General features: G+C 38.1%; 1 protein-coding gene across 1 annotated transcript; it reads left to right on the forward strand.

Annotated features, from left to right (window-relative positions):
* The first annotated feature begins 33,267 nt into the window (after positions 1-33,267).
* LOC114648315 (histone H3.3A) lies at positions 33,268-40,160 on the forward strand. The gene is made up of 4 exons (XM_028797291.2): positions 33,268-33,405; positions 35,078-35,228; positions 38,269-38,422; positions 39,492-40,160. Exons 2-4 carry the CDS (start codon positions 35,101-35,103, stop codon positions 39,618-39,620), a joined length of 411 nt encoding a protein of 136 aa, XP_028653124.1. The 5' UTR covers positions 33,268-33,405; positions 35,078-35,100; the 3' UTR covers positions 39,621-40,160.
* The last annotated feature ends 31,929 nt before the right edge of the window (positions 40,161-72,089 follow it).

Consider the following 72,089-nt stretch of genomic DNA (forward strand, 5'->3'; position numbering starts at 1 on the left):
GTAATCATATTTAATTTTGGAACATTTCAAACATCAGCATGTGTGCATGGATAACTAATTTTTAAGAACACAGGGTTAAAGCCATTGGAAACATTAAATGATAAAACAAGGATTTTTCACATCAGCCCTAAACTAAACTGGAAACCAATGAAAATAAATATGAATAGGAATTATATGGTTTAGGGGGCATCCTGCAATCATATGCAGAATACAACTGGTTTATAGACCTGTATAGCCACTGTCTATGGTGGGGAATAAAGACAGCTGGCACCCCAATTCTGAAGCAATACAAGAAAAAAAAATTTAATGTGAAAAAAAAGGAGTTCAAAGTCTCATACCTGATGCATTTGAGTCTATATGTTGCTACAAGCTACTATGGCTACCTTCACAGTGAGCAAAAAAATGTTTTAAATTTGTGGCTCATATACTTTTTTTGTTTGACTGTTCAAATTAATTTTGCAAGTGACAAAAATTGGATATGACTATGTACAGATATACTTCATGAATATCCAAAATTAATAAAAATAAATTAATCAGACATATGGGACTTCAAAGACAACCATGGAAACCACCTAAGTGCTGACTGATGATGTGCTTTTTCAAACTATTTTCATGACAGAGTGCCTGTGAACTTGTCAGCTCATGATGTCAAGAAGGAGAAAAAGAAAATGAAAAATTGTAACTGTTGCTTCGAATGGAATCATCACTGCCAGATCTGTCTGTAGAAACGTGTGAACTGGTGGAGCAAGATATGTAGGAGTTAATGCAAAACATGGGTTTGAAAAATTTAAGAATGGGGCTGCTACATATAAATGTCTTTCTGTAACACTGTCAGAAAAATCATTGAGGGTGCTATTTCAGGAAACTTTGTAGAATCTGGGCTCTGTTGTTAGCCAAGAGTCAAAAAGTATCACAAACAGTTTAACTGACAAGTTAGCAGGGTTATGGGTGAAAATAAAAATCACAATTTAGCTGCAGTATGAAGTACCTTTTTAAAAATACAACATAGTATTTACACTAGCTAGCCTAATATAATCACAAAATTCAGTTTGAAGTATAATGATAATCTTTAAACATTTACTCTTGAGCCCTGTGTAATAGAAGCACAGAAACATGTAACTATCAAAAACTCAACATAAATACAGTAGGAAAGGTATGGCTAGTGTCCACTGCTGTATTGATACAGATTATTTATACACATCCTTTAAGTGACATGTTTTGAGACAGTGACCAATGCACAGCCCGATATCGCAATCAGGACAGTAGAAGAGTGTTTCTTTGCACACATTTCTTTTAATTTATTTTCTGTTCCTTGTACTTGAGAGTGTAGAATGTCAGTGCCTGATTTGCATGACCAATGCACCACTTGTGTTATTGTAGGCTACCACAGCACAAGATTCAGTAACTTCTGCATTTCCCCAAAATGAAAATATTGTAGGTGCTGCATTGTGAACAGTGTTTAGAGGGCTAAAGCCTTCCTTGTTTTTCTACTAGATCACAATCATTCTGCCTTTTTCCCAAGCATCTATGTGCATCACTGTAAAACTTCAGGCAACCAAATTCACCAGGCATATCACTGAGGTTCTGTCATACAGTGCCATATGTATCAGTTTCATTAACTGTGTTAACATCTGAGGACCAATTTACATTCTCAGCATTATTACTTGATTCAACTAATGGTTCAATTTCAGTTTGCTCTCAAACTGCCTTTACAGCTTCTCTTTTACATGCCATTGAGTTTTGTTTGAAGGTACCACCTCAATCATAAATACTGATTAGTTACCGTAGAGTGGCAAAACTCGTATAAATATTCATGATTTTTTGCAGCAGAATGTTATTTTATCCAGCAGATGGCAGAAGAACACAGTACTGTCCCAAGAGTTATTTTGGCTTTAAATTGTAAAGTACAGTATTAAAGATATCCCCAAGTTTGACTTGGGCTTAACCATACATAGAATGCTTGGGTTTAATGCCAAGGAGGTCAATGTACCACCAGATGATAGGTATCAATACTGCCTAAGAGCGCTGCAACAAATTAATAGGTAACATACAAATTATATATTTTATAAAATGCATAATGTATGCTCCTAAAATACAGATTTGGTTAAGAAAATGGTTAAACAAAAGGATTTCAGACTGATTAATATAACTGAAAACTAACAATATACTGCGCATCCTTAGATATTGTCTCTGAGATATTGCTAGCAGACAACAGGAGAGTAAACAGCAATCCAGTAGGGAAAAAAAAACCTCTGGCTGGTCCATTGTTAGTTATAACGCAATGTCATATACAAAGTCAAAAACTACAGTTCTGATGGCGAAGGCTAGCTGGTGTCGTGAAGTGACTTGATTATTCATTTTTTACAAGGTATGTCATGCTTTACATAGATCCTTTGCACACTTTTTTTGCAGAAGGAGTCTGAATTTGGTGTTTGTTTCTACATTCAGTGAGAATTTAAACTGCTGAAAATGATTTTGCACAGTTATCGACACCAATTGTGTTTTCTCTAGGACACAGGCACTTCATGAGTCCTGTCATCAGGATGCAACTCCTTGTTGCCAGGGGCAGGGCTTTGAAAATCGTGGTATCTAACATCATTTATGCAAGGTCAGCTCTGGCATCCATTTCCTATCTGAGCTTTGCAAATAGAAATTACTTTTGTTAGTGTCTCTCAGGTTACCGATATGTGGGCTCTGAAATTTTAAATTCAAGTTTTAGTTACGACAAAGGTATTTTTATCTTCTTGGTCACGACTTTGCTTCGATTTTCAACTATTTTTTATCTCCTGGTCTAACACCTTTCTAAACTGCTAGCTCTCTTACTCTAGTAGAACAACTGGCTACTCACCCCCTCCTGAGATTTACAGAGCTTATATAATTCTGCTGGGCAGAAAACAAAATCCTTTCATTCCAAGTATTTCTGCTGCTATTTCCATGGGTAGGAGAAAAGCTTAGCAGTATAGCACTGGGACCAAGAGCCACCAGTACAATACTAAGAACAGAAAGAGAATAGAAAAGAATTAGTTAACAGTTTATATATTCTAATGCTTATATTTTGATATAACTGAATAACAAACAAGGGGCGGCAAGGTGGCACAGTAGGTAGCAATGCTGCTTCGTAGTTAGGAGACCCAGGTTCGCTTCCCGGGTCCTCCCTGTGTGGAGTTTGCATGTTCTCCCCGTGTCTGCGTGGGTTTCCTCCGGGTGCTCCGGTTTCCTCCCACAGTCCAAAGACATGCAGGTTAGGTGCACTGGCGATTCTAAATTGTCCCTAGTGTGTGTTTGGTGTGTGTGTGTGTGTCCTGTGGTGAGCTGGCACCCTGACCAGAGTTTGTTTCCTGCCTTGTGCCCTGTGTTGGCTGGGATTGGCTCCAGCAGACCTCCACGACCCTGTGGTTAGGATATAGCGGGTTGGATGATGGATGGATGGATGAATAACAAACAGTGTTACAACATAAACATCTAATCTGGGCAGATTAATGAAGTGTGTCTTCAGACTCGATTTATGCACTGAGACAATTGAAGCACCTCTTATGCAAACATTTCACAGCTTTGAGGCCCTCAGTTAAACAGCTTACTCTCCCAATGATGTCTTACTATTTTTTGGAAGGCTTAAAAGACCAGTATCTTGAGACCATAATACATGCTCCAGTTTGTAGGCAATGAAAATCAGATAGATAAGTAGTGCACAGGCCATTTACATCTTTATATGTTTGTGCAGGAATAAAGATTAAAAAGACTTAAGAACAGAAATTGTGTGATTGTGCTTTCTAGATCTAGTAATGATTTATGCTGCAATAATTTGAAATAAATAGTAACCGCATATACAGTAGTTTTAACAAAAAATCATTTCTGTAGATATTTCTCTACTAGAAATAATTGCATTAATTAATTTTTCACTATCCTTCATACATGTATATAGAAACTGTCTGAATTTTTCAAGCAGGGAAAGAACAGGTTTTAGATTGCATTATAATGTGCATTGGCAAATCTAGCAATTGTACGAGTATACAGCAAAGCATACAGAGAAGCTGAGCAAGATGTCCTTTCCAGTGCTTCTGTCTAGTCTAAATATATATACAGTACATAATTGAGATCCATTAGTAAAACTGGAAGTTAGGATTTAGCAGATTTTTTTTATTAAAGAAGTATTCCAGGTACACAGATTGTCGCCATATATGATTTACACAGATTGTCGCCATACGTGATTTATGATCAGGGTCTACAATTAGTCCTTCAGTTTTTAAAATACATTTCTTCAAACTTTATGAATTAAAATTAACAATAACTTGGGAGATCATCCTAAACACAATGGCCAAAAAGAGACTATAAATCAGAATTTAGAAAAATATTTGCATTGTAATATTATCGATTGACAAACAGACTGGTAAGACTTTTTTCCCTTGAGCACAATACTGTAAAAAGGTTCAGTAATCTTTTTCAGTGTTCATATTTTGAGTGTATACAGTGGTGTGAAAAACTATTTGCCCCCTTCCTGATTTCTTATTCTTTTGCATGTTTGTCACACAAAATGTTTCTGATCATCAAACACATTTAACCATTAGTCAAATATAACACAAGTAAACACAAAATGCAGTTTTTAAATGTTGGTTTTTATTATTTAGGGAGAAAAAAAATCCAAACCTACATGGCCCTGTGTGAAAAAGTAATTGCCCCCTTGTTAAAAAATAACCTAACTGTGGTGTATCACACCTGAGTTCAATTTCCGTAGCCACCCCCAGGCCTGATTACTGCCACACCTGTTTCAATCAAGAAATCACTTAAATAGGAGCTGCCTGACACAGAGAAGTAGACCAAAAGCACCTCAAAAGCTAGACATCATGCCAAGATCCAAAGAAATTCAGGAACAAATGAGAACAGAAGTAATTGAGATCTATCAGTCTGGTAAAGGTTATAAAGCCATTTCTAAAGCTTTGGGACTCCAGCGAACCACAGTGAGAGCCATTATCCACAAATGGCAAAAACATGGAACAGTGGTGAACCTTCCCAGGAGTGGCCGGCCGACCAAAATTACCCCAAGAGCGCAGAGACGACTCATCCGAGAGGTCACAAAAGACCCCAGGACAACGTCTAAAGAACTGCAGGCCTCACTTGCCTCAATTAAGGTCAGTGTTCGCGACTCCACCATAAGAAAGAGACTGGGCAAAAACGGCCTGCATGGCAGATTTCCAAGACGCAAACCACTGTTAAGCAAAAAGAACATTAGGGCTCGTCTCAATTTTGCTAAGAAACATCTCAATGATTGCCAAGACTTTTGGGAAAATACCTTGTGGACTGATGAGACAAAAGTTGAACTTTTTGGAAGGCAAATGTCCCGTTACATCTGGCGTAAAAGGAACACAGCATTTCAGAAAAAGAACATCATACCAACAGTAAAATATGGTGGTGGTAGTGTGATGGTCTGGGGTTGTTTTGCTGCTTCAGGACCTGGAAGGCTTGCTGTGATAGATGGAACCATGAATTCTACTGTCTACCAAAAAATCCTGAAGGAGAATGTCAGGCCATCTGTTCGTCAACTCAAGCTGAAGCGATCTTGGGTGCTGCAACAGGACAATGACCCAAAACACACCAGCAAATCCACCTCTAAATGGCTGAAGAAAAACAAAATGAAGACTTTGGAGTGGCCTAGCCAAAGTCCTGACCTGAATCCAATTGAGATGCTATGGCATGACCTTAAAAAGGCGGTTCATGCTAGAAAACCCTCAAATAAAGCTGAATTACAACAATTTTGCAAAGATGAGTGGGCCAAAATTCCTCCAGAGCGCTGTAAAAGACTCATTGCAAGTTATCGCAAACGCTTGATTGCAGTTATTGCTGCTAAGGGTGGCCCAACCAGTTATTAGGTTCAGGGGGCAATTACTTTTTCACACAGGGCCATGTAGGTTTGGATTTTTTTTTCTCCCTAAATAATAAAAACCACCATTTACAAACTGCATTTTGTGTTTACTTGTGTTATATTTGACTAATGGTTAAATGTGTTTGATGATCAGAAACATTTTGTGTGACAAACATGCAAAAGAATAAGAAATCAGGAAGGGGGCAAATAGTTTTTCACACCACTGTATTTGAATATAAGCATAGTTTAAAATCGCCAAGAAGCTGAAGAAGTTTTAAAGCAAATTTTTAAAAGTATGCTAATTGACATTGTTAATTGTAATTAATTGACCTTAATTACAGAATTAATCAAAGAGCTCAGCTGTCAACACAAGACCAACAGACATGAATTCTATGATGTAAAGTAACTTCATGGATTAATGGACTATATACTGTATTACAATGAAACAAGTGAGTTCTGTAAAGTTTAGCTTGAAATTGTTGGCCGACCGGAGGATCAATCCTTAATTTTCTGTGCCAAGTCTTAAAGTGGAATATTTAGGTTAAATAATCTACGATTCTTCCTTTTATACTGGTGTATGAGTCACCTGAATTATTAACTCATTCTGAGGACACACATTCAATATGTAGTTCACTTGAAACATTATAGGTCTGAAAATTGTCATTGGCTCCTTTTTAGATTCTTAAAAAATTCAGTCCTAAATAGTTGTCAAAACTTGTTTAATTTTAGTTTGTTGGGCCCATCTATTTTTTTTATCTTTCACTTTGATCACAATATGTATTTCTGCATTTGTGACAGCTGATGTTGCTTCATTTGACATTTCATGTTTTAAGGTCCATGTACTTGTGTCCAATGTCTCAATAACATCTTATTTAAACACAGTATTTGCAATTGACACTTGTCTAAAGTTTGTTTTAGAAGAAAACTGCCAATTTGTGAGAATAAAAGAAGAGTAAAATATTAAGAAAACAGTAAAAATATAATTTTTTGTTAAGCAACAATGATCTACATCTTGTTGCTTCTTATCTTCCTCTTTTTATGACCATTAATATCCTCATTTCAACTTGCTGCCTCACACATCTAGTGTCTATAAGTTTCCACTGTCTGACTGCCATACTGCACTGCTGGTATCTTTATGGTTGGTACCTACTCTATTAAGTCTGATAATATAATATATTGCTTGTTGAGGCCTGGTGCAAAATCCATTTTATCAATTAATTAATTAAAGAATGTTGCTTAGTGATAAATCCACAAAATGCCAATGTATACTATACTCCATGCCTATGTCTAGTCTGCTTAGGCAAAATGATTACTAGATATGCTTTTAGAAGAAAAATTACCCAGTGAAAACTCTTAAAACATCCATACAATAATTCTGATGTCTGTGCTCATTTTAAGGTCCTCTTTGACCACTGTGTCATGATAACTACTGTACAACTTAACATCTTAATTTCCATTTATATCTTAATTATTGTTTCAATCTTTTTGGAGAACCTGGAAAAAGGTGTTTTCATGTTTTGTTATTTTTTTAACACTGTAAACTATTTTTTGCACACTTGCACCCTCTGTTGATCAATTCGACTAGTACATAAATTTCTATGAACATGAAGAACACTTAACTATTTCAAATGCTTTATTTTGTTACAAAAACTTAATTACCTTCTGGAATATATTTTGTGACACTTGTCAGATAAACCTTCCACTTATGTGTTCAGGTAGACAACGCGACATTGAGCAAAATCCAACTATAAACAATACGTTTTGCCAGTCTATGATCAGGTTACTGCAACTGCCTGTGTTTACACTACAATTCTAATATAGTTCTACTCTAGTAGAGAGCTTTTGGATGATGCTCGCTATAGGAAGGCAGTTTATAACATAAAGTATGTTAATTCTGCAAGCTTCTTTAGCCTTAATATTCATGATGTCATACATGTGTGCATGGGAGGCAGCTAAAGGACTCGAAATAACATATTTCTCAATTGGACCGGGGTGGCAGAGAGCACTGACCATTTCTTTTTTTCCCCGTAGACCCAGGGCCGGATTTATATGAACAGAGGCCCTAGGCTATTCCACTTATGAGGCCCTTTCACCTTCCATTTTTAAGTTTGTAAATTACATGAGAGATAATAAAATTTTGCTAACAATTTGAATGTAGGCCCCTCTTGATCTTGAGGCCCTAGGCTAAAGCCTAGTTAGCCTATAGGAAAATCCGGCCCTGCGTAGACCAAAATGTGGGACATTCTGCCTAGGCCCTTGAACGTCACTTCTGTTTCCACTCCAGAGATTCTACTTTCGGTTCCACCCCTGAAGATGTCACTTCCTCCCTCCATCTTTAAAACCCACTGTGTCTGTACCAAACCTCAGTTCTGTTTTGGACTCTTGTATGTAAAGGCCATTTCCTTGCAACCTTTTTTTCGCTTTAGCAGCCATTTTTCAAGTATACGGGAGGCTGCCCCAAACCTCTTTTTGTGTTAAGGCCATATTATTTATCACAATGATTAAAGGAAATGTGCTATTGGCCACTAAGAAACAGTATTATAAGATTTATCAATTAGTATGATCCTACAAACAGACTGACTGACTGATTTATAGTTCAATCACTATTACTACCTCATAAGTATCTTAGTTAACCTGTCTGTGCTTTAAAAAAAACTGCATTAAAAAGAGAAAAGGTGTTAAGTAAAATAACATTTATTTTTAATTTGTTTAGGACATGCAGTGCTGCTTTTCTATCCACATGGGTTCTTCTTTTGTTGTCATTTAGAACTGTTTGGGGTTTATGGGTTCTTTACTCTATGTTAAACTTGTTTTCTTTGTTAATATGATCTTGGTTTTTTTGTGTCATTCAATAATGATTTCATCAAATAAATAAATAAATAAATAAATAAAAAATACAAATAGTCTTCCTCGGATGATCCTGGTAGCTGCAATGACTTGCAGACCTGAAAAAAACATAGACCTATGGAACATGGAGAGTACTGATTGTTGTCATTTTTAAGTCTGCTGCTTTGCAGCTTATTACCAATGAAAAACAAAAAATCTTCAATATTTAATCCGTTCAGGATGCTTTCAGCAAATGCTCCACCACACTACAACCACCTAGCTGTCTTTCCCTACCTTTACTGTTTTAGTTTGTTTGCAGATTTTATTCGTTTGATTTTACCACAGTGTGGTCAGCAGCTGAATCTCATGCTTGTTAGTGACTGCTGTGGTTTTTCAGTTTAACTGGGTTGCAAAGCCCATATTGGGCTGGTTCTCTGTTTTACATATTGGGGTGGTTGAGGTTTGTGGGCGTGCCTCAAGATATGTAGAGGACCAGCTTTATTATTTGCAGCTGGTACCTGAAGTACCCATTGTTACTCAGGTGTATACAGTCAAGGTGGTTCACAAGATAGCCATGCTTGCATTGCAAAATGAGATCTGCCTAAGCAAATTAATGTCATAAATTCACCTAACTGAACAGGTTCAAACTTATGAAATATTACTTTTTGATCTAATATTGTGCTCTATACTGTGACTACAATCGAAAAGTGCTTGGTTTTAAAAAAAAACATACAATATCATTAGTGGACCACTGGAAACTGACTGAATCTACTAGTTGAAAAAGTAATCATTACTTTGGGTTCTGTTCTTTGGAAGCCCATTTTGGACAAAATTAAATATATCTTTCAATTATAAAAGAAAATCCTGCGACGAGACATTCTCAGAGATTATCTCTTGCGGAACTTTAAATTATTTCAAGTCCCGCGAGTCAAGAAATTTTGAAAATTCCTGCCCTCCTCTCAAACATTTACAAACATGCACAAGGTACAATCATTTCTCATTCGTGTACATTGTCAGACACATATCATGTGCTCTCGGCTCCTATAAATTTTTACATTTTACACATTTAAATTTGTTTATGAAAAGTACTCAGTTTCATCCTTTAAAGAATCTTTTCTGGACAGTATTTTTAGACATATAATTTATTTGTTTCGTTCGATGTGGTCCTTTTATAGACAATAATTTCATACATTCAAGATGACATGTCAAAGACTAAGCGAAGAAGAAAGGGCAGCGTGTGGAAAGAAAAGAATTCAAAAAAAGAACAATAATAATCTAAGTGCAAATTCGGAAAATAAGGAAAGTAATAATCAGCCCGGAACAAGTGGAATTGAAAACCTAGCATGTCCAAGCGGGGTCGGAAATAAAAGACAAAGAGTAGAAGACAAAGTAGAACATCGTAAAGAGGCAGAGCAGGGTAGAGATTATGAAAGTATTAAAATTTGAAAGTCTCAAAAAAATTATAGTAAAGATCGCATGAGCGCTAACAAATGGAAATTATTAATCGGTGAAATAATGGAACAGCGAAAAGAGATTGAATATATGGACATATGTGATATGACAGAAGTATGTAGATATTGTAAGGCTTTAAAGTTTAAGTTGGAGACTTTTAGATCGTCTAATTCGTGTTGCCATTAGGGAAAAGTAGTGTTTGTTCCCAATGAAGAGGCGTATCCACGATAATTAAAAGATTTGTTGTTTGGTGAAAGTGAAATCCACAAACACTATAGGCAAAATATCTGAATCTACAATAATCTGTTTGCGTTTGCATCATTCAATACTCAGAATGTAGATTTACACACTTCTGGACCATATGCTATGAGAATCTGTGGTCCCACAACAATTCAAGCTACTATAAGTTTAATTTCGAAGAAACCACAATTTGGCCAGGTTTATATTTATGATCACGGAGAAGCGCTGCAACATAGAATTGAAAGAGTTAAAAGATCGTACGTATTAGAAATTCTACAGCCAATAATGGATACAAATCCATACGTCCAAAACTATCGCACTTTACACAAAATTTATCTGCAAGACACGGACAAAGAAGTTTTCTTAGATTTCGGATTTGTTGTTTGGTGAAATTGAAATCCACATACGTGAGCGGCAGAGACAAAGTGGCTGGCGCGTAGCACATTGTGAAATGACAATAAACAAATAAATAAAAACACAATGATATGGGACCATAATTAATTAAATGTGCCATGAAATGATTTATTTATTTTTTCATTTATTTATTTCAGTGACACTACACTCAAAATGAAATGTGCCATGATATGAAACCTGGCATTTTCATACATTAAAGTTGAGAGGGTGGGCTGTGATGAGTACTGTGTTTTGAAAGGTGAATTATTGTTAAATAAATGTTTGCTCATCAAGCACTATATTCATAGGCACACACCACAATCAGTGGCAGACTACTAGGAGTATGATGAATTCAGCACTTGTTAAATTAAAGTATCTGCCTTGTGCAGTAATTCTGGCCAGTTTTTTTTTACACTCATCCTGCCATGAACGCTCACAGTCACAACTCTGAATATGAGCTTTGATTGCCTTGGGAATCCTGTGCCTCACAGACACATGCAAAATTGTACCCATGAATCAATGATTCTTATGTCTTTCCTCAGTAAAACTAGAAGCTTGGCTTTTAGCTTGACTGGTACAAATTCTAACCTTCTGACTATACTCCTTTAGTGTATCATACTTTACTTGCTGTCCTCCTGCAGGAACTTCTTCATAGGTGTTCTCTTCTGACACTAAGTAATTTCTTCTCATAGCCATTTGTCACAGTTCCTTACTATAGTAGACGTCATGATCATTTAGTATTTATCCATATTGCTTTTACATTTTATTCAATAATATTGTGTTTATTTTGATTAATAATGATTTTTTTCTCATTATCACTTTTTAATCATATGAGCACCACCATTTGTGAATTGTGTGCACAGGTGTCATCATTGTGCTTATACACTGTGATGGATGGCCGGCAGCTCAACCCGGCTGGGATGCTCTGAGAATGAAAGGATGGGCGAAGGCAGCTACTTTTGGATACTGCCTCTCCCAAGACGGTAGATGGCAGCTCCCCTGGAGTATAGCAGTACCCCGGATTCCCGCAGGGCATCCTGGGACTTGAGAGCTTGGTTTCTCAGCTCTGTGGGGGCCGTTGGTGCCACCAGGGGGAGCTGTTGAAGGACCTGAGGAGTTATACTTTCCCTATAGCCCAGAAGTACTCATGGATCACGTGGACGGGAGCCCCAAAGTACTTCTGGGCTGACTAAAGAACTTGGATTCTCCAGATGACCCGGAAGTGCTGGCAAGTCACGTGGGAGGAAAAAACAGAAGCACTTCTGGGTCGGGCACTATTTAAAGGATGGCTGAAGACCCAGCAAGGGAGCCGGAGTCAGGAGGTGTAGGACAAAGCTTGCTGGGAGGTGTGGTGGAGAAAGAGAGAATTTATTATTGTACTTGGTGTTTCTCTTGCCTGTTTATTTGTGGCTATGGTGCTTGTGGGCACTGTCCTATGTCTGTCTATTTGGGTAAAAGGGGCAATAGCGACTCCTAGTGTCCACACATTTACAGGACATATATAAATGAAATCCCCATCATAAGTACAATGAACAACTGGTGAAAGACAGCTTATTTAAAATAACACATCTTCTATTCTTCGTCACATAAGGTCAGTTACAAAAGGAGATACCAATCCCACTGTAGCAGCTTGTGGTTGAAATTTAACATCTTATTAAAGAAAGAAACATCCTCTAAAAGGACAATTCAGTAATCAGGCAGGAGAAAAGCTGTTCATTGTATCTTTTAATTACTCCTCAGCAAAATGCCTTGGAGGGAGCATTCTTCAAAAGCAGTCTGTTAAAGCATGGTCAAAATGGTCAGAGAAAACAAAGAAAAGAGGTTAATTTTTTAAATTACTGAATTTATATACAGTGTCAATCAATGCATACATTTTACTCTGGTTGGTTCATTGGTTTACACCCAAATGATTTAAATAAAAGTGTGTTATATTTTATTCTGGTTCTTCTTATACCTTTGAGTTGCACCACCACCCTTGAAATTTCTGTGCATATAACAATTGTCCATTCTCGTTTATAAGACATCTGCTGATTTCTTAGTCATCTCTTAGTCATCCTTCAGGATATTTTGTATATCACATCAACCTTTCTTCTGGTACATTATTTACTCAATTTTCCTAAACCAATTCTTATATTTCAGTGTACATTTTGTCGTTCACTTGACCTTTATCTTGTTTCCTGGTGTGCCTGAACAGGTTTCTGACACGTATTAATCCTTTATGCTATTTTTTTAAGATGAATGCTAAGTTACCGTAAAATTATTCTTCCACAAGTTCAAGCTGAATCTATTTTGTTATTAGCGTTGTTCACTCTGCTGGAATTTAGATGCAAAAATCTTGGGGGTGGCAATCGCAATCATGTCAGAGTAGCTGAGAAAAACCTGACATTTGGGTGTGTCCCCCTGATGCAGGCTTCAGTAGACATCATGCCTGGGACACGCTGTGGTAAAAATTTTTAGTATTCCATATTCTTACTATCTAGACAGACACTGCAGTGGAGGTGAAAAGATACCTCACCAATTCAAACGGGTCAACATTAAGATCCACTAAAGTAATTGCAGCAAAGAGCAGAAGGATATTCACATACGTATTTACTTTCAATATGACCTTACAAGCAAAATATGAGATCAGAACATACCATTTCAAAGTATGGAGTGGTGATTAGTAATTAAATTGTTTTAATCCCAGCACAGTAGAATAAATCATTTTCTTAAATAAAAATCACCATTCTTCTTTCCATATTTCCTAGTCCATCTTCCAGTTACAAAAGCACAATCCCAGTGAGAATAAAAGGGATCTGCAGTTCCAATGCTAATGCAATCATGGAGGTGTAGGATAACTGAATTATACAGATGTTGACAGGAAAGTCCATTCAACTACTGACAAAAAGAGCATCTAGATAACCTGGATATACCTACTTTCAAAATGACTTTTTTTTTTGAAAGCACAATCCCAGTAACAAACACATTTGCTGTTTCCCCTGTCCCTTACCACATGTTACCCAAAGCAACCATAAATTCCAATTGACAAATTTACTATAAGCTCAAATTCAAACTTCCAAGCCTGCAATCTAACTGTTGTTACAAGCAATAGCAACAACTGAAACAGCTGGTCAAATCTTATTGTCGTATGCATGAAATACACTTAATGATAACAATGATAATGATAGTGAAAATAATGATACAATAAGAGAATAAAAGACTAAGCATTTTAAAAAATCAGTAATCTTTTCAGAAATTACAATTTGTAAATGTAAGCTTGACAAGAGAATTTTGCAATATACAACAGATTTCATTTAATAAACTTGTAAAAGTCTTCTTTGTCAGTAAATGAAAAAGATTTTTTTTCTCAATTTGGCTAAAATAGATTTAGAGGATTTTGGGACAAAACTCTTAACATATTAAAAATGCTGATGGAGGACTGCATCACACTGCAAACAAGGACACCGATAACATGATACAAAACACCACGGTCATCCTAATACAAAGGCTCTTCATGATTAACACTAGGGAGTTCTCCCCCTGCTTGCTCTGCTCGCCAACCTCCCCAGCCTGCGCTACATGCCAATCACTTGGCATCTCTGCCACTCGTGTTTTGAAAAGGGAGGCTGAACGCACCCCAAGGAGACATGCTCGCTCATTTGAAACCCCCTCTTAAATGGTGATACAATAGGAAACAAATACTTTTTTTTTTTTACCTCCTCTTTGCTCAATCAGCTGCTGGATTGCTGCTGCCACCGTGCCGCATGATCTGCATCTCGTGCAGCACTTCGAACATTTAAATGCCTGTACAGCAGCTGTCCTACTCTTTGTCATTTATTTCCAGCCCCAGACATGGTTAAATCTCTTGGCACAAAGTCTCGTCTCACGGGACAGTGTTCTTGATATTTTTTAGTTTAACTAATTTAAAATTGGAATAAGAATCTGAAAATCTAACATCACATTAAAGTTCGCTAAATTCTGAAAAGAATGATACCAAACATATATATGTAGGTTTTAAAATAAGCCCGACTTAAAGCATGACAAAAAACGTGACATAAAATTGTTGCACTATTAGGCTTTATATATATATATATATATATATATATATATATATATATATATATATATATATATATATATTCCTCATTTTTGCTTTCTATCATTACTGCCCTGCTACTGCTTTATTACGATTATCATTAGTATTAATGAAAACATACATAAAGAAAATGTTTTTAAGGTTACAATGATTATTATCGGTATCAACAGGTAGGTTGTAGATTTTTGGGTTTTGAACTTTAGCTTACAATAAGTGTGCTTGCTTTGGGCAACATGACTGGTAAGGGGCTGGGGAAACAGTAAATGTGTTAGTTACTGGGATTGTGCTTACAAGCGCTTGATGTTGCTTGAAAAGTCAGATTCTTTTTTGACAGTAGCTATATCCAGATTATCCATGTTCTATTTGTTGCCAGTATAATTGAGTGGACCCTCACATTGACCTCTTTATGAATTTGTGAAATGCTTTCACTACCACAGTGACATTAGCAATCAGACTATGGATTCCTTGAGTCTCACTAACATGGAAATCCAGAAGCTCCCATATGTCATTCATAGAAAACACTAATCCTTGTGGCTGATAATGGGGTTAAGCCAGATGTAGACAGCTGTGGTTCTCTTTGAATGACACTTGTAATTAGTTATGTAGTTTGTGCTTTTATTTACATTACACTTTAAATGTACAGATAGCAAAACACTGAATTCTTTACTTGCTTACCATGATGTGTTGTGTGTCCCATCCCCAGTGTTTTGGCAAAGCTAACAGGCAAAATACTTCATTGTAAGGGGACAGTTTTGGTCAGAGCAGTTATCATGTTGTTTATAAATGAAGATGAAGGCGTATAAGGAGGATGGTTTCATTCTGGCTGATTGGAAGATGGTCCGTAAAAAAGTTTTAAACTGACAAGAATTAAGGAGAATGAAAGGTTATGCAAATCAGTGTCAGGTGGGGACATTTGTTTTCTTTTACTTGCAACAGAACTTGCCAGACCTGTCCGGCAAGGATGGGTTAGCTGACAGATACACAGTAGTTTACTATAATCAGTGGACCCAACTAAAATGAAGGAAACTGCTTTGTTGAGCTAGGACTTGACTGTAACTGCATGCATAGAAGGAGAGTTGAGATTTGAACTGTCTCCACATAGTAAAATGACAATGTCTGTTTGCAAATCACTTTTAAACTTTCCTCTCAAAAGACATTCAATTCAAATAAATCAAAGCAGTCTTGTATCATTTTAATAAGTCTTAATTGTCCAGTTCAGGGCTTTATTTATTTTTTAAATAGCTTGACTACTGTCAGTTTTTGTTAGCATGTGTGTATTAACTTAACCATTACATGCGCAGGGTTTCCTAAATGGTCCACAAACTATGGTATGGTAACAACCTTTGATGAACTACACCTTTTACCCTCCCTTGTCCAACAGTCAACCAAATGATTTTACTTAGTAAGTTCAGGAAAGTCCTTTAGAAAATGTTGTAATAAAAGTGTTTGTTACATGGTTTGAAGCAGTCAATAGTTTTACTTTGAGACTTCAAAGACCCTCCACAACCAAACACTAACAAGAGTTCCATAATCTATGCCATTTTTATTTCATTGGAATCTTCTGTCTATGAAAGCTATTGAGTCACTACAAGCCTATTTGGGCTCTGATTTTTAACTATATGACATTGTAAAGCACTGTTAATAAGCATATACTTAACGTAGTATACCAACACATGTAGTTGCATTCTATTATTGCTGTTATTTTTAAATATGCTTCACTGTTTCAAAAACATTTAATAAATACAAATGTGATAAATCCTCTCTCATATGACATAATTGAAAAAATGTAAACGCTCCAAATTTCAAATCAGTTAATTAACTTCCCGAATGCACCCGGATGTTACACCATGTACTTACCTAAAGCAGTAGGAGAAGTAAGCTGATGTTCAAGAGGTGTAACTTGCACACACCACACACATCTGACTAATTTCTATTGGAAATTCATTTTGTAGTCAGTAGCAGTTATCAGTCTAGCAAAAGAGGGTATATATAAAAAATCCACAATTTGAAGTAACCTCTCTCAAGGTAAAACTGAAAGAGTAAATCAATAAATGATTAAAGTTGCACAGAATGTTTCTCTATTTTAAAAAAGACAAGTTTAAAAATTCAGCAATGCTTTTCAATGGGAGATTTACAAGTTTCTAAAAGTTGTACAGCATACTGGATTTGAGGTTTCTCAACAGAAATTAAACTTTCCTGACAAACTTCCTTGAAGAATAAGTGTGTCAACAAAATCGGTCCCCTGGGAGCTATGTTGTTTCATGCCAACAGCCAGACAGACATAGTATTTGCACTAGGTGCTTCTCACATTACATGCAAACTTGCCTAAAAAAAGAATAAGTAATCTTTTATTGCTACTACTGAACAAAAACAAATAAGGGTTTCTATCCATTCCAGCAGTGACTGAATACCCTTAGTGAGCAGATGCATTGCAATACCAGAGTGGTATGGAAAAAGTGAGTACACTTTCAATGACTGCTCGATAAAACTGTAACAGCAATGATTTGGATACATTAAGCCTTATAACTTGATGGAAATAAAGCATGTGCTACTGAGCTTTTTTTATAAGAGAAGTTAGGTTTTAATTTCTGTTGCAACTATGTCTTGAATAAGCAAAAACCATTTAATTTTGCTATCACACAGTGACTGTTTGTATAATTAAAGCTTTTTGTGGTGTACTTATATGTAACAGACAAATTCTATGCTTATTCCAAAAGACAAAACTATGAAATGATATGCTTAAGACATGTTACACTTCATATTTTCTAAGCATTTCTTGTAGTGCATGTAAATAAATAAAAGCAATAGGAGGCATATTGAAAAGGGAATATGTCAATCTCTGCCAAATACATGCAGAAAAAACAAGAATGTCACATAAACATTTCCAACTTTGACACACATTGTTCTTTTTTGCAGGATGTGACCTCGGTGCTAGGGAAGATTCATAGACTATACTGTACTACTCAGACACCAACACAGTATGTAGCTCTTTGGAAGTTACTAGACTTTCATTTAGTTTCTGTGCCAGTTTAAGTGTCTAATTGTCTGTCTACATATCTGGTTGCTATGTCGCCATCATTCCAGAAGATGGCATATCACAAACATTTTTAGTAATAAAATGCATTGTACTGTATTTGTTATTTCAATTGATGACCCATCAGAAGCATTAACACTGCTTTTATGAATCCTATACCAAACAACATTTAACAGAGACATATGCACTACACGGGACACTGCAAATGTTAATACTGAGGTCTATGTTGATTACCTAGATTTCACCCCATCTTAGATGGGTAGCATAGCTAGTAGTTTTATATTTTGACAATGATATCAATTGGGAAACTTCATAAAACATAGCATGTAAGTCTGAATCTCCTATAACAACTGAGACATTTATATTGTTTGCTTAACATTAAATAAAGTGTTGAAGTGAATTCAACTTTGCCATTTTTGGTTTAACAACTTGTCAAGCTGAAGTCCTGTTTGCAGTGACTTTGTTTGACCTTTATTTAATATCCACATCTTGAGTAGTCATTGAAAGTGTACTCACTTTTTCCATACCACTCTGGTATTGCAATGCATCTGCTCACTAAGGGTATTCAGTCACTGCTGGAATGGATAGAAAACCTTATTTATTTTTGTTCAGTAGTAGCAATAAAAGATTACTTATTCTTTTTTTTAGGCAAGTTTGCATGTAATGTGAGAAGCACCTAGTGCAAATACTATGTCTGTCTGGCTGTTGGCATGAAACAACATAGCTCCCTGGGGACCGATTTTGTTGACACACTTATTCTTCAAGGAAGTTTGTCAGGAAAGTTTAATTTCTGTTGAGAAACCTCAAATCCAGTATGCTGTACAACTTTTAGAAATAACACAGAAAACAGAATTGAACAGGGTGCCAGCTACTGCCAAGGTAACCATAACCTTTTTCAAATTTTAACAATTTTGTCAGAACTTTATTATACTGTATATCATATGTTAATAATTAGCTAAGAAAAGTAAAGTAGTAAAGGTGCCTACAGTATGTCCTGCTTTTGAAAACGAAAGCAATGTAGTTGTATCTATAATAACACCTACAGCTCCAAGAAGGCACCCGGGTGAGGTCAAATGACTTTGTCCCTTTTGGGCCATGTCTTATAAAACATGGCATCACCAGAAGGAGGTATCTCTCTTTGGTTTAAGTTAGCCCAGAAGAAGGAGCTCCTAAAACCTGCTCCTCCATGCAGCAATTACAGACCAACAGAAGACTATAGATAGATAGATAGATAGATAGATAGATAGATAGATAGATAACCAGTATTTACAGTGTTTATTGCCACTGTACATTTTTTTTATTTCAGTTTATGTGTTGAATTAAATGGGGCAGCCCAGCAGGTGTCCCAAAAATTTTTTTAGAATCCGATTCATATATTCTCATTTTTTTGGTGACTAGAAAATGGCCATTTATGAGGGAGTGAAGGTGTGTGCATTGGTGTGTGTATCACTACGCCATACTTTGGACTGGCAAACTGTTCAGAGCTAGTTCCTAAAGCGCCCAATGCTGCCAAAATATACACTGAAATGGATAGATGAGTTAAAACAAAAACAGAAAAACACTGTTTAAAATTTGGCTACTGCAAAAACGCACACTTTTTTTCTGTTTAAAAGATTTTCTTTTCTTGCCATTAATCCCTTATGTTTCAGCCATTTATTATTTTTTTCATATACCTCATTTTCTCATATAATCTCATTATATACCATGTGTAGAATACCCTGCTTGCATTAGCACCATTGAGGGGTATTTTCTTTTTAATCATCACCTTTAAACTTGCTACATAATTGAATCAATTCATAAGATATTAAACGTATAAAATCCCTGTACCTCTTAGAATCTTTCTATTTATGTTACGAAAAAGAAACTGCATGCCTCCTATATAAAATACTGCATTTCCTTGGGACTCCAGAAGATGCCAGTGTACAGATTTTTGCAGTAATGCAGGCATAGCTAAATTTTTCTGAATATTTTTTTTATCAACACTTGCAAAACTGTGGTTATGCAAAGAAGGCCAAAAATGAAGACAGGACAAGACATGTAGCAGGGAAGAATTAATAGGAGTTAAAAAGTTAATAGGAAAAAGTTAATTGTTCTACCATCTTCTTGTTTTCAGTGGGTAGCATTTTCTTTTCTTTTTTCTTTTTCACTTACAATGTAAATACTTTTAAGGGCCCAAAGCAAACTGCATACAATTTACATTTATCCTGCCTTTTCTACTGCAGTCTAAGTGGCTAGATGACAGCATCCACTGGTGAATGTTGCAGTTTTGAAAAGAAAAAATGAACCATAAAAATACATGCATATAATTATAAATATGGAAACTGTCTGTAGGGTATATTAAATATTAAAGAATATCTGGTAAAACATAAATTAAATCATCAAAAGAAATGTAACTTTTATTATTATTATTATTAAGTGAGGATTGAGTTAAGGTGTTTTTACAGATTACATAGGTTACCTTGAGCACTGTAATACAGAAATCACTGACTGAAATTCCATTATTGTGCTCACATTATGATAAAGATGAACAGACTGTAGCTGAATCTTACCCAGGTTCCCAAAATCAAGCAGCTACTGATTTCGCAAAGCAGGATCCAGCATGAGTCAAACACATAACAAAAGGAATTTCTCCATCAAATAAAGTTTGTTTAAAAAAAAAACATCACACAAAAAAACAAAAAACATCGTGTTAACTCATCTCTAGCTTGGCTTGATTTTGTTTCATATTGTAAGTGCCTTTTCCTTATGTTCTTGTCTTGGGCTTTCACTGATACTACAATAAGTGCACTGGGTTTTATTTGCTTTAGGTTTGTCTTATAGGCATAATTTGTTATTCCTCTTTGCTTTGCGCCCTTCCCCACCATCACCTATTGTCTATGGGATGGGAGCAAAAGCTTTAGATTCATCAAAATTTTTGATCTTCAGTTTTCAACAGATCTCAATGTTTTAGGGTCCCCGGTCACTGAAAAAACACTAATATCTCAATTGTGGATGTGTGTCTGTGTGTGTGTGTGTATGTCTGTGTGTCACAGTTTCTTGAGGATGGTCTACAGCTAAAACGGCTAGACAGAAAAATACCAAACTCGAAACATAAGCCTGTTAAGAGATGATGATATGCTGATTAGTTTTTGAGCCAAATCATGCAAGAGAAAGAGGCACTCTAGTCCAGAGGAACCCTCAAATACATTAATTCTGCAATTAATTATGAATTCTTCTCATAAAATGCTATTATAATTACATATTTTATGATCAGAAAGATCAGCATCAGAGCAGTAAATAATTACTGAAATGTTATAGTTTGAGTAACTTGGTTCCCAGGACGCAAAACCTACTAGAGCGAAGATCCAAAATTTTAAATCTTTTTTTCCTTTTTTGTTTATGCTTTTGGTATCTATATTAGAAAATTTTTACATAAATATCTAATTATAAAGGAACTCTTTTTCTTACTATGGACTACGGCAGTCAGATCAAATGTCACTATTCAAATATAATTCAAATTTATTTAAAAAAAAGGTCTTATTTGAAGGCAAATACTGACATTCAATTGCAAAAGTATGGTGGTTTCTTTTACCTACTGTAAAAGACCAGGCCCCAGGCACAGACAGACAGACACCGTATGTCTTAAAACACAAACGTTTTATTTTCTTCACCCGTGGGCGCACGTCTTCCCCGTGACCCACAGGCAATACACAGTCCCACAAAAGCACAATTATCACCACAGCAACAATCCTTCTGGCAGCACCACTCCTCCTCAGGCTTAGTCCTCCTTCTCCCGACTTTGGCTCTACAGAGTGGTGGTGGCTGGCCTTTTTTATACCCCACCCGGAAGCATTCCAGGTGCTTGATCACCTGGCCCTAATTGCATTTCCAGGTGGGGCTAAAGATTTCACCAGCCGGGCTGCAGACTCCATGCAGCTCCCCCTGGCGGCCATCCAAGCCCCCAACCAGGCTGTGGAGGACTCCATCTCCCATGGAGCCATGCGCCAGGTTGGGGAATCATCGTCTGCCAGGGAGGCTGCCACCAAGCGTCCCGAGGGAGGTATTGAGCTGTCCATGGTAGCTCCCCCGGAACAGATGCAGTAGGGGCGTCCCTGCCGGGCATGGGACCCGGCTGTCCTTCACACTACACTAATTTACTCCAGAGGTGCTGTGCAAAGGTGCAGCATTTAACCAGTCTGTTTTTGTACAATTAGTTGTCGAGTGACAGACCGGTCGTAAGTCGAACTGGACGTTAGACGGAGCAATATTATATATATATATATATATATATATATATATATATATATATATATATATATATATATATATATATTTCAAACCTGACTGTATACATGGTACTGTTAAATAAGTCCCTTAAGTCATATTGTTTGTTTTATATGTTTTTTTATCATGGTTCTTAGCACATTGTGTACATTTTAATTTGTTATTACTGTTGCTTCCATGGGTTCCAAACCTTTAACAGCTGCGTGAATCTTTTTGTCTGTTTTATGTTACTTCATCAGTGTGAGCCTCTCCCAGTATTCATTGTGTTTACTGTGAGAGGAGGAACTGTACCGGCAGATCACTCATATGTTTTCTCTTTCAACATTTAAGCTTGTTAATAATAAACATTAACACATAAAGGAGGTCAGTGTGGTTGCATTACCCCTTTGTGCGGCACATTGTGAGTCACAAACAGAAGCTTTGGAGGGTAACCAGATTCAAAGACAGAAAGCAGCAGTACAGAGCATGCAGTGAACACTGGTTACTCTTGGATAATGTAAAGTCACATGCGACTTGCTTTCTTTCCTCCCTCATACTGCTTGATCACCATCATTTGTGTGTCAAGAAGAACAATTGCCTTTTTTCTTGTAAATGTTAAGACAAACATAACTGAACTGAACTCTGGACATGTAAACGTCGAAATCTCCACTAGCTGCAGGGACATCAAACTGTTGGCTGTAAGTCTGCGTCCCTATTACTTGCCCAGAGAGTTTGGACACGTCATTGTTGTTATTGTTTACATCCCTCCTTGCGCGGACTTGGAGATAGCGGGTGACACCATCCACTCCACTGTTGCTAAACTACAAACACAGCACCCCGAGGTGCTTGTGCTAATCTCTGGAGATTTTAACCATGTGATGCTGGACAAAACATTACCTGCCTTCTCCCAGTATGTGGATTGTAAGAATTGAGGAAATAGGACTATTGACCTACTTTATGCAAACGTTAAGGACGCATACAGTGCCACCCCGCTGCCTGCGCTTGGGAAAGCAGTTCATAACCTGGTTCTGCTTCAGCCTCACTACAAACCAAGAGTGAGGGAGCTACTTACAACCACACGCTCATTCAGGAAGTGGTCCCCTGAGGCAGAGCAGGTTCCGAGAGACTGCTTTGGAACTACGGGCTGGGATATCCTGCAGGGGTCACATAGTGAGAACATTGAGGAGGTTGTTGACTGCACTACTGACTCCATCAACTTCTGTATGGACATTGTAGTTCCAGTAAGAACAGTACGTTGCTATGCTAACAACAAGCCATGGATTACAAGTGACATCAAGGGCCAGAAGAAAAGGGCTTTTAAAGGCAGTGATCAGCATGAGCTCTAGCGTGTGCTGAAGGAACGCAGAGTCCAGCTCAGGGTGGCGAAGGAGCAGTACAGGAGAAAACTGGAGCAAACGTTGCAGAACAACAGCATGAAGGAAGTGTGGGATGGGATGAAGATCATCACTGGCTGCAGCTCGAAGCAGGATGCCTCCATCTAGAGAGACAGGGAGAAAGCAAACCTGATGAACAACTTTTTTAGCAGGTTTGACCACCCTAACCCACTCTCACTCTCACCTCAGAGTACTGCATCCTCCACCCATCCTTCTGCTGATACCAGCATAGGAGAGTTTTCCCCCACCCACAATTACAGCAGCCCAGGTAAGCAGAGAGCTGAGGAGACTTTGTGCCAGCAAAGCAGTGGGTCCAGATGGAGTATCGCCACGACTGTTGAAGGCCTGTGCATGGGAGTCCTCTACAGCGCATCTTCAACCTGAGCCTGGAACAGGGGAGAGTCCCGAGGCTTTGGAAAACATCTTGCATCACCCCAGTCCCAAAGGTATCATGTCCTGGTGAGCTGAATGACTTCAGGCCTGTCGCCCTAACGTCACATGTGATGAAAACCATGGAGCGGCTGCTGCTTCACCACCTGAGGCCACAGGTCCACCACGCCCTCAACCCTCTGCATTCTGCATACCAGGAGAAGGTGGGAGCAGAGGATGCCATCATCCACATGCTACAACGATCCCTCTCCCACTTGGACAGAGGCAGTGGTGCAGTAAGAATTATGTTTCTGGACTTCTCTAGCGCCTTCAACACCATCCAACCTCTGCTCCTTAGGGACAAGCTGACAGAGATGGGAGTAGATTCATACCTGGTGGCATGGATAGTGGACTATCTTACAGACAGACCTCAGTATGTGCGTCTCGGGAACTGCAGGTCTGACATTGTGCTCAGCAGCACAGGAGCGCTGCAGGGGACTGTGCTTTCTCCGGTCCTTTTCAGCCTATATACATCGGACTTCCAATACAACTCAGAGTCCTGCCACGTGCAAACGTTTGCTGACGACACTGCTATCATGGGCTGCATCAGGAGTGGACAGGAGGAGGAGTATAGGAACCTAATCAAGGACTTTGTTAAATGGTGCAACTCAAACCACCTACAACTGAACACCAGCAAAACCAAAGAGCTGGTGGTGGATTTTAGGAGGCCCAGGCCTCTCACGGACCCTGTGATTATCACAGTTGACTGTGTGCAGAGGGAACAGACCTATAAATACCTGTGAGTGCAGCTGGATGATAAACTGGACTGGACTGCCAATACTGATGTTCTGTGCAAGAGAGGACAGAGCTGACTATACTTCCTTAGAAGGCTGGCGTCTTTCAACATCTGCAATAAGATGCTGCAGAAGTTCTATCAGACGGTGGTGGCGAGCACCCTCTTCTACGCGGTGGTGTGCTGGGGAGGCAGCATAAAGAAGAGGAACGCCTCACGCCTGGACAAACTGGTGAGGAAGGCAGGCTCTATTGTAGGCACAGAGCTGGATAGTTTGACATCTGTGGTGGAGCGACGGACGCTGAGCAGGCTCCTGTCAATCATGGAGAATCCACTGCATCCACTGAACAGTATAATCTCCAGACAGAGGAGCAGCTTCAGCGACAGACTACTGTCACTGTCCTGCTGCACTGACAGACTGAGGAGATTGTTCCTCCCCCACACTATGCGACTCTTCAATTCCACGGGGGTAAACGTTAACAAAATACAAGGTTATTGACTGTTATACCTGCCTTGCACTCTCCACCTTGCATCTTTTAACTTGCACTGCATTTTTATCACTCTTTAATTAAATATTGTTTTTATCAGTATGCTGCTGCTGGAGTATGTGAATTTCCCCTTGGGGATTAATAAAGTATCTATCTTTCTGTCTATCTGAATGTAGTCAAAAACGCTGCAGGTAATAAACTGAGATTGAAATGAATGAGTCACGGCATACGGAGCTGGAATGGCAAAAACTGTTGTTTGCCCGTGAGACGCGGTAGCGGTCATAAATTGAATGATCATAAGTTGCGCAGGTTTTAAGTCAACATCTACCTGTATTATACTTCCATGATTTTTTAAAATCTCACAAGTGTACTTGCAGCAGTTTTTCTCAACACTTTTCCAGTGTCCTGAAAGTATAATTCTGCATCTGATTCTGTCCTATTCGATCTTAAACATGAGATCCCCAACTGTTTTTTAATGCTGACGTCTTATCATTAAAGCAAATGAAAAATAAGTCATAATTCTCAGTTTTCTTTAATTACAATGCTTTAAAATCCCCACTTTAAAGAGTCAATATGCTGCATCTTACAATTAGTCTGTCTTACATGGCTGTCGGTTACAATTTCTAAAACAATGCGGTGTAATTAAAAATATTCAGGCTACCTTTATTAAACTATTGCTGTAAAGGGAAAAAAAGCAGATAAATTGTGCAGACCCTGACTTAATACATTGACGATCCCGTAAGCAACAAAGGACCCAAAAGACTTTTTATTCAGAATGCCATGATATTTACCAATACCCAGCCACTGCTTATTGGACACCTCCAAAATAATAAAACAAGTCAGTCCTTGAACTGCCTGCATCTTGTCTGCTCTTTTACTTCGTTCACTATTCTTGCCTTGTCACAGTCTTACTAACTGACCTGTATTCAATGTGATCCTTGTCAGGACATTGAGTTATAAAAGTAGCCTCGAAAAACAGCTTAAACCCGCAAAAGCCACATGTGCCAACACAGCGTTCGACTACATTATTATTATTTTACTTTTTTTCTTTCGTGGTGCCTCTGCAGATCACAAAATGCTTATGTCAATGTTATGTTGGTCTTGTAGGACTCAACTGGTGTCCCTGCCCTGCAGACGTATTGTGACGTATATTTATATGACAGTCGCCTGAGTTACACCAGGATTTTTTTTTCTAGTTGCTGGTGTTTGTTCCTGCTATGTGGCCTTTGCTACAATAATAAAGTATATAAAAAAAAAATCACATACAAATGTACATGATGGCGCACAGAATAGTTAGCCTAAGTTTGAATATATTAGACTATTTGCTTATTTTTAATTAGATTATTCAAACCTTATTTTTTGGCTAATTTGACAGCCTTATTATGGACTGGGGGTTTTACAGCTCCTCCCACCTCTGTCTTTTGTTTTTTAATAATAATGCCTTTACCCCATTTTGTTGGGCCTGTGCAGGCAAGAATTCTGCATATAGAATTTGGGATGTAGCTCATTTTCTACAATATGTCTTATTTGAAGCCTGAAGCCAACTCCTAGATACTCAGATTAGAGTTTTGAGGAACCCAACACATTACAATTCTGTTGTATTGACCAAATAGTTGCAAATGACACACACACAAATCATACATCCCCAAAACAGATGTGCAAACTGTGTGGCAACCACAATCTTGAAAACATACAAACTATCCATATTGCACATACATGCAAATGTCTGCTCAACTATGTGTACACCCTTAAGAAAAGTTGCAGTTACTTCGACAATAGTTCAGAATCAAGTGATGTCAACTGAAGTATCTACCGCAAAATAAGTGTGAAGGTCTTTAGAGCCAATACACCTAAAAAGATGCCAGAAAATAAAAATTTGCTTGCAGTGATGAAGCTGACTATACATCTTTGTTTAAAATAAGATTCCAAATAGCACAACAAAAGAAAATCTATCATTCATTCAGTCAGACTAGATGCAAAAATGCATTCAGGTATCCTACACATTATTTTTAACATAGAATGAATTACTACTGATTTTAATACACTTACTGTCACAAATAATATTTGGTCTTGATTTTTCATTTATCCTGTTACTTGTTATTACACAACAGTAAAGACATAGAAATAGAACTACATAGACTGATAAGGGAAAGAAGGGTTACAGTTATTGACAGTCTTCTCTGAATATTATTTTTAAAAAACAAACATAATAAGAAAAAAAGAGTATCACACAAAACATACTACACTGAAATTCAAAACAGTGCTAATATGAACACAATACATCATCAAGTCAAACCAAACTCGAAGAAAGAAGACAAAATGTAAAATCATCTAAGATATACAGGCCTCAGTGGTTTAAGGTTAGGGATGATTAAACTAACACAAAAATTATTTTATGGAGTTGGAAGTGATATAAATGCCTGGTTGAAGTATAACATCTATGTTACATGCTGTTATTTATTATGTTAATTGAAACCAAGATCATATAGCCCATGTTTCCTCCAGAAACCATTGATGAAAACAAGAAATTTAATGTATATACATTAAACATATTCACATTGGAAAAATACAAAAGAAATGTTTACAGTGCAGATTTTCCTGGCCTTTTAACTATATAATCATTCTAGACACACATCAATTCATTATCTACTACCCAGTTCAGTGACAGACAGCAACAGATCTTATACCAACAGTTCTATGCACAACATTCAATTCTTTGGAATATAAAAGGAAAGTTAGAGTACTCAGATTAAAAAAACAGCAGACCCCATGAAAACATAACTCCACATAGACAGTAATTAATTAGTTTCAAAACCAGTTATCTTGAAAAGGGAGACTAAATACAGACGCACCAGTCCACCCTTCCACATAGTTTGTTTAATTTCCATTACAAGTATGACTGGCTATGCACTCTACCAACCTTGCAAACACCAGTAGGTGTGTTCTTGTAATCTGGACAATTTTTCAGGATAGTTTACACTTGGTTTTAAGAATTGTCATCACTGAAAAACAGGACTTTCATATTAATATCCATGTATTTTTGTCTGCATTTTTAGTCTCACCACCTCCTCAGTCGCAGTTTCACAACACCCAACCAACATCCCCTCACAAACACAGAGTATGGTATGCTCTGTGTTTTCCTGTCTGTGACCTCATTCACCCACTATATATTCTGAAGGTTTTACCAGTTTCAAACTGTTTGTTATGCTGCACAACCACAACACGGTTTATTACAAGCTTGGAAGAACGAAGGGCTAAGATCATTAATAAAACACATTTGAATTAACATCACACCATTAATTCAGATTTGCCAAATAGTCTTTTTTCTCTAATCAACTAAACCAGTGAAAAACAAACAAGGTGAGAATTTATTTAGTTTGTACAAGCAGATGCTTAACAGAAATGTGTTAAGTGTTCATGTGGACTCTCCACTTAAGTTTTGCCATTTTCTTCTTATATACTGCTTCCCACTGCTCATCTTTGCCTCATCTCTCTTTCCCATTGCTGTTATGCTGACAACACTCAATTTATTCCCTCTTTTCCAACCTCTGCATCTCAGCATGAATCACTTTATATTATCTTCAGTTCTGCCTTTGTACTCCAGACTTTCTATATATTCCTTTTGACCACTCAATCACCCAAATTTACATGAGGTGAAAGAACATAATAAAGAAGAATAGTTGTGTCAATTATTTAAAATTTTAAAATGTGTGCTTCAATTTAAGTGTTTAAAGTATAAATATTCTCGATCGTAATAATTGGTTATTTTTCACTCTCTGATAGAGGTCCATCGAGGGCTAAACCCCTAGCAGAATATAAAAAAATCAAAAATAACAGCATATTCATAATCATTTAGATTTAGATATAATAATATTTAAACTTTTTTTAGTATTTCAAGGAATATTTTTCAGTTGCTTTAGAAAAAATATCAGAATAAATTTAAAATGTGCACATGGTCAGATAAATTAAATAATCCATGATGATCTCATTCTTTAAAAACCCTAGGCTGAAATTAAATTTGTGTTGCTTGGTTCAGCCTTTTTTTATTAAAATCTTACAGCAGCTTAACTGAGGCACATTGAAGGCCAGACAACTCTGGTGACAGACCAGAACTGTCATTATCTGAGCAAGATGTTTTTTACACCTACTCTTCATTTTATGTTCAATAATCATTACATGTGGTTTGGCTCATTCGTGTACATGTCAGTTTAATAGTTTAGAGGTACAGTATATTATATACATCCATCTGATTTTGACTGTATGACTGATTTACTTTTACTCAACTAAAATTGATTTACTTTTTCTCAACTAAAATTAATGTATTTTTTGTTGACTAAAACTAATAATTAAATGACTAAAATGTGACTAAAACTAAAATGCAATTTAGCCATAAGACTAAAACTAAATCAAAATCTGTAGTCAAAATTAATACTGCAATCTATTGCAGTTTTTATCTGTAAAGATATGAGACAATGCAATGTTGTTGAAAACGAGGCTTTTCAACAAATGATACAGGTTTTTGAATTGCATTATGCTATACCAAACAGAAAGCAAATGTGAAGTGACGTTATTGTACCCGGGCTTTATGAAGATCTTAAAGCATTGCCATGGCTCTCAGGTCAGTGGAGAGAGTAGCCCTAACTTGAGACAGATGAACATGCAGGGCAGCAGATACCTACATGGCAATCAGATGTACACTACATTAAAGACGACCTTTGCTAGATGTGTTGCAGACAAGCATAATGCATGCCAGTCACACCAGGAGCAACGTTACTGCTAACATGCAGAGCATTTCAGATGACTGGTTGTTGTTCCAAAAGTCTTTCTAGCATTTCCAATGTGCTGTTTCATTGCATAGCCTCAACAATCACAAGTTTGTGTGCTGGTAAATCCAATAAACGTTGCTGCTCTTTAAGCACGTGGCTAGCTGTACTGCTATGGTGGAAAACGTTTGCAACATGCCTCACCCAGAAAAGCAAGCAGACAATTGTTGGAATTTTCAGAGCAGCCTGAGATACCAAAGTGAGTGTGTACACAAAACAGCCAACATGATGTAGCTCCTTAAGCTGTACTACACAGATCATATTAGCAGCATTATTAGTCTCAATGGCTGGTTCTTTATCTTTTATGTTCCATTCATCTAACGCCACTGTCAACAATCATCAGCACTAGATCCTCATTTTAAAACACTTATTTTGTTGGAGGAGGAAGTGTAAGGACACATTTTTGAGACTTGTTAATGTGACTGCTACAAATGAGCAACTAAAGATATGTTTAACTTGTACAATTATAGAAAGACACATCTTCCTGTTGTACCTTGACTAATTTTGACTAATTCAAGATTATTTTAAATGTCCAATTGGAGAATAAACTTGGCTAATAGTTTAGTTGAATGGTGTCTACATGGAGATTCATAATGCATGATTAGGTTATTGAATAAGATACTTATTATAATGAAGCAATATCTGATTACTTTATAATATTATTCACAAAATGATACAGATGTTTTATAAAGTAGATGCCATTGCCGTCTATTAAAGCAAGAAGCACCCCGTAATATGTATGGACTGTGATGTGGCAGGATATTGGTTAATTTATGGAGAATTTTGAATAAGAGCACTTCTTATTTTAAAAATAGCAAAGGTATTTTGTTCCATATCTTCCAAATATTGATGTTAACTGTTCATTACTAATCAAATATTTCTTCTTAAAGCTCATACCATGCTTATGCATATGTTTTGATGTCACTATGTTGACTAAAAAACTAAAGTGTTACGAAATTTGTTACATTATATTAATGTTCTCTATGTATGGTAATCTCTGAAAAATCCAGCACTTCAAATATATTAGTACACGCTAATTCAGTCAAGATAAAATTGATATCAAATTGGGGTATTGTGAATCAAAATCGAATTGTATCGGGTAATCAGTGCTGATACCCAGACCTAATACTGTTTATATAAATTTTTTTTTTTTGAGAAATGGTGAAAATAATTTCTTTTTAATTAAGCCTTGTTTCAGGTACAGTTACAGAAAAAATTAAACAATATTACACCTTGTAATTATGACAAGCATTTTATTTTCTTTTATGTCATATATTTTATGGATACATGCTTTTGTACATATTTTATTAAAATATGTATTTTAAGGGAATTTTATTGATTTTGGTATTTTTATGGTCACTGAACAATAAGCCTACAGAATTTCATTTTGTTAACAAAATATGAACAGTCAACACTTATTGTGTAAAGTTTAATTATACAAAAATATACTTTGATAGACATATGCGTCTGGTTATGCAGGAGGTCAGTGTAAAAAGTTGTAAAGGGATAAACATGATAACATTGAATCGGTGATCGGTCTTCAAAAAAAAAAAAACTCTTATAGGAGCATCCCTAGAGCTTTAGCCGTCAAGACTAGTCTAATCTTATGTGGGGGTTTTCTCATAACAGTGAACCAGAAGGCGTCACCCAAAAAAAGTAAATGATTTCAAAGTGTTCTTGTCTAATTGTTATGCACACAATACATGTAAATGCTTATAAACTACACCATGAAACAATGACTAGCTAGTGTTAGATAGGTAGTTGCATGGTGTTGCTGTCTCATAGTTCCAGGAGGCACCACACTGGCCCAAGTGTGAATGAAAATTTGTGAGAATGTGCCCAGCAATGGAATGCCATCCAATCCTGGGTTGGTCCTGACACGCGCGTCATGACTGCAGTAATTGACCCTGCGAACGCCTTTAGCCACAAACAATAATCCTACAGAATTTCATTTTGTTAACAAAATATGAACAGTCAACACTTATTGTGTAAAGTTTAATTATACAAAAATATACTTTGATAGACATATGCGTCTGGTTATGCAGGAGGTCAGTGTAAAGTTGTAAAGGGATAAACATGATAACATTGAATCGGTGATAGGTCTTCAAAAAGAACACCAGCAAAACCAAGGAGCTGGTGGTGGATTTTAGGAGGCCCAGACCCCTCATAGACCCTGTGATCATCAAAGGTGACTGTGTGCAGATGGTGCAGACCTATACAAATCTGGGAGTGCAGCTGGATGATAAATTAGACTGGACTGCCAATACTGATGCGCTGTGCAAGAAAGGACAGAGCCGGTTATACTTCCTTAGAAGGCTGGCTTCCTTCAACATCTGCAATAAGATGCTGCAGATGTTCTATCAAACAGTTGTGGCGAGCGCCCTCTTCTACGCAGTGGTGTGCTGGGGAGGCAGCATTACGAGGAAAGACGCCTCACGCCTGGACAAACTGGTGAGGAAGGCAGGCTCTATTGTTGGCATGGAGCTGGACAGTTTAACATCTGTGGCAGAGCGAAGGGCGCTCAGCAGGCTCCTATCAATTATGAAGAATCCACTGCATCCACTAAATAGTATCATCTCCAGACAGAAGAGCAGCTTCAGCGACAAACTGCTGTCACTGTCCTGCTCCACAGACAGATTGAGGAGATCGTTCCTCCCCCAAACTATGCGACTCTTTAATTCCACCCGTTAAACGTTAATATTTAACATTATACATAGTTATTGTCTGTTTTTTTTCACTGCATTATTATCATTCTTTAATTTAATATTATTTATTGTATCAGTATGCTGCTGCTGAAGAATGTGAATTTCCCATTGGGATTAATAAAGTATCTATCTATCTATCTATCTATCAAAGGTTGGACTAAACTGGTTTAAAAATAGATGACTAATTTGTGTTAGGTGCACATACAGTAAGATAAAAAAGTACTCTTAAAAAAGAAAAACAAACTCTCGGCGTCGATATACTTACGTATTTTTTTGATGTTTTACCGTTGTAGATCTTACCTACGTTATAATATTGAAAAGATAATCGGCTTCCAGCAGCACACTAGTTCTATGAACAAATGCAATATCCTAATGTAACACAACATCCACGATAATAAAATATCAGATTTCAGTGCTCCTCGATAACACGGACATCTTCAGACACCACTTTTAAGTGTTCTTGAAGTACAACAAATTAATTTAGGTGCTTTTCCATTCTGTCTCATCTCGTATCTCCCGCCCTCTCCCCTTTTCTCCCTCTCCGGCAGCATGCCTGTAATGTTTGTACACAGAGTTGTAAAGAGAGCCTTCCCTCCTTTGTGTGTGATTGGCTGCGGCCGAGGAGGCTGCTGGGATAGCCCTCTGGCAGCCATCTTTCAATTGTGTTTTCTAGCCAAGCCGTCTGAGTCTTGCTTGCAGAGAGCGTTTAAAGAGGTAAGTTTGTAAAAGGAAAAATAGCGAAAGTAGCCGTTTTGGAAAGACAAAATTCGTTACGAAAGCTTTGGTGAGTCTCTCGGCGTAGTTTGGTAAAGAAGAAAAGTCGCGCTGCGAACTTTTAAAAGGGTTTCCAACAGGAAAAGGTGCCCAACGAAACCAGTGGCTTTCGTTCTTGTCTCGCTGCTAGGAGCTGCCTTTTTTACCCTGCTGATTTTGAGAGGGGACCGACATTCTCGTCGATGATTTTATACATAAATTTGGGCTATCATGGTGCCAAAGTGGTGTCAAAAGAAAGGAGAGGTTATGGTTTTGCTAAACGTGCTATGGGATTGATGTTTTGTAACGAATAATTGAGGTAAAATGGATTGGCAATTTGCAGGGCCCCGAATACGTTTAATTATTGCTTCTCTCTTGCTGGTTTAGACCTTCACCATTTTGTCTTTTTCTTGTCTGTCCATCGACCATGTTTTTTTAACCGTTTTTCATTCTGTACGTCAAGAAGAATATAAGTGGTGTATGTTTTTTTCTGGTTCTGTATTTGAGAGCTCGAAGTATAATTTGTGATGCGAAGTTTTATTGTATCAGCTTTTAAAGCTTTACTGCATTATTCTTTTTGTATATTCTTCGTCCTGCTGGCGCTTATTTTGCTTGCCAGCGCGAGGCGCTTTGGAGCAAAGTAAAATCAAAAGTGAGGAAACCCGAAAGGAGGTCGCGAGTTTTCAGAATTACAAAGAAAGTGATTCCTTTTTTATTTTCACCCATAATGGGGTATTTTATTATTAATGTTTTACGAGTGAAGCACTATTGGATTAACGCTGTTATCAAATATAAAAAATAAGTACTATGATACATGTAAAGGTTTGTGCAGACGTTTCTACAACAGCAAATCTGTGTATGTACGGCTTTAAAGTCTTTATTATAATAATGTTGAAATCAATGAATCTGTAGCCCACCCCCCTTCCTCGACTTTCTGGTTTGCACCCAAGTCTCAGTGTTGGATTGTCAAGTCTATTTTACAACTGTTGAAAAAGTTGCATTTAATTGCATTTTATGTTTTCGTTTGTTGACTTTATTTTATGTTATAGCGTATGATGGTAAGATTGGCTAAATTAATGTGTGTATCGAATCGTTCAGTTAATGAGTTAGTGACTGCATTGTATTAGAAATAAGTGAGTGCCCAGCTCGTCAAGTGTATGTGTGAAAATATTGAAAGAGTGATATGCAGGAAAACATGTTCGGAAACTCGATCCTGTGTAATGTGGAGTTTTTCGTCAGGTGTTCGGTTTCCTCCGATATGCATAAGATGTGAATTTGTGTTTATCAACCGAAAATGACCCGCTGCGTGAATGGTATATCCCGCGTGGGTCTGCTGTCCCAATTCACCGTTTCTTTCTATAGTGGACTTAACAGCTGCCGGGATAAGCTCGGGCCTCGAGAATTGAAACAAGCGGGTTTAGAAGGTGAATGGGCGGAGAAATGCAAAATACACATGGTACGTTAAGGTCAGGTATTTCAGTAAGGGTGACACTTTACATTTTCATGATAATCTTTCTCATTATTTGCATTTGATTTTTGTTTTGATTTTCTTTGCAGTTGACTAGTTGAAATTCAGAAACATGCCCATGTATGGGTTTATTAACAGCGTATATTTAAATATATTTTTTTAAAGGTGAGAAAGACTGGTAAGAAAAAATGGCCCGTACTAAGCAAACTGCCCGTAAGTCTACTGGTGGGAAGGCTCCCAGGAAACAGCTGGCAACCAAGGCTGCCCGCAAAAGTGCCCCTTCTACTGGTGGAGTTAAGAAGCCTCATCGCTACAGGTCAGTGGCAGTCAATTCTTTCTCATGTTGGCATATTTTTTTAGTGAGTCAATGGAGTGTGCTATATTGAGTTCATGAGAATAGCAGGCATCACAAGAACAAGTATGTTATGTGTGAAATTTCAACTTATTTCTAGAGTTGACCCTTTTCTGTTTTACAGAAGTGTGTTGGCTTTTGGAAACAGACCATTGGCGTTTTTGAAGTTTAGTACAGTGATGCTGGTTTGTGTTCCAGTAGATCTTTTAGTTAAATGCTTATTTATCTTAAGGATTGAAATCCTGGTTGAGGCTTTTCTGTTTCACAAATTATTTTGAATGGGTTCCCTGCATGGCACTTTTTTTGTGTGAGCTACTGCATGTTAAGGTTTATTTTTATCATTTTCACCTGTCTTTTGGTAAAAGGGGAAAAGAGATTGTTCTACATTTCCACTCATTTATAAAAGTACACCTTTTGTACTATAAATGTTTAACAAGTGGATTTTTAGACAGAACCTTTGTTATAATGAAATTGTTCCACAAATATAGCTAATCCACAACATGCCAATTCTCCTCCAGGTGATGACTTCCTAATAGTTGTGTCCCTTTGACTGTAATGCGGAAAATGTTTTAAAGTTGGGGAAATAGCTGAACTGTATTTAAACCAAAATAGAAAAGTGTTCATAACACCAAAGTTTGACCCACAAGCACAGTGAAAATAGTCAGCAACTCTAGATGTACTTGCTAACTTCCAGTTTTTGTTTTTTCAGTGCTTCAGATTTCAAGCCATTTAGTTACACTTCACAAGAAAAATACAAAATGTTTCAATAAAAGAAAAAAGTAATATTTAACCGTGTGGATGGTGCATCTGGCTTCTTAAACACACAAAGAAGCCGTGGACACTTACATACAGTGTTTATTTTGTCCGGAGAAGCAAACGTTTAGGTCATGAGGAAACAAACCATTCAAGGACTTACTTTAACATAGCCTAACACTTAAACTAATTAACACTCCACATACATTTTTATTACCTACCCTCTGGTGTTTGCAGTTATGGCTGATAAAAAGTTATTTTATTGTTTTTATGGAGAATGTAACAGCAACTGATGCAACAGGAATCAATGGGGGATTGTGTGAAAATGATATTGAGATTTGAAATGAACCACACACCCCTTTCAGTTTTATTGATCATTGTGCCACAAATCAGCTGTTTCTAAAACTGCAACAGTGAATTGATCTATCATTTAAAATAATGCATTTTTTAATCTAGTATTGCTGTTGCTCATTTTTCTCTGCAGTTATTGATATCACCATAAAGAAGATGGTAGTCAGTGATTGAGCTATTTACTGGGCAGGACTGACCAGTGAATTGGGGTGGGGGATCTTCAGTTTAAAACTTGATTCTTGTTTCGGCATGTTCCACTTTCATTCATAAGGGGATTTTCCAGAAATGGTTTATTTAACCATTTTTTAGTGAAAATACATATGTTTGGGGTGTTGAGAGCATCTGGACTTGTGACATTTAAAATATGCAACACAAGTAATTTGATTTTTTTTTCTCCCCCATGCCCTTTTTGATATTGACTGCTTTAGTTCAGTGTTGGTCCTCATTGATGCCTGTTAGTAATTTTGTTACATCACTGAGTAAGTAACAGGTCAAAAAATGTCGGGGTATAATTTTCCTTTAAGGTATAGTGACATATCTAACACATTGATACTGCATCATAAATGCAACAAGACTAAAGGGAAAGGACCAATTACTGTAGTTTTAAGAGTAATTGTTTAGTTATTGGGCTTTAGGGGAAAAATCTAATCCAATCCTTTGTGGGTACTGATGGAAAAAGTAGTGTCACTACTGTGGAGTCATTGCTTAAAAGTGACAGTCATTAGGTTTATTGTCTTACAGCCTTAGATTTATCAGAATTATTGTCTTACAGCCTTAAGACTTATCAGAAAACCAGTACAAACAGAATGTGGTAGATTTTCTTTATACACATGGAGTGACACTGATAATGGAAGTAAACAAGTCCACATCTCTTTCCTGACCCATACTTTTATTGGACAGTACTGGGCTTTTGATTCTGATGTGGGTAGCAAATGAAAACTAGTGGATAGAGAGATTACAAGCAATGTAAGGAAAAGCCAAGCAAAATGACACCTTTTATTGGCTAACTAAAAAGATTACAATATGCAAGCTTTCGAGGCAACTCAGGCCCCTTCTTCAGGGCCTGAGTTGCCTCGAAAGCTTGCATATTGTAATCTTTTTAGTTAGCCAATAAAAGGTACCGTGTTAGCCATTATGAATGTAGAGAAAAGCCAAGCAAAATGACACAACACCCCAGTACTACAAACAATGTAAGCTAATTCACTCAGTGTATTGAAGTAGTGTGGCAGTATATTCTTAAAACCCTACAAAGGATTTTTTTTATTCTAGATAAGGGCTAAAATGCAAAACGTTATGTTGTCAAGAAGGACATTGTTAGCATGATGGAGCGTTCCTAGAGTAAGTGAGGTTTTATTCTAATTAGTTTTGCCTCACAAAAGTGTAGAGGGTGTTTGTGGCCTTAATACACCACGTGGTTCATGACTACTTTTATCTATCTTTCTTTCCACAATAGGGCCAAATGGTACTTTAGGTTAACAGAGAAATCTTGTTCAGCTTTTGTTTACTGAGTTAGCTTAACATTGATGCTTTTTTTTTTTTTTTTTTTTATAAAGTCTTACACTTTAAGATATTGTGCAAAGTATTTTAATTTGGGATTAAATATCGTCAGTATGTTTATAGAGACTACAAAGGGACAAACCTCGGTGTTTACATTAAGAATGACTTAACAGTAGCTGTGATGTAAATGGTCAAATTTGTGGAGAGATGCATAATTTGTTTCATGTGAGCAGAGTAATCTTACAACTTGCTTATGTAAAATACCCATAAATATGAAAGTAGAATATTTAAATTGTTGGAATTAAGTACAACACTATAATGTGCTGCAAGATTTTATACAAGGTAGTGAGTGAATGAAAGCATATTAATGAGGTAATTTATTTTGCTGGTTTTATTTTATTAGGCCAGGTACAGTAGCCCTTCGTGAAATAAGACGTTACCAGAAGTCCACTGAGCTGCTTATTCGCAAGCTTCCTTTCCAGCGCCTGGTGCGTGAAATTGCCCAAGATTTCAAGACTGATTTGCGCTTCCAGAGTGCAGCTATTGGAGCTTTACAGGTAAGTTAAAACAGAAGTTTTTAGTTGATTAGATTTTTAAGTGACCTGCTTCCTCCCTCACCCCACCCCTCTTGCATAATATAAAGTAGGTACTCCATTACAGCTCTGGGGGTCTGCAGTGGCTGCAGATTTTCATTCTAAGTAGTTTCTTAATTAGAAACCTGGCCTGACAGATATTGAATCTGGGTATTTAGTTATATGGCGTTACTATTTTCATTCTTCCAAGACAAAAAAGTATCTTTTTTTTGTTTTCTGATATATTTGTTTTCTGATATATCCATGTTTTGTGTTCCTTCCTGCTCATTTATTTCAAAATGTTTTATTAACCCAGATACCTCCATGATGCACGTACACAAGTTTAAATGTAAGCACGTTCGCTAGAGAGCTTGTGGCTCCTTTTAAGAAAACAAGCAACAGAATTTAAATGCAGCAGTTTAAAACCAAAATAGGAAGTTAAGGGTTCTGAATCGTAATAATTGTAGTTAATTTGCTTACGTCCACATTAATCCCCCCCCCCCCCCCCCCATCTCCCATAAAATTGCTTAAATGTTAAGTAAACGGGTTCTAATTAAGAAACTTGTTAAAGCCAAAAACTTCAGCCACTGTGTGTCTCTAGGATTGTAATTGACTATCCCTGGTTTAGAGTTTTCACAAGTTAGTATAAATAACTGAAACATGACTAACCTATACTATAGATTTTAGCTATTTAAAATAATAAAAATTTAATGTTGTCAAATCCTTGAAATTTAGTTTTAATCAAATTGTTGACATTTTTACTGAACTTAATTTTTAACATTAGTCTAGATTAATGTAAACAAATGGTTAATGGTCTATTTGTATACAGTAATCTGTTATACCTTTTGACATTCATATTAGCACTTAAATATGCTTGGCAGTAAAGCATATTCTATTTGAATATTGGTTTCTCTTCAGCTGGTATGATTGTGTTCTATTCAGTACTGTAACCAGTTAATATTAAACGTGTGCATTTATTTTTGATCTAAAATTAATTTAAGAACCTTTCATTATTTTGAAAAGTAATTTTTTTTTTTTTTACTCTTCTTCACAGGAAGCAAGTGAGGCATATCTGGTTGGCCTGTTTGAAGACACTAATCTGTGTGCTATTCATGCCAAACGTGTCACAATCATGCCAAAAGACATCCAGCTAGCTCGCCGTATCCGTGGAGAGCGTGCCTAAGCTTTCAACTATTATGTAAAACCTTGGCATACTCAAATACACACAAAAATCTATTCTTCCTGTTACTTCGTAGTGATGAATGTTAGACTTATTTCCACGGGGAAATTTTCAAGTGGTATTTGAAAAGTATAAGATAATGGGGGTGGTAATTGACTTTTTTCATTTTCATTTGTGTGTGAATTTTTTTTTTATGGAAGTACTCAAATCAAAGCATTACAAGTTGCCGAAAACAGTTCTTGTCATCAAAAATAGGCTAAAATTGAACTTTATAAAAAATGAAATATGAAAAAAAAAAAATTTTAATACAGCAAGGTGCATTTTCTGGATTCTACCTGCATTGGCAATTTTTTTAAAGATAGTTATAAATTTTTCTTATTTGTAACTACAGAATGGTGTTTGTAACATTTATATCATGTGTTTAGAATCCATTCATTCACTATACTTTTTCTAACAAAAGTTGTCCTGCATTCAAGTATTTGTTTTAAGTGTTGTCTGTCTGTGCTGTTCCTGTAAGTTTGCTATTAAAATACCTTAAATCTACTGTATTGTTTTTTTTTTTTGTTTTTTTTTTTAATATGAAGTAGTCCTGATTGGGTTGTCAAAAGTATCAATAAGTATTGATTTCAGTGTGTTATAATTGTTTAAATGCTAATTTTTCACAGTATTGATTCTATAGCCTACATTACACATGCACTTCTGGTTTGCTCTGGCTTTTTGACATTTGAGCCTTGGCAACTTCACTTCTGCAAATACTCTGTGCCCAATGGTTATGGCAGAACACAAGATAAATGCAAGATTTGCTATCTCACAATACCAGCTAAAGGGGCTAATGCAGCCAATTTAGCCAAACAATAGAAAAAACATTTGAGAGTTAAGTATCTTGATTCTATTTTTCGGAAATATCTGTGAGTCTATAAACTTTTGTTTCAAGTAGGCACTTTTTCTGTAGGTTAAATGATATTGTAAGTTAAAGATTTTAACACATTAATACAGAGGTCTGCAGTTATTTTTACATGTAAGCCAGTTTATTCTGCACACTTCATTGTACATTTAACATCTTTAGCACCCGGGGCTCCGTCTCCATTTATTTATTTATTTTTTTAAACTTGTTGTGAAGTGTGCTGCCGTAACTTGTGACTATTATGTGCAACTTTTACAATTATTTAATCATGTATATACTATATAAGACGCTATACCTTTTTAGTGCTCAGTTGCATAAACAGTGGTGCTACTCCCATGTGCTCATATTATTTTTTTAAACTTGTGAAGTGTGCTGCCGTAACTTGTGACTATTAAGTGCAACTTTTACAATTATTTAATCATGTATATACTATATAAGACGCTATACCTTTTTAGTGCTCAGTTGCATAAACAGTGGTGCTACTCCCATGTGCTCATGTACTTGCTATGTTATAGTAGAGATTGAGTTGTGGATTTGGCAGGCTTGTGACTGTTGCTTCACTGATGGGGTGTGTGTGAAAGCAAGAGTGTGATGCATTTTCCTTTGAGCTGTGTAACAAAGTGTTGCTTAGCACAGCAGTCATTGTGAGTTGATTTTTTTTTTTTTTTTTAAATCCTTGATTCCCTGTTTTGTTGGCACTTTTTTCATTGTGTTGGAGAAACGGCTCAATTCAAATCTATCGATGTGAGATTGTGAGTACTGGTGGATGGAAACAGCAGTTTTTCAGATCGTTTGTAATGTGCATTAAAGTTAATGCCAAGGCTGTTGATTAACAGCGTAATTATTTCTGTGCTTTCACACCTAAAATGTTTTCATAAATGTAATTATTTTAATGCTTATGGAATTGCAATTTTTGAATTGCATTACATGCTGTATTATGTATGAAATTGTATTGAAGTTTGAAATTTTGGCATAATAACCCTAATGCAATTCCTGATGCAATTTACAGTATAGTGTTGGTTGGAAGGTTAAAGTACTGTATTTAATATTTTTACAGAAGTACAGGGTTTTTGCCAAATTTGGGTTCAGCAGTGAATCTTTATCTTTAATGAGAAGTAATTCATAACATTAGGAAATAAAAGACCTGCAGATCTATATTACTAAACGAAGGTTGTATATATGCACGGATGCCAGACGCACTGAAGGCGCACGCACAGTGCGCCTCAGCGCACCAGAGTCAAACCCAGCGGCTTCCCAGAGTCAGTAGGTGGCGCTACAACGCGCTTCTGAAACACCAGAACCAGATGAGTCACGACTCCAAAAAGAAACCCGCTTTAGTACAAATATTTAAATGAAAACTTTCCCAGGACGCATCCACCCTTCATGATTTTTCTTCCCTCCAAATATCAGAGGAAACAGAAAGTGATTGCCATTCTTGGATTGGCGATTCTTTCCAGAATCGCGGGTGTGCTGGTTCAATCCTAATGCACACTTACTGTGTGTGAGATTGATGGTCTTGAGATGGAAACACAGAGAATGGAATGCAGGTGCGCATGTAGTCATGGGATTGAAGGGATTGGAGAGAAATTGTAGAGTACTTGAAAAATGCATTTTGTAAAAAGCAATTTGTAATACATAATTGCTAGAAGCCCTTTTCCTTCTAATATTTAAAGTATTGCAAATACTGTGTAACGTGGTTATTTGTGCAGATGTGGGCAAATTGGGTGGTGACTGATACAGGACAGGGCAGTACATTTCACTTCAGAATGTTTCAGTAGTCTTGGAAAAATAATTTCCTGTTCAGACTTGGCACCCCATACCAGTCACAGCAAAGCTGCCTCAAAACATAACCAAGCCTCCTCTGTGTTTCACAGAAGGTATGGTGTTTTTCTTTGAAAGCTTTGAGCAGATGCTTCTTGCCAGAAATCTCCAGTTTTGTCTCATCTGCCCAAAGGACATTCTCCCAAAAGCATTGTGGCTTGTTAATATTTATTTTAGCAAGTTCCAGTCTAACTTTTTTGATTTTCTTTCAACAGTGGAAACCACCTAGGTCTATTTTCATTGAGCACAAAAAGTCACTGACGGACCATAATAACATTGGAGTTCAACTTGTATCTCTTTGGTAAACAAAAAGCTAAGGCCAAATTTCATTCTCACTATCCCTCTGCCCATTCAGGGTTGATTTTCCTCTTGTTGCATCTAGGGAGGTTAGCCACACTCCCAAGGACCTTAAGCATCTTAACCCATTAACTGCCATGATCCATGGGGATCATGTACTTTAAACCGAGAGGAAATCCTTCTCCAAACCAGCCAAGAGTCGTGTTCCTGTTGATATCAGAACCTCTGGAACTGGTCACTACGTTGAATGCACAGAAATGGGCAAACAAAGGAAGTGTGCAGTGTGTAAGAGTAACGCAAGAAAACAGTGCTGCAAATGTAATGTTGGGACTACATGTTGAGTGTTTTCCAGTTTGGCACCAAAACTAGGTAGTGTGTGTCATGATACCCATTTGGGGATGGCCAAAATTTTGAAATGTTGGAAAAAGTACAAATTTTGAGATTCAAAATATGTTTTCCTTATTAAGCAGATGTTAATCTATAACAATAAAGCAAAAATATTCAGAAAAAAAAATTGGCAGTTAATGGGTTAATATTTACAACTGTTGTCACAGGACTATCAAGCTGCTTGGAGATGGTCTTATTACCTTTGCCTTTTATATGCTTGTCTATATTGTTCTTTCTGATCTCCTCAGACAACTCTTTGCTTTCTCTGGTCCATGTTCAATGTGGGACACACAATGTTACCAAATAGCAGAGTGACAACTTCCTTTAAATAATTGGATTGCAGGATTGGAGACGTAATACTAATTAAAAGAAAATGGACAGTTTGAAAAATCACTCAAATCCAGTCATTTGTGATATTTTCTAGCGGTTCCAGTAAAGGTGTCAAGGCCATTTTAGAATATCTTGAATACCCCATACTTGATTTTTTTCACACTTGGCTTTGCTCAATGATGTACCAAAGACAAGCAGGTATACATGGTAAAATTGCTTTTCATTTAATCACTTTTTAGGAGTCATACAGCACTTTTTCAATGAGCTGCAAGTGTACCAACATCTGTTCGTCTGTACATCTCAGCTCTGTTCAATATTTAGTAGTACTGTTAAGACTATGCTGTCTTTGCTTGTAATAAATTAGCCTCCATAAAGCTGAGAAAAACCTTTCTGTAGGATCATAATTGTACATTAGCATTCAACTTCCTCAATGGACAAATGTTAAACATGAACGGTATATTGCTGCAGGTGCTGTGTGGGCTCTCAGATGTTCAGGGTTATGATGATAGTATAGGAGTTGGTGTAAGCTTGAAATGTGTGGAAACCAGTAGCTGTGGTGGTCTACGTGTGTCTTGTCTGACTACACTGTTGCAGCACTCATTACAACTTGCAAATGGAATTAAGCTTTAGTTACCTTGTGCCTACTGAGCTCTGTAGTAGATAATAGCAACTTTAGCTTTTCGTTTTCTCTCCGCATTGAGACTGTTCAGTATCATTTGTTCTCTCCCTGAAACACCGGTGGCAGTTTAAAACACATGGACTGGCGAAATTGGGGTCAGGTGTTTTTAGGAGGAATCCCTGTGGGTGTAGCTTTTGCAGCTCAGGATTTCATCTCTATTTATAACTAAAAAGATTACAATATGCAAGCTTGCCTGAAGAAGGGGCCTGAGTTGCCTCGAAAGCTTGCATATTGTAATCTTTTTAGTTAGCCAATAAAAGGTGTCATTTTGCTTGGCTTTTCTCTACATTCATAATGGCTAACATGGTACAAAATCCTAGTATCTCTATTTATACAAACTTTGTAATGGGTTGCCCCAAGACATCTGGCCCCGCAAAACTAGTAAGAGGTCAGTTTAACAGCATCCCTCATTGGAGCCAAATTTAAATATTTATTTAGTCTTGCAGTTTTTCAGTTTTCTTGTACATCTAATAAATTGGGGATGCCTGTGATTTCATGCAGTGAAATTTTACCATTGTAAAAGTATTCAAAAGGATACCTTTTAGAACGTGTTTATCAAAATGTCCTTCTTCCAAATCTCCTTAATCTTATTTGGTTGGAAGTGGGAGTCAGTGCCTATTGTGGCAAGACTGTGTATAGTCATTGTGCATGTCTGTTTTTAGTTCACTCTGCTCTTATTAACTTCATTTCCCGTTAAGCTTTATATTAAATGAAATGCAACAAAAGAATGTTTACTGATTTGTAAACACTGAAGAAACTGGATCAATAAAAATCGTATTCCTAGACTGTAAATGCCCTCACCCAACATCCTTTCTAGGCATACCTCGGTGCAGTTTGCAAGTTAGTCAAGCATTAGGACTGATGTGAAGCAGTGGGTGTAACTCAAGAGGTGTTCATAAATGCAGCTTAGCGTCATCACCATGCAAAGCGTTTCACAATTCTTTTTTCCTAATGACGACGTGAAGAGGAAAAACACCTGGACCAGCACCTAAACCTGTGGTATACAGTAATTGCATATAAGAGAGGATTGTTATCAACTCTTTAAAGTACTAAAAAATTGATGTAAAAAAAAAAAAGTCAAATTAAGGGTAGGTTCTGACATTCTGACTCAATTTTCATCCCATTTAAAGTCATTAGTTTAAAAAGCAGACCATAAATCCTAATGCTAACTGGAATCAATTCTACAGGACAAGTAGTTGGTGTAATTTTAGAAGTCAACTGTAAAATTTCTTGCTGTCATTTGATATAAATTTACCATGATAATAAGCTGAAAGTTTGATATTCCTATCTGTTAATAAATTTGGAAGCAAATGGCTCAATCTTTTGTTTCCTAGCCTGCTAAAAAATCTCTTTAAAGTTCCTTAGTTAACTAGTGTGTTTCATCTGTTAATTTAGTGTTTATGGGGACCTTTCTAAACTCTCTAGTTTTTTTTTCTGAAAATTGCATTAATTGTTAGATGAATATCTCTCTGTGATACTAAGCTCTTGAGAACAAATTATTAATAAGCATTTGTTTATTAGCGGCAAACTCATTAAGTCCGAAAACCAGAAGCATGTTACTGTTATATAGAACAAGTGGGCAGCTGTGACCTTGCAGCTCCAAAGTCATTGTTTCTTTATCTCTGGAGCTTGCATGTTCTCCTTTAGTCTGCATGGTTTTTGTCAAATGTCCCCTACGATGGACGCATTAGGTTAATTGACCATTCTAAATTGGTCCCACATGGTTGTGTACATGAAATGTGCCCTTCAATAAAGGTGCAGGCCATGCCGGTGGCATAGGTCCTCACTATGGTAACAATGAGTTGTACAGGTATAGAATGGACACATGGATGAATGTGTTGGGATAAATGACAATTCATAAATGCACATTTTATTTAAATATATCATGGACGCAGATAATCATACAGTCTTTGTCAAATGGAATGGTGCAAAAACAGACATGGTTAATGGGAATTTTTAGCACAGGATTGACTGTATAAAAATATGAATTAACCACTCGTAATATTGTATAACACCTTTTACAGTTCAATTCTACTATATCAGCAGAAAGTAAAGATGCATCTCCACAGCCCCCCTAAAAAGAAAATGTATAACTTTACATGTTGTTATTTTCATGCAGTCACTAAGATACCATAGTTGACACAAGCTTGTTTTGCAAAACAGAGTAGGCAATTTGAAAAAAGTCATGCAGGCACAAGTAGAGGCTGAAGAGTTCTAGTGTGTCAAACCATTTGCCTAGCAGTGTGATGCGAAGTACCTTTTGGTTCAGTATTCTTCCGGAAAGCAAGGTAAGTTTTTCCTTTGTCTGGGAAAAAAATGTAAAGTAAAAATGCTCGATATTCTGTGGTCTTGCCAGTCCTCTGATGGTAAATAAATGTTTTAGTCTATTAAAATGAACTGCATGTGGCAACTTCAGAAAGACCTGGAATTAGCTGGTACAGTTGTTTCAAAGAAAACTATAACCAATGCACCCAACCGCCATGGCTTTTATGCATGCTCACCACGCAAGACTCCACTGCTGCACAAAAAGCATGATGAAGCTCGGTTAAAGTTTGCTGCACAACATTTGGACAAGCCATTGAAATACTGGGAGAATATAATCAGGTCAGATGAGACCAAAATTGTACTCTGGATGTCATTGCACACATCATGTTTGGAGGAGAAATGGCACTGCAGAACATCATGGTGTTTTTCAGCATATGGTACTAGCAGACTTCATATAATTGAAGGGAGGATGAATGGAGAAATGTACCAGGACATTCTTGAAAAAAATCTGCTGCCATCTACCAGGATGCTGAAGATGAAACGAGGGTGGACATTTCAGCAATACAATGACCCCAAACACACAGCCAAGGAAAAACTCAACTGGTTTCAGAGAAAGAAAATAAAGCTGCTATGGCCCAGTCAATCACACGACTTGAATCCAATTGAAAATCTGGAAAGAACAGAAGATCAGAGTTTATAGAAGAGGCCACTGGAACCTTCAAGATTTGAAGATAGTTCGTGTGGAAGAATGGGCCAAAATCACACCTGAGCAAGGCATGCAACTAGTTTCTTCATACAGGAGGCATCTTGAAGCTGTCATTACCAACAAAGGCTTTTCTACTAAGTTTTAAATAAATTTCAGTAAACGTGTTCAATGTTTGTTCCCTGTGTCATTCCAGTTTATTACACATTATTTATGGACTTGGATTTCTTTGTATGCGTGGATTACTTGGGTTGTTACTGACAGCTAATGAAAATTTCATGTCAATAGTCCCATTAGAAATATATTTACTTAGAAAAACATTGACACATTCAATACTTATTTTTCCTGCTGTACTGTATGTACCCTTTGTAAAGTCCATCATCTTTCTTTCAAACCATCCTTGTTATTAAACAGTGAATGCAACGTACATCTATTATCAAATCTACATAATTGAATTAAGGATTGCAGATACGGGGGCTTTTCTTGGCAGAAGCAGCCACAAGGCAAACACAAGTGGGAACAGGTTACCAGTATTGCAGCACACATTTCTACTGAGATATATTGAGAACCCCCTCCCAAGTTGCTCAGAGTTCTTCCACAAACACAATAAAATGATTTTTTGTCCCTATTTTTCTTTTTTTCAAAACTAAAAAAAAATGCCCACGCTGTTTTCTCTATGCCCATGCATTTTCGTAACACTGCTGCAGCATGTCCTCTCTTCATAAACCCCCTCGTCTAATTCTTTGGTCTCCCTTCCACTCCCCAGCTCCTTCCACCTGTCTAGACTTGTCTCCTTGCCCATATTCCATCTCAGGGTCACCTCAATTGATTAATGGGTCAGGGGTGATAGTATGTTTGCTCCAGGCATATCAGGCTAGAAGACCTGGAAGATTATGGCATTCTCTGTACCACCAAGCCTTTGTGGCCTTAAAGGGTTACATCTCCAAAGTAGCTCACAAGTTGCTTATTCGCTTAAAGAGGCAACACAGCTGCACTGCTCTATCTGGGGGTTTATGTCCTGCCTTGTAGTTGATGAGCAGGAGAGTACAGACTCCCTGACCTCTCCCTTAACCAGTTTCTTAAGCTAGGGATCCTGTGTTGTGACCATTCACTAGATGGCTCCATGGCAGCTATCCAGAGCCTCTCTCTCACTCGGTAGATGGCCAGGCATTCCTAACTGCTCGCTGGCATTCTGGGGTTGCATGTATATTTCCACTTCCAGTGCACTGCTCCAACACCACCTCATCACTAATTTTGCCAGTGTTGTTCTCCAATGAAGTTTCATATGGAAAATTCCTGTGTTGTCATGGCGGTCCCGACACTGGAAATCACTTCAGCTGGGTACCTCTGCTTACAGATCAAGTCAGGCAAACTGTATGCTTGAAGAAGGTGGCAAAACAGTGTAATAAGAGACAAGAAGTGTCATAAAGAGTTGGGGCACCACAGTGATCCCTGTATATTGTATGACCAAAAAAAACGAACAAAGTACGGTTTCAACTACATTCAGTTACATTTGTCTTACAATTACAGGAAAAAAGTAAATTGGTCTTGACACAAAAATGAAGGTGATCCAGCAATATGAGGGAGGAAAGAAAGGGAATGTGATTGCATATGACCGTAGGTTAGCTAATTGTAACCAGTGTTCACTGCACACACTGTACTGCTGTGCTCTAGCTTTGAATCCGGTTAACCTTCAAAGCTTCTGCGTTGTGACTCTCGATGTGCCACATTGTGTGAACTGCCACGAAGGGGTAATAAAACCACACTGACCTCCTTTATATGTTAATGTTTATTAATAATTGTCTGAAATGTTAAAACATATGAGTGCTCAGACTGCTGGTACAATTCCTCCTCTCACAGTTAACACAATGAATACTGGGAGAGGCTCATGTTGATGACACAACATAACGTACACAAAAGGATTTGTGAAGCTGTTAAAGGTTTGGTAGCCATGCGAGAAATAGTAATAACGAAACAAAATAATAACAAAATAATTTTACAAACAAAAGAAAAATAAAATCTATACAATGTGCAAAGAATTATGATAAAAAAGGATATAAAAGAAACAATATGACTTATTATACAGTATTATACATACGGTCAGGTTTGGTTTGAACATATATACTGGTCCATCTAACATCCAGATCAACCAATTTCTGGCCTGTCAGAACCAAATGTGGTCATAAGCTGACGACTACCTGTATAACAGTTATTAAATGAGCCCTGAGGTTGTCTCCCAGACACATGTGTGATGACAGGTTAGACAATCATGGCACATTGGCCCCTACGTTTTATCACTACTAAACTAATAAAAAGTAACTATTACAACAGTTAATACAGCAATATGTCTTTCGAATTATTTCTGTAATTGTGATTTTAATGAAAATGTCCATCCATCCATCCATTTTCCAACCCGCTGAATCCGAACACAGGGTCACGGGGGTCTGCTGGAGCCAATCCCAGCCAACACAGGGCACAAGGCAGGAACCAATCCCAGGCAGGGTGCCAACCCACCGCAGTAACATGCAAACTCCAAGCAGGGAGGACCCAGGAAGTGAACCCTGGTCTCCTAACTGTGAGGCAGCAGCGCTACCACTGCGCCACCGTGCCACTAATGAAAATGTCACTTATTTCTAACTGGACAAAGAAATGACCATAAAAAGTCCTAATATGACTTTATCTATATTTACTTCTCTGTACCTCTGGTAAGCTAAAAAGGCACAACAACAATACAGCTGAAATGCTAAACATTACCTGTAGTATACATTGCAGATCACTTGCACAAGTTGTTCATTGGGAGTCTGACCATCACAATATGTGTCACACTGTCTACAAAAAGATCAAAGAGTGGTGTGAATGCACATCACCATACATACAAAAATCAAACCCTGTCCTCAACAGCTTGAAGCCAAGTCTAGAAGCTTCTGTTCATGCGTCTCCATTACTAAGCACTTAAAAACATTCCCCTCCCACCAGTAAAGCTGACTGGTCCTCATACATGTTTTCAATTAGGGAATCAATACCCTGAGGAGGAGGTCCCAATCAGACTTAGGGCTATAAGCATATTTGGTCTGTATAAGACAATGGCTGATCCATTAAATGTCTTAATGCAACTAAATTATTACAACAAAATAGCAGCAAGTCTCTTATTCATAGAAGGAATCCTACACTTAGCTATAATGTGAGGACAATCCATATTATCCATATTACTAACCGAGAATGCTAAACCGGATGATGGACGCAGGCACATCCGGCCATGGGCCGTAGCTGCAAAAAGACGTACTGCGCCGGCGCAACAAACAGTCCGCGAGAGTCGGCTGAGGACCCGAGAAAGGCGGACAAAAGAGGGCGAGAGAGGCGGATGAGGGGCCGCGAGAGACGCAGGCGCAAAAAGAGTCCGACAAGAGCACAGAAAACAGGAGTGAGCGCATACAGAAAGGAGTCACAAAAAATGAGGCTCAACAAGCACCAAAATAAGGAAAAGGCACATAAAAGAGTACTCAAACGAGGGGAAAGCACGAAACACATTGCACACGAAACTAAACACACCAAAAAAAAAAGAACAGACGAGCGCACAATAGCAAGGCACGACCATACCCCCCCCCCCCACCCTACAGGCACGGGACAGGACGGGACACACACCAAGAGGGGGATTCAACAAGCCCATGGAGGACCAAAAAAAAGAACACAAAACCACCCCACAGACCCTACAAGCAAGAGACGGGACACACACAAAGAGGGGGATTCAAACAAAACACAGGAACACAAAAAGAAACAAAACGCTCGCGCAACAACGATCCCCCCCACACATCCATAAGAAGTGACACCCAAAGCCACATATTCGAAAGTGAACGTCAGCACCTTCACACTAGGCAGCATAGGTGTCGGCATAGGTGTCAGCATAGGTGTATGTCTTTTCAATAAAGCACTATTAACCGTTCAACTGCAGAAAAGGATATTAACAGTGACTGCGATCATCCTTATTACTTATCCATATTTCGCATGCTGAGAAAGAAACAAGTCATGAATACACGCTCACGGGTACAAAACGATTCGGAAAGGATAACGGGAACAAACACACGTACACGAAAGAAACAAGAAAATAGACGACGGCGCATAAAACGCGCTTCTGAAACACCGGAAGAGAAAATGTCAAGGATCGAAAAAAGGAAAGCACAAGTGACACCGTTACAGAGACGTGCCCAAATGGACAGACACAATGAACGTAGACGCATTCAGCGCGCGAGTCAAAATGCTGCATCGAAAGAGGCACGATTACAAACCGAAAGAGCTCGCGTGTCAGACAGTTGGCTGACAACGCCTTCAATAATGAGTCCACTATTGAGGAAAATTCATTGGGATTAATGGATGTTATTTGCAATCATTGTCATTCACTTAACTTCCCAGAAGAAACAACTGGCAATACAAATAATGAATTTACACGTTGTTGTCAAAAGGGAAAAATTAGACTGCCTCCTTTACATATAATCACCACGGACCAAGTGTCATTGAAACAAAACCAGAATAAAGCACGCTCAGAAATTAAAGACAGAGTAGAAAGGAAAGTAAAACGTCATAAACAGGTTGAACAAGGGGACCACGCACATGGACAGCAGGTTACAGATAATGAAGACATAATTCAAAAGCTTGAAAAACATGAGCTCAACTGACCACAGATACAAACTGAAACGAGAAAAACTACGGGGTCCGCAGTAGTCCACAATGCACCACGTAATAGTACGGACGAAGCTCTGTATTACCGGTGGAGGACTCCAGAATGATACGGGCAAACGCTCCGTATTAAACGTGCGTCATCCGGACACGTAGCTGCCCAGCGGGCACGGGTTCAAAACGCCAGGGGTAGGCGAGCGAAGCGAGCAGGGGGCGAAGCCCCCTTGTCAGCAATAGAACAGGAAACCTCCGTGACAGAAGGGAGCAGCAGGCAACTTTATCATGACATATGTGGTTCCTTGCTGCCCCAGATAATGAGCAGATACCCTGTGGATTATCTAACCCTTTAAAGGGATTCAGAGTTGCAGGGATAAATGGGACCACAAAACAGAGTGCTAAAAATTCTGGCTACACAGGTAATTGTCATAAGTGTCCGGGAGATAATTCGTTCCTGTCATTTGGTTTTGCTGATGGTTGGGTGGTAAGTAGAACAAAAGAATTTTGACTGGCAGGAGCAAGAAAGTTTAGAGTAAAAGTATGGGGTGTGATGGATGAGGGGTTTCTAAAAGGTGCCAGTAGCCTGGAATACAAAGCCTGTTATAGTGACAGACAGGGCTTTGTTTGGTCTTTTTATTTTGTTATTTATTTCTCCTCAATAAGTTCATCCCACATCTGCATTTTTATTTTACTGTACTAGCTACATTAAACACAGGATGATGGACGCAGGCACATCCGGCCATGGGCCGTAGCTGCAAAAAGACGTACTGCGCCGGCGCAACAAACAGTCCGCGAGAGTCGGCTGAGGACCCGAGAAAGGCGGACAAAAGAGGGCGAGAGAGGCGGATGAGGGGCCGCGAGAGACGCAGGCGCAAAAAGAGTCCGACAAGAGCACAGAAAACAGGAGTGAGCGCATACAGAAAGGAGTCACAAAAAATGAGGCTCAACAAGCACCAAAATAAGGAAAAGGCACATAAAAGAGTACTCAAACGAGGGGAAAGCACGAAACACATTGCACACGAAACTAAACACACCAAAAAAAAAAGAACAGACGAGCGCACAATAGCAAGGCACGACCATACCCCCCCCCCCCCACCCTACAGGCACGGGACAGGACGGGACACACACCAAGAGGGGGATTCAACAAGCCCATGGAGGACCAAAAAAAAGAACACAAAACCACCCCACAGACCCTACAAGCAAGAGACGGGACACACACAAAGAGGGGGATTCAAACAAAACACAGGAACACAAAAAGAAACAAAACGCTCGCGCAACAACGATCCCCCCCACACATCCATAAGAAGTGACACCCAAAGCCACATATTCGAAAGTGAACGTCAGCACCTTCACACTAGGCAGCATAGGTGTCGGCATAGGTGTCAGCATAGGTGTATGTCTTTTCAATAAAGCACTATTAACCGTTCAACTGCAGAAAAGGATATTAACAGTGACTGCGATCATCCTTATTACTTATCCATATTTCGCATGCTGAGAAAGAAACAAGTCATGAATACACGCTCACGGGTACAAAACGATTCGGAAAGGATAACGGGAACAAACACACGTACACGAAAGAAACAAGAAAATAGACGACGGCGCATAAAACGCGCTTCTGAAACACCGGAAGAGAAAATGTCAAGGATCGAAAAAAGGAAAGCACAAGTGACACCGTTACAGAGACGTGCCCAAATGGACAGACACAATGAACGTAGACGCATTCAGCGCACGAGTCAAAATGCTGCATCGAAAGAGGCACGATTACAAACCGAAAGAGCTCGCGTGTCAGACAGTTGGCTGACAACGCCTTCAATAATGAGTCCACTATTGAGGAAAATTCATTGGGATTAATGGATGTTATTTGCAATCATTGTCATTCACTTAACTTCCCAGAAGAAACAACTGGCAATACAAATAATGAATTTACACGTTGTTGTCAAAAGGGAAAAATTAGACTGCCTCCTTTACATATAATCACCACGGACCAAGTGTCATTGAAACAAAACCAGAATAAAGCACGCTCAGAAATTAAAGACAGAGTAGAAAGGAAAGTAAAACGTCATAAACAGGTTGAACAAGGGGACCACGCACATGGACAGCAGGTTACAGATAATGAAGACATAATTCAAAAGCTTGAAAAACATGAGCTCAACTGACCACAGATACAAACTGAAACGAGAAAAACTACGGGGTCCGCAGTAGTCCACAATGCACCACGTAATAGTACGGACGAAGCTCTGTATTACCGGTGGAGGACTCCAGAATGATACGGGCAAACGCTCCGTATTAAACGTGCGTCATCCGGACACGTAGCTGCCCAGCGGGCACGGGTTCAAAACGCCGGGGGTAGGCGAGCGAAGCGAGCAGGGGGCGAAGCCCCCTTGTCAGCAATAGAACAGGAAACCTCCGTGACAGAAGGGAGCAGCAGGCAACTTTATCATGACATATGTGGTTCCTTGCTGCCCCAGATAATGAGCAGATACCCTGTGGATTATCTAACCCTTTAAAGGGATTCAGAGTTGCAGGGATAAATGGGACCACAAAACAGAGTGCTAAAAATTCTGGCTACACAGGTAATTGTCATAAGTGTCCGGGAGATAATTCGTTCCTGTCATTTGGTTTTGCTGATGGTTGGGTGGTAAGTAGAACAAAAGAATTTTGACTGGCAGGAGCAAGAAAGTTTAGAGTAAAAGTATGGGGTGTGATGGATGAGGGGTTTCTAAAAGGTGCCAGTAGCCTGGAATACAAAGCCTGTTATAGTGACAGACAGGGCTTTGTTTGGTCTTTTTATTTTGTTATTTATTTCTCCTCAATAAGTTCATCCCACATCTGCATTTTTATTTTACTGTACTAGCTACATTAAACACAGGTCATAGAATAAATTTAAACATTTTTGAATTCTTTTACTTTTACTAGGGGGCTTTGCCCCCTGCTCGCTTCGCTCGTCAACCCCCATGTTTGATTTTCCAGATACACACTTTTAAGATATATTTTTTTCTTTGAATTGTTGCTATTTCATTAGTTTCACTTTAATTTCAGAACTTCTTTAAAAAACAATATTTGGAATCTGTCGAGTCCCAACATGCTGAATCTTTTAAATGAGGTCTGTGAGACATGTGTTTAATGACTTTGTACCATAATTCAGGATAGGTTTCTCTGTTTGGAATTTCAGCACAGACAAAATGATCTACATCATCAGCAGTTAATAATTTTTTTTGCAAAGTAACCAATAAATGCATGTGAGGTAAACCCCGTTTTTGAAATTCTCTGACTTAAACTTCAAAGCCTTACAATATTTACATACTTCAGACATATCACCTATGTCCATATACAGGTGCTGGTCATAAAATTAGAATATCATGACAAAGTTGATTTATTTCAGTAATTCCATTCAAAAAGTTATAATCATCAACATTAAAAGAAATAATCATTTGAAATACATCAGTCTGTGTGTAATGAATGAATCTAATATACAAGTTTCACTTTTTGAAACTTGTATATTAGATTCATTCATTACACACAGACTGATGTATTTCAAATGATTATTTCTTTTAATGTTGATGATTATAACTTTTTGAATGGAATTACTGAAATAAATCAACTTTGTCATGATATTCTAATTTTATGACCAGCACCTGTATTTGATCTCTATTCACCTTCTTGTTATTTCTCCAAGTAATAATTTCTCTTTGTTTGCGCTAATGCAATGTTTACTTTCTTTGTTTTGACACTTTCGTTTTTTTTCTGCTTTCATATTCTGTATCTTGCTCTGCATGTGTTTTGCGCCTACATTTTTTTTGAGTCTTTTAAATTCCACTGTTTTCATTATCTCTAACCTGCTCTGCATGTGTTTGGCCCCCTTGTTTTTTTTTACCTCTTTATGACGTTTTACTTTGTTTTCTACTCTTTGTCTTCTATTTCTGACCTCGCTTTGTCCTGCAATTTTTTCAGTTACACCTGATCCGTGATGATTTTTTCAAGTAATAATTTCCTTTTGTTTGTACTAATGCAATCTTTACTATCTGTTTTTGAAACTGTAGCGACCTCCGCGTCCGGCTCGAAAAGAGAAGAAGTAAAAAAAAGAACGACAGACGTAGTAAAGTCTCACAAAAGTTTTACTTGAACAATCAAGAAAAAGAACGCCAACTTCGTAACCCCAAACACAACCTTCTAGCACCCTCTCCAACCCCCTCCACCTGTCCCGGGACCCCCCCCCCCCTTACTGCATCAATCAATACACCGCTGTCAGTCTTCCATGCTGTACTCCGCCCTCCCCCAATTGAACCAAACAGTCACTCCAAAAAAAAAAGGCTTCAACCTGGAAGGGACGCTACTATACTTTCAAATTTTCCTGCTTTCATATTCTCTGATATTCTCTCATATTCTTGCTCTGCATGTGTATCGCACCATCATTATTTTGAGCCTTTCGAATTCCACTGCTTTCATAATCTCTAACCTGCTCTGCGTGTGTATTGTGCCAACGTTTTCGAACGACTTTATGAAGTTATACTTTGTCTTTTAATTTTGAGCCCAATTGGACGTGCTTTTTTTTCAATTCCACTTGTTCCGGACTGATTATTACTTTCCTTATTTTCTGAATTTGCACCTAGATTATTCTTTTTCTTTTTTGCATTTTTTTCTTTCCAACGCTTTTGAATCCCTCTTCTCCACGATGCTCTTTCTTCTTCGCTTAGTCGTCGACGTTTCATCTATAATGTATTGTCCTTATACGCTTTATATGCGCTGAGAGCCCAGGATCTATGTGTGCTCAAAGCCTTGACATGACAGTGTTTTGCTACCCGTGGTCTTATTTGATATTGGTTATAAGTAGGGCGTGTCTTGCAAGAATCTCATGTTCTACATCCCCGCGAGACGGTCCTTAGTCAATCTCTTGGCACAAAGTCTCATGTTTAAGGTCAGACGCTAAGTGACCAATCTCTTTCGTCTCGCGGGTCTTTTAAGTGTCTTCCGTGACCTTTACGTGAAGATCACGTCTCGTCTCCCTAGTCATTCTCTCCCAGGATTTTTTTTTTTACAATAGAGAAATAATAGAGAGATGTGTACCCTCGGTGCCTTTCTTCAGTATATTTGTGTCTCAAACTATCTTGGCCAGCGCTTCCTTTCCCAGTCGCATTCCTGTAAAGTCCTCTTCTCAGACTCATGATAGGATAGCTCATTTACCTGTGTGTATATGAGGTCCCACAATTCACACTGCATGTCAGGACAAAAAACCAAGCCATGAGGATGTCTTCGTAGACCTCCATGAAGTAGTACTAAGGTGTTGTACTGTCCTAGCCATTATGAATGTAATAAGAAGTCAAGCAAAATGATACATTTTACTGGCTAACTAAAAAGATTACAGTATGCAAGCTTACAAGGCAACTCAGGCTCCTTCTTCAGGCAAGATGTAATACAGAGACTGGAATTCCCTGTGTTTATATAGACACTAGGACAGATACAGCATTAGAAAACATTGAAGTGAGACATCTTAAATGTAAAAAATAAATAGACCCCACTACGTTTAAGATTAATTTAGCAAGAGAGGAGAACAATGTATAGTCAAAATTTTCTGATAAGATAACTGTCCAACAAAGTCTCTTGAAGTTTTTGATTTGTTTTTCCATACAATATGGATCGGTAGTCAGGTTGTTTGGGTCAGTCATAGAGATGTAAACAATCCTCATATCTTGTCTCTATTTAAACCTTGTTGTAATGTGTTAAATTTTAACATGAGTTTAACTTCCCATTCTTTTCTCTCTTGCTGTGTTCTGAAGTTGCCCATAAGGACTTTAAAGTCCTTCTCACAGTGTCCATGGCTGGTGAAGTGATCTCCGACAGGAACATCCCTATTGCCATGGTTAATGTGGAACCTGTGTAAATTCATTCTTTTGGGTGTTGTCCAGTTTCTTCCACATAGAGGGCAGTGTCAGGCAATTTCACACAGAGAATTAGGTAGACCACATTAGATGATCTGCAGGAAAATGATCCCTTTAAGCAATGTACTAGTCAGCAGTGTGGTATGTATCATAAATGTAAGGACACATTTTGCATCTTTTCTGTAGACAGGGAGATGTACCATTATCTGTTGGTCCACATAGGGAGTTTCAGACAATTAGTTGCTACAGGTTTGGTGTTTGTCTGTATGTCAGGAGGGGAGATTCTGAAAATTTATTTCTCAGCGTTTCATCATTATTTAGTATTGGCCGAAGTTCTTTTATAAAATTTTCAAAGTGTTTCAAGATATGGGTTATAGGTGACAACAACAGCTTAGACAATACCCAAGATGCGGTCTTTATTTTTATATTCCAGAAGGTTGTCTCTGGGTATGGCAGTAGCTCTACTTATTTGATTGTCTGTTGTTCTGAGGGCATAACCTTGTCTGATGAAATCTTGTCTAAGCTCCTACAGTTGTTTATCCCGGTCTGTCGGGTCTGAGCAAATACAGTTGTAACATATTGCTTGGCTGAAAATGACGGAGTGCCTTATATGCTTGGGGTGAACAAATTTGTTTGAGGCATAGATCAGGGCAAGGGTATAAAACCATTTCTAAATCTTTGAGTGTTCCCAAGAGCAGAGTGACCTCAATAACAATGTGGACTTTTCCTAGACTTTGCCATCCAGCCAAACTGAGTAACCAGGCAAAAAGGGTCTTTGGTCAGGGAGGTGACCAAGAACACAAAGCTCATTTTAAGAGAGCTTTAGAAGTCTTGTGCTGCAATGGTAGAACTTGACAGAAAGACAAACATCTCAGCAGTGCTTTATCAATCAGTTGTTTATAGCACAGTGGCTAGATCAGTGGTTCCCATCCTCTTCTATGCCCCAACATCTCTAGAAAATGTTTGATTTATGTTTGTACCCCTGTGTTGGGCTGGCGCCCTGCCCGGGTCTTGTTTCCTGCCTTGCGCCCTGTGTTGGCTGGGATTGGCTCCAGCAGACCCCCATGACCCTGTAGTTAGGATATAGCGGGTTGGAAAATGGATGGATGGATGGATAATGGATGGATGGATGTTTGTACCCCTACAAATGTAATATCAAATTTGAAGTCAAATTTCTATTTTCTGAACTACAAATTGAACCACATATAGTATTACAAGTGAACAAATTGAATTTAAAAAAATAAGCTTTTAACTCAATGTACAAAATTTTTAAAAATAATCTCAATCTTGTAAATGTTTCCTCCATGAAACTTAAACACTTGATTGAAGATCAGGGTGTTGGCATGTCCTGTGAATCATCAAACACCGTGAGGAAATGACACATGATCAATGAAGCAATGGGTGCTGGCGTGCCGCTAAGCCATAGAACAACACAGTTGACAAGCTATGTCCCCCGATAACACCTGCCCTGCAGATTAAAAACAGATGCCCTGCTCATTTAAAACTGCAGTGATTCTGTCAGGGCCACAAGCAGAAGACATGGGCTCAGTGTAAGTAACAAGTGTTGTATCCAATTCAGTCCCCCTTGTTCCCCTTGGCAAAATGTCAATCAAACTTCAAAATCGTGATGTTTCATGATCAGGGCTTGCACAGAAGTCAATACTAGACCTCATCCTTCACTATGGATCATTACAAGGTGCAAATTCCATTTCCTTAAAAAAGTTATTCGCCTTTACTAATGTTTCACATGCAGCAAGAAACTAGACAGAACAAACTTTTCTGTTGCTCTTTCACAGGTGAGAATTGCAAGTGTAACGCTTGATTCTTTTCATATCATAGAATAGGAACACTATCTAATAAATGACCTACAAATGACAACACACTGCAAGACACCAATTACACCAAAAGTCGGACAGCGCACTTCACTCAATTTTGGTGAATTGCGAAACAGCTTCCTCTTTGCCGCACCATCTGAAATGCCACTGGAAACACAAGGGTTATATGGACGTCATTATGAGTAAATGGCACATGACACTTTAAAGCACTTCGACAGTCCTTTTCATAGTAACAATAAACAAATGCAAAAATTAAAAATGTGCTATAACAATAAGCAATCATTAGTAACAAAATGTTAATGCATTTCTGTCAATGGCTACCAAACCTTCACATACAGACCAATTATTCCTTATATGGAGCAAGTTTATGTGACCAGTTAACTAAACATGCACTTCTTTGGTACATGTAAGGAAAACCAGAACACCTAAAGCAAAACTTTCAGATATACGTGAAGAACATGCAAACCCCATCACAGACAATGTCCAGGCTGGAATTACAACTCTATGATCTGAAACTGAAAGCGAGCATCACTAACTCTCCACTGTGTTGCCTCAAAAATGAAAATGTTTAAGAAACACTAATTATGAAAAAGTCACAGTTTATATCATTTTTATATTGGATTATTTGTTAACCATCTAATGGCCCACTCTGAATGAGTGTGGTTGTTCTGTCCAAGGTGATTTCCTGCAACGAGTCCATTGCTGCCAAGACAGCCACTGGCTAATCATGATCTTGAAATGGAAAAGTAAGTTAGAAAACACAAGGATGCGCACAGTTTTGTGTCTTAGGTATTTGGAAATAAATACGGAGGCTGTCTACATACTGATCCTTTTCCTCGTCCCTCTCCACAATGATTTCACCAGCACCTGGGCTTCTTTATTTGTCCCTCCTGTCACTGCCTAACATCATGCGATCAATCAATATAGTACAGTGCAAGACATAAAACATAGAATTCAGTATGGGGCAGGAATAAAACAGATAGTTTGTGTGGACGCAAAGCCATATAGTACTCACATAAAAGCAATCCAGTGCTTTAGGCTGGATATTAAAAGGTGTAATTTCAGTGCAGAGTTTTCCTGTTTACACTCAATCAGAGCTCAAGATACAATGTTATTTATCTGGAATCATGGAGAAAAGTATCATGCATTAATATTATTAGGTCAATTAATAAAGTAAAAATATGTTGCAAACAGGACAACTGTGACTTCTGTGCTCCATCTACCGGTGGCTGTGAATATTACAACATAAAAATAACTCGACCGCAAAGAAAGGTTGACAGCAAGGAAAATTTAAAAGGGGTGCACTGGATTTTCACAAAGGGGCCAATCTGTGATTACAATAGAAAAAAAAGCTCACAGCAACAATACACTGCAGTGTACAGCACTTCATCGTACACAATGCAACACTGCAGGATCACACTGTAACGAGCCAAATGCAGGCTGTACTGTTCAGACATTTGGAAGGTAGCACCACTGTTTTTTTTCCTTTTCATTAGTTTTTTTCAATATGTGTTGCAAGTTCACGTTTAATTTTATTGCTTCTTTTGAATGAGTTCCTAACTGGAACAACCAGTGCCAAATACTTTTCTGCATTGAATTTTCACACTATTGGATAAAATGCAACTGGAAATGTTGTGGTATTACTGAGAGTGTTGCAGTGAGAAATTCTTTATACAGTATAACTAAAAACCGCTATAGGCAGATGTAAACTCAACACCACAAACAGCCAGGTCCATAAGTTTTTCGACAGTGACACAATTTACATAATTTTGGCTCTTACACCCCCACAATAGATTTGAAACAAAGCAATCAAGATGTGATTGAAGTATAGACTTTCAGCTGTAATTCAAGGGTTTTGCAAAAATATTGTATGAGCTGTTTAGAAAAGACTACCATAATCATAAATGTTTATGTAACATTACAAAAAGAAACTGAACTGGTCAGAGGATGTCATTACATAAATGTGAGTTCTGTTTACAAGTGTCTGAAAAGATTCAAAGCAGATGAACAGAGAGAACATCAGAGATCAGCATCACATTTCAACATTTGGAAATGTGTTCAATTCTCTCTAAAATCACAGCAGGGAAATACACAGAGAAAAAATTGGAAACTTTATAATGAGATTACTAAAATTTCATTCCATTTATAGATCCCATTAAATTTTGATCTTGTTGTCTGCTTCCTGGAAGTTTATCAATCCATTTCTTGAATTCAGTGATATCCTCACTTGAGTCTGTTTCTGAAGCAGCTAGGCAGATAACAACACCAGTTCATGAAAGTGTGTGCTCACCCTAATTCATCTTGGGGCATCATTGAGTTATCACCTCAGTATCATATCTTTGGATTATGGGAAGAAACACTTAGGGGAGCAGAGAGAACATGGACACTAGAAACTGAACTAGTGTTTTAGTGTTGAAAAAGAGAAATTGTACCTGCTACACACATATGCCATGCAAGGGGAAATCTGTGAAAAAATAAAATGTTCGTAGCATTAACAAAATGATAATAATAAACATGATAGGGTCTATTCCAGCAGCAGACTATCACCAAGATCAGAAGAACAGGATAAGGTCTACCTGTACCTTGTTTTAGATCAGAATGATATTCAGCATAGCAAAAAGGATAACAAAAAAGGCAAGAAATGAGTACTATTTCCATTTAAAGGCTTGTCCTCAGCAGTGAACTGAATTCCGTGCACAAAATCAAAGCTATCAACAGCTTAGACAATACCCAAGATGCAACAGAGCTTTAGGGTGATTGAGGAGGAGAGACTGTAAACCAGCAAGTGGGTTTCAAAGCCAGAAAGCTCCATACAACATCCAAAAAGCAGATATTGACCAGCTACATGAACCTGTAAGAGCTATAATGGATGTGATTTTATACAGCTAGAAAGCAAGTAAAAAGACAGTTACAAAGAAGGCCTTTGTGAATATATCTGGCAGGCTAGTGGCAGATTTACCAGCAGATTTAGAGCTTCAGAAATGTAAGGCCAACTACTTCTTAATCAAAAATCATATATTACACAACTAGAAGGATGACTGATGTCTGATAATTGACTTGGCTCTCCCTGACAATAATAAAACTGCTACCTAAGAGACAGAAACAAAATCAACAAATACAAAGACCTGGAGATAGGTTTCCCACATATCAGTTATCTCTCTAACACTGGAGTAATTCCAGTTCTCATGGAACAGCTCAGACCACTGGTAAAACAAAAAAAACTTAAAACATCCCATAAACAGAGCGTCACAGAAGTTAAAGGGCAGTTAGTGGAACAATCAGCAGACATTACAGTTTTATTTATATTTCTTATTTTTTTATTTCTTATAATTAGTGCTAGACGAAGAGGGTTTACTACAACTTTTATTTATACAATTTTTGCACACCAACAAAAAAAAATTTCAACAGTTCTGCAAAGTGCTGTTCATTTGCCACAATGCATTTTTCAGTTAAGGATCAAAATGTTAAAAAAATAAAAAAAACACAAAATAGTCAAATCTTTGTCCTATTACTGTACTTCAAAATATTGTGACAAATGAAAGCTAAAAATGGGCTTTCATTCCATTCCAAAATGTGGCAGGTAAGACACGTTTTTTTGCATTCACTTAAGACTTTCAAATAACTGTAAAGAATATGAATTAAAAATTTGTAATATCTAATAAAATATAAAATACACAAAAGCTGGGTAATTTCAATATGAGATATCTGAAGCTAAACAAAATACAATTATTGCCAAGATATACCTTTAATATTGCCCAAGATTTATTTAAGCTTTTAAAAAGTTATTAATTACACCAAAACACTTCCATAGTCTTGTTCTCTTCCATAGTTATGCTTTTAAAGTTATAGCATTGTTTTGTTTTTCTTGTATTTTGTTAATTATAGCAAAATAATATTTGCAAAAAAATAAATTGTTAAGGAAATTAGCAAATGTGAAGGCATACACAAAGTGAGAACTCAACATATAGTACAAACAAGAAGCAAAACAATAACACTGCGGTCTCTCTGGGTCTACATAAAGGAGTCCAAACCTGTTCGACAGGTGTGGTGACTGGTTCACATACCTACCAATGGGTGCAGTAACACTCCCTTATCTCATCAGCTTTTCTTCCCTCTATAACCAGCTTCTTTTTTTCTACAACCTGACTCCATGCTCAAATAGCTCTGGACATTTGCTATATATCCACCTCTGGAGTAACTAATGGTCCTGCTCAGATCTATATCCTGGTGAGATGTAGCACTGTTAATGCTTCTTGGACTGTGTTGACAATGGCAACCAGAAAGTATCACCACTTCTGTCTTTCTCTTTTCTCCCTGCTGTTCCAGTCCCAAACAAACCCACAACACAGCAGTCATTTTGCCAGTGTAAAATCAATAAGGTTTTATTTGTGTTTTGCCAGAAAGAAGTAGCAGAGTGTTATAATTGAGGATCTTTTGATATATAAGTGTTGGATAACTTAATCTACCGCCAGATTTACATGTTATAAAGAAATGAATTAGGACAAACATTTTACATGAAGGGCGGCACGGTGGCGCAGTGGGTAGCGTTGCTGCCTCGCAGTTGGGAGACCTGAGGACCTGGGTTCGCTTCCCGGGTCCTCCCTGCGTGGAGTTTGCATGTTCTCCCCGTGTCTGCGTGGGTTTCCTCCGGGCGCTCCGGTTTCCTCCCACAGTCCAAAGACATGCAGGTTAGGTGGATTGGCGATTCTAAATTGGCCCTAGTGTGTGCTTGGTGTGTGGGTGTGTTTGTGTGTGTCCTGCGGTGGGTTGGCACCCTGCCCAGGATTGTTTCCTGCCTTGTGCCCTGTGTTAGCTGGGATTGGCTCCAGCAGACCCCCGTGACCCTGTGTTCGGATTCAGCGGGTTGGAAAATGGATGGATGGATGGATTTTACATGAACTATTTTCTAAATTAAAACCAAAATACAAACTCCAGTTCCATCATTAAGATTTTGGCTAAATTTTACAGCCAGATGCCGTTCCTGACATTGGCTGGTTTGCCGCGGATGTTGGAATAATGGAGAAAGGCTTTGGAAGACAAGAGGACTGAAGATAAATAGTAAGAAGACAGAATACATGAAGTTTAATGATGATCAGGATTCAGACATTAGCCTGTAGGGAGAGCCAGTGAAAACAGTGGATGCATTTCAATATCTAGGATCAGTCGTAGCCCAAAATGGAAAATTAGATGCAGAGATAACCCATAGAGTGCAGTGTAGATGGAACAATTAGAAGAAAGAATTATGTGACAGATAATTTAGGAGCACATGTAACTTTATTAAACCATTTTGAAATTTATTTTGCTGTGATTGAGTTTGTTTTGACTAGGACTACTGTATTTAAATACTAATTCCAAGTTGTGCTGAAGATGGCCATATGTGAACTGATCTCAGGAACAAGATCCAATTTCTCTCCAATATCAGATATTTGATGTACAGTTGTAATCCAGATATCATACTGTTCTGGTTTATAAACATTTATTTAGATAGGGTGGAACCACATCAAACATAATTAAGTAACAATGTCAAATTGCCTCATTTAGGGTAGAGACACTTAACTTTTTAATATCAACACCATTCGAAATTATTACATCTATCATGTTATTGTGATGTCCTGCGGTGGGTTGGCGCCCTGCCCGGGATTGGTTCCCTGCCTTGCGCCCTGTGTTGGCTGAGATTGGCTCCAGCAGACCTCCGTGACCCTGTGTTCAGATTCAGTGGATTGGAAAATGGATGGATGGATGTTATTGTGATACAGATAAAAGTATGTTTATATTATTACTAAACTAACCCATCAAGTAACCATATTTCTTTACCATGTGGTCATCACATATAATGATGAGGTTACTGATCCACCATTGCAATTTAAGTTCCTATGACATCTCAGGGAGTAGTAATGTTTACATTTGGGCATGTACTGTAATTGTGGCCATCTTATTTAGGCCATTATGTAGTGTTGCATAAACGTTTTCAAAGGGGAAATCTTCACCAAAAGAAAGCTTATTTCTCTAGCTACAGTATTTCAAGAATTTTTTTACTTTGACTTTGAATTTTATTTGATTCCAGCTTTGAGTTTGATTGTGTCTTGTTAATTTGATTGATAGTCCTTATTAAATTGCCACTTCACTCAAATTCAGAACAACATAACCCGTTGTACTTCTTTATGAAAGCCCAAATTACTACAAAGACTGCTATATTATATGTTTTACCTTGGCCAGATAAAAGTTTCTTAGTCAATCTATGGATAAGAAGAATGGCCTAGTACAGGGGTGGCGAACTCCAGGCCTCGAGTGCCGCAGTGGCTGCAGGTATTCATTCTTACCATCTTCGTAATTAGTGACCAGTTTTTGCTGCTGATTACTTCTTTTAATTAACTTGACTCAGGCCCCATAGTTGCTTCCTTTTCTTTTATTAGCAGCCAAACAATAATGAGACACAAAACAAAGCCACCACATGACCAGCTCCCCTGTGCCCATTACACAATATCTGAAATTAAAGAGAGGTGATGGTCTTGGTAAGGTTGATCTCTCAGGTCACCAAAACATTTTGACGGTGCTCTTAGAAAGAACAGAAAAACAGCAGTTTTCAAAATGTGTGCTGTGGCAGAATGAGAGCAGCAACAAGCCATGGAATTAAATAACGGGTTTAATTAACAGCAAGAATTTGCTTCTCATTAAGAAAGTGATTGGAGTGAAATTGGTTGGAGTTTGAAGCCCCAGTTTAGCTGGTTATCTGTTAGCTCGTTTCACACCTCATTTCTGCTTGGCTGTCATTTAATGAAGAAAGAAATCAATTCAGAGGGCTGAACTCTTCAGGGCTATTAAAGTGATGGGGAAAAAGTTAATTAGCAGTGAAAACTGGTCACTGATTAGAAAAAGGGTTAGAATGAAAACCTGTAGCCACTGCAGCATTCCAGGGGCCTCATGTATAAACGGTGCGTACGCACAAAAATGTTCCACAAGAACGTTTCCACGTTCAAATCGTGATGTAAAACCTAAACTTAGCGTAAAGCCACGCACATTTCCACAGGAGCTCATACCGTCGTACGCAAGTTCTCTGCTCGGTTTTGCAGACTGGCGGCACCCAGGCTCAAAGTAGTGCTACTGTTCCAGTGTGGTTACCCTTTCTTTTTTAGATCCACATCCCTGACGCGGCTTTATAAATACACTGAAATTAACTGCATATTATTTATTAGTTTAATGCATCTGATTGTAATTAACCTGTAACAATATAATGGTCCACAGAATGGTCAAACTATTCCAAATACCACAGCTGCTTTAGCGTTGTTACTTTCACTGCACCTTCTTCTTCTTCTTTCAGCTGCTCCCATTAGGGGTTGCTACAGCGGATCATCTTTTTCCATATTACTCTCACTGCACCACTCAGAGTATTTATATCACTATATCTGAGTGTGGAATCACAGCTGTACAGCAGCTGATAGGAAAAAGAATTATCGATATACAGCATCAAGCATACACTGCCTCAGCCATGCTGTCTATTGAACTGCTCTCATATGACAACCACTTCAGAGCCTTTCCTGTATGGACCTTGCGGTTCAGAAACAGTTTCATCCCAAGAACTCTAAACGCACTCAATCAATCCTTCAAGTGCTACTTGTAGAACCGTTTGTACTTATAAGTACAATTACCTCACTGTAAACTTGCGACAGTTATAATATTGTACAACCTGAGCCACTTTATAAAGCGCATATTTACATATGATGATGATATCATTTTTAAGATGAAATGCAGCAAAATATGTTTATTATATTATACAGATAAAACTTTAACTTCATTTAAATAATCTATATTGTTAATAATTAAACATGTGAGGACACGGTGCCGCAGCGCTAGCGAGTTGCTGGCGCTCCGTTCATGGATTGTTCCTACCTCATTTTGTATTCTTGCTGGGGCTGACGCGACACTGGAAGGATAGATGGATAGACTAATTAAACACGTACTACGAAGATATTTCAATGTTCCTTTGTTCCTTAAAAGTTTTGAAGAATCGGCGTTCTAAGCTTACAGAGGGCTTAACGTCTATTACAGAGCTGATTGTGTGGCGATTGGGTATTTGGAGAAAGAAAAGTAAGGACAGGAATTGGAGGTTAGTATGTTTGAAAGAGACAGTACTACTACAATAAACTATTTCATCGAAGGTCGCGCACGGTGCAGCAAGCATCTTGCGTGAGACAGGAACAATCACTGCGCCACCGTGTTTCCATGTTTAATAACACTCTTTAACTCCTATCATTATTAAAATGATATCACGTATACATCTCAGTATTTTAATTATTCAGAGAGCTGTAATATCACGAATGTAATGGATTCTGTGTCCTATCGGAGGAAGAGAAAGCCTGGAAGCACGTAGTGCTTATCACTTATTACATTGGAAGGAGTATTGGCTGGCAGATTGATCCTAGGTGCCTGCTTCCAATGCATGTTATGTTCTGTGGCATTTTCATAGGTGTCATACTAATAAGCCCAGTGGATATGTTTAAAGACAGCAGCTTATACAGTATATATATATATATATATATATATATATATATATATATATATATATATATATATATATATATATATATATATACACACACACATTATATACTGTATATATATTTATATATCTTTTTATATAATATATATATATTTATTTAACTGTGACACTGTCAAAGTAATATTTAGGGCCAATACCAGGAGTGCCAAAGACATGGCTAAATCTTGGCTCTCTAATGAAAATGCCATGAACAGACACTTAGACTTGAACCCAGCATATGCAGGCTTAACACTAACACCTTCCGAACCCCATCTTATTAACCCCCCCAACTTAGAATCTCACCCCCACCCTACTAACACCTTCCGAACCCCATCTTATTAACCCCCCCAACTTAGAATCTCACCCCCACCCTACATTTTCTGTATATTGCTTTTAATTCTTGTATTTTGTGAGCATGGGTCCAAACACCATCAGACAGACATCAACACTTTATAAAACACACGTTTATTTTGAATAAAGTTCGCCCAACACACCAATCACCCTCCACAGGCCTCTCTTCTAGTGTCCGTGGGCCACCTTTCCTCTCCTCACGGGAGCTTCGTCCTGCTCCTACTCCCGACTCTAGCTCCCTGATTGGAGTGAGGCGGACCCTTTTTTTCCCAATCAGATGTGCTCGAGATGTCTGATGACACTCTTCCAGCAGCACTTCCTGGTGTGGCGAAAGTGCTGCCCTTGCACCAGGAAGCACTCTGGGCGTCCCTGGAAGGTCCTTCCTCCACCTTCCCAGGTATGGCAGAAGTGTCGATCTCCCGGGCAACCACGACGCTCGGGGAGCCCCCTGGTGGTGGCCACAGGCCCCAGTGGGCTTGAGCCTCCTTGCTCCTTTCCCGTGGTCCCCTCAACATCCAGGGCGGTTGCCCCCTTGTGGCCCGGGGGGATGTACAGTATAGACCAGGCATGTCAAACACGCGGCCCCCGGGCCGCATGCGGCCCGCATGACAGATCCTAGTTAGCACTGAACTTGTACAAAATGATTACTATCGTTTGTGATTGAATCATTCTGCATCTTCGGTGTTACTTATTGACTTTTCTTACTTCTGCCTTCTGACAAAAGCGCATTTTCCCATGGCATTACGGTACCGGAAACGTCATCTGCTAGTATAGCCACGAGCCTTGACCAAAGTTAATGAGCCGCAGCGTCACAACTGAAGTGCTAGGCTGCAGCAGCGGGCAGCAGGTGTGGCCTTAGGCATGTGCAAACTGTGCACCTGCACAGTGCCGCCAAATCCCAGGGGCCGCCACCCCAATATATATTGAATATAAAACAGAAAGAGAAAATAACGACACAGCTGATGGCAATGTGGCCGAAAAACATTGTGTTTCTTGTTAATTAGTAGGCTGTATTTACTAGAGTCGGAGCAGTAAGCTATATGTATTATAACGTTCTGCCGTAATGAGAATATCATGGGCCGCCACTTGGTTTTCAAGTTACGGACACGCGTATATAGAAGCGTGTCATGAGCACAAGGCGGCTATGCAGTGTCCGCAACGGATGTGGCCATCCGCCGTGCATAAGATACCGTATTGACATTGCCAGGCGAAGGGGCCACCGATTCTTTCTCTGCCCAGGGCCGCCACGAGCCTAGAGCCGCCCCTGCTAAGGCTACACTACTGACTGGGCTGCTGAGACTGGCCACTGGGCAAAACTGACCATCACGAGTAGTAATAGCCCGCATAGTTTCACGTTTTTTTGCTCTAGTTTCATGTAATTTTGTGCTAGTATTGTAACGAACAGTTAGTGCAGACTACAGCTGAAGATCTGAAGTGGACGCGAGAAGTTAGTGAGTTGTTTATTAACATATTTTTGTGATTTTGAGTTTGTAAAATTATTGTAGGTCAGGTGGCTTTTTGCATATCGGCTTATTTTACAATATAAACTTTGAAGTAAACTTAGTAAAGTAAAATTTGATTTTTGGAGGATAGGTTTTCCAACTTGAATTACTCAGCAATGAATTCAGAGAGCATTTTCGTGATTTCAGTTCACACAAACAGGGCATTGCGCTGTTCTCTTACAACGTTGAGAATGCGCCTGAGAATATCCAAATGGAATTGATTGAAGTGCAGTCAGATTCTATTCTGAAGGCAAAATACAACGAAGTTGGTGTGCCAGGCTTGTATGCTTACCTGCCACCCTTGTATGTGCAGATCCGTAAGTTGGCATCGAGAGTACTGTCAATGTTCAGAAGCACTTACCTTTGTGAGCAATTGTTTTTGTTAATGAAAGCTACCAAAACCCCACATCGCTCAAGACTTACCGTCGAGCAGCTTTCATCCCTCATAAAAGTTGCAGCTGCACAAGATTTCAAGCCTGATATTGACGAACTGGTTACTAACAAGAGATGCCAAGTGTCGGGACAAAAGAAATAAATCTCACACTGTAAGGCTCCTATATAAGCAATGAATTTAATATAATGAATATCAATCATCAAGACACTATATAAAAGCGGTCGGGATTGCCCTTCCGTCCCGTGAGTGCAAAGCGTAGCGGTATTCTGCTTATCACAGACTTACTACTTGCGGTACGAAGCAACGCGATGTGAGCAGAGTTCTGGTGCTCCCATCGTTCCCTTGCTTTTCTGCGTGATGCGCTGGAAAAATAGACAAAATTATGTCTCTGGAAATAATTAATGTTGATGGAGTACAAATGCCTCACAGCGTAGTAAATATCAGGGGAGATGGTGCTTGCTTATTCTCATCTATAGAAACTCCGTCTTTAGCGGTACAGATTCGGGCTGACATTGTACGACATGTTTTAAGTAATTGGTCAAGGTTTCAGCCATTTACAATGATGCCGTCAGGAATCTCTTATACAAATGAGCTTCAGTATCTCACTGAAATGTCAAAGTCTCAAACTTATGGTACCATTTCTGAGCTAATGGCAGCGGGAGAGTTGTTCCTCTATGAGTTTCAAGTATATTATTATGGAGTCCTACACTCCAAGTTTGGACAGGCACTCGAGGGGATAAAAAAACTTAGGTTTTCGGGAGATGTTATGAATGTGCACTTTGATGTTCTCATTCCCTACACTTACATGCCTGATGTATACATGAAGCGCACACAAATTAAGGATAAAAGTTGGTCACATTAAAAGGCGGGTGAGCCTAGTAATATAATAAGGACCTAGCTAAGAGGTTAAGACTCTAATTCTACACTGTTGTATGGAGACTGCATGGAAATAAATTGCTTTTCTTTAAACTTTAAGTGTTACATTTTTTAAAGTTTTCAGTATTGGAAAGAAAGCTACAGTAACTTTGTATAATAGTATAATAGTATTTGTTACAGTACGGCCCACTGACGCATGTATGGCAGTCGAAGCGGCCCACCAATGGTAGTGAGTTTGACATGCCTGGTATAGACCACCTCCCGGTCCTTTCAGACGTCCCGGCTGAAAATCTTCCTCTGATGATGACACTTGGCAGGCTGTCGAAAGCTTAGGAATAAAAAAACTATTTTAAGATACGTAACTCATTTCCTTGCTTTGTGGATCTCTTGCTATATAATATGTGCATTCATTTTTTTAAATTTTCATAGATATTCATAGTAATGAGGTAATTTTACATTTTAATTTCATTTGTTAATTTTATTTAAATTTTAAATGAGGTCATTTAAAACTAATTTTCATAAATATTCATAGTAATGAGTAATGCACATCATTAACATACTGTTTCCACAATTACTGTAATTATTAAACTATCAAACAGAAGTAAAACATGTTGAACGCTATACTTTTCTCACGTACTGTACTGATAAAAGTTCCTTTTTAATTAACCATGGTAAAAGAACATCCCCATACTTTCTTACTATTATTTCAAGAACATTAGCCTTTCCTTTTGTTTTTAGCTTCACTGCAGCTTAAGCCAAATATACACTTTACACAGAGATGAACCTTGGGCATCCATGATAGAAAATAATAAAAGTTATCTTCAAAAGCTTGTGAACACTGCAGCCAAATGTGATCACCAAGTTCAGTTAAGGTTTCTTGTTTTTGTGATTTCTCTGTAATTACTTCAGTTTGTGAAATCAAAATTGAGTATAAAATCAGCCTTTCAATTTTCCATTCAGCTGATGATGGAGAGACAGTCCTACATTGACTTTAATTTCTAAAAACGGTGTTTTATAATAAACTCTTTTTGTGCAACAATACTAACCT

The sequence above is a fragment of the Erpetoichthys calabaricus genome, chromosome 3 (assembly GCF_900747795.2).
Source record: "Erpetoichthys calabaricus chromosome 3, fErpCal1.3, whole genome shotgun sequence".
Taxonomy (NCBI): Eukaryota; Metazoa; Chordata; class Cladistia; order Polypteriformes; family Polypteridae; genus Erpetoichthys; species Erpetoichthys calabaricus.

What these genes read in the sequence shown, in the direction of transcription:
- LOC114648315 (XM_028797291.2), top strand. Translation starts at nt 35,101, where the DNA reads ATGGCCCGTACTAAGCAAACTGCCCGTAAGTCTACTGGTGGGAAGGCT. An exon ending in AAGAAGCCTCATCGCTACAG is followed by an intron (nt 35,229 to 38,268) that starts GTCAGTGGCAGT and finishes TTATTTTATTAG; the next exon opens with GCCAGGTACAGTAGCCCTTC. An exon ending in CAGCTATTGGAGCTTTACAG is followed by an intron (nt 38,423 to 39,491) that starts GTAAGTTAAAAC and finishes TCTTCTTCACAG; the next exon opens with GAAGCAAGTGAGGCATATCT.